This window comes from Nicotiana sylvestris, chromosome 6 (genome assembly GCF_000393655.2).
Source record: "Nicotiana sylvestris chromosome 6, ASM39365v2, whole genome shotgun sequence".
NCBI classification, from domain to species: domain Eukaryota; kingdom Viridiplantae; phylum Streptophyta; class Magnoliopsida; order Solanales; family Solanaceae; genus Nicotiana; species Nicotiana sylvestris.
In genome coordinates this window covers 212,443,928-212,516,016 of record NC_091062.1, presented here as the reverse complement: position 1 = coordinate 212,516,016, position 72,089 = coordinate 212,443,928, and the positions used below count along the sequence as shown (strand labels likewise).

General features: G+C 37.3%; 4 protein-coding genes and 1 long non-coding RNA gene across 7 annotated transcripts; 3 read left to right on the top strand and 2 right to left on the bottom strand.

Annotated features, from left to right (window-relative positions):
• The first annotated feature begins 12,016 nt into the window (after positions 1-12,016).
• LOC104238480 (uncharacterized) lies at positions 12,017-21,702 on the top strand. 2 transcript variants are annotated; one of them, XM_070147863.1, is made up of 11 exons: positions 12,017-12,314; positions 13,084-13,208; positions 14,183-14,627; positions 15,415-15,527; positions 16,850-17,564; positions 18,004-18,402; positions 18,528-18,716; positions 18,822-19,046; positions 19,624-19,948; positions 20,068-20,248; positions 21,057-21,702. In XM_070147863.1, exons 1-11 carry the CDS (start codon positions 12,120-12,122, stop codon positions 21,523-21,525), a joined length of 3,381 nt encoding a protein of 1,126 aa, XP_070003964.1. In that variant the 5' UTR covers positions 12,017-12,119; the 3' UTR covers positions 21,526-21,702. The 2 variants fall into 2 exon arrangements, with proteins under 2 accessions (XP_070003964.1, XP_009791140.1); XM_009792838.2 differs by having other exon boundaries at positions 20,065-20,248.
• A 12,874-nt stretch (positions 21,703-34,576) lies between these two features.
• On the top strand, positions 34,577-41,516 carry LOC104238481 (uncharacterized). The gene is made up of 3 exons (XR_713885.2): positions 34,577-34,727; positions 34,867-34,928; positions 41,074-41,516. It is a non-coding gene; the product is annotated as an uncharacterized lncRNA (long non-coding RNA).
• Positions 41,517-42,646: 1,130 nt separating this feature from the next.
• LOC104238482 (omega-amidase, chloroplastic-like) lies at positions 42,647-45,648 on the top strand. 2 transcript variants are annotated; one of them, XR_713886.2, is made up of 10 exons: positions 42,647-42,857; positions 43,062-43,181; positions 43,481-43,702; positions 43,862-43,961; positions 44,067-44,141; positions 44,225-44,303; positions 44,841-44,856; positions 44,938-45,018; positions 45,095-45,206; positions 45,284-45,648. XR_713886.2 is itself a non-coding variant. In XM_009792840.2 (10 exons), exons 1-10 carry the CDS (start codon positions 42,777-42,779, stop codon positions 45,348-45,350), a joined length of 924 nt encoding a protein of 307 aa, XP_009791142.1. In that variant the 5' UTR covers positions 42,651-42,776; the 3' UTR covers positions 45,351-45,648. The 2 variants fall into 2 exon arrangements, 1 of the variants encoding a protein (XP_009791142.1); XM_009792840.2 differs by having other exon boundaries at positions 42,651-42,857; positions 45,124-45,206.
• Positions 45,649-45,909: 261 nt separating this feature from the next.
• LOC104238483 (uncharacterized) lies at positions 45,910-49,873 on the bottom strand. Its single transcript, XM_009792842.2, has 5 exons — positions 49,749-49,873; positions 48,265-48,516; positions 46,963-47,094; positions 46,727-46,843; positions 45,910-46,629 (listed from the first exon to the last, which is right to left on the bottom strand). Exons 2-5 carry the CDS (start codon positions 48,514-48,516, stop codon positions 46,300-46,302), a joined length of 831 nt encoding a protein of 276 aa, XP_009791144.1. The 5' UTR covers positions 49,749-49,873; the 3' UTR covers positions 45,910-46,299.
• A 6,520-nt stretch (positions 49,874-56,393) lies between these two features.
• Positions 56,394-56,876, bottom strand: LOC138872024 (uncharacterized). Its single transcript, XM_070149969.1, has one exon. It carries the CDS (start codon positions 56,874-56,876, stop codon positions 56,394-56,396), a length of 483 nt encoding a protein of 160 aa, XP_070006070.1.
• Positions 56,877-72,089: the final 15,213 nt, after the last annotated feature.

Here is a 72,089-nt window from a genome sequence, read left to right as displayed (position 1 = left end):
CGGCATTCATCACACCATGGGGAACTTATTGCTACCGGGTAATGCCATTCGGTTTGAAGAACGCCGGAGCAACCTACATGAGAGCGATGACCACAGTGTTTCATGATATGATACACAAGGAGATTGAGGTATACGTGGACGATGTGATCATAAAATCAAAGCATCAGGCCGACCACGTTGGGGATTTGAGGAAATTCTTCTTAAGACTTCGCAGGTACAACCTCAAGCTTAACCCTGCCAAATGCGCATTTGGAGTTCCATCTGGAAAGTTGCTGGGATTCATAGTCAGTCGACGAGGCATCGAGCTAGACCCATCAAAAATCAAAGCCATCCAAGAATTGCCACCTCCAAGGAACAAAACTGAAGTAATGAGTTTGTTGGGAAGGTTAAATTACATCAGCAGATTTATTGCTCAGCTCACAACAACCTGTGAGCCAATTTTCAAATTGTTGAAAAAGGATGCTGCAGTTGAATGGACCGATGAGTGTCAAGAGGCGTTTGATAAGATAAAAGGATACCTGTCAAACCCACCCGTGTTGGTCCCGCCAGAGCTAGGAAGACCTCTGATTCTTTACTTGACGGTCTTGGAAAATTCATTTGGTTGTGTATTGGGGCAACATGACATCACCGGCAGAAAAGAACAGGCCATCTACTACCTTAGCAAGAAGTTCACAGCTTATGAGGTTAAGTATACTCATCTGGAGAAGACATGTTGCGCCCTGACTTGGGTAGCTCAAAAATTGAAACACTATTTGTCATCCTACACTACTTACCTCATTTCTCGTCTGGATCCATTGAAATATATTTTCCAAAAGCCTATGCCAACAGGGAAGACTTGCAAAGTGGCAAATTTTGCTCACAGAGTTTGACATCATCTATGTGACTCGGACTGCAATGAAAGCCCAAGCACTGGCCGATCATTTAGCCGAAAACCCGGTCGATGAGGAATACGAGCCGTTGAAAACCTATTTTCCTGATGAAGAAATAATGCATATCGACGAGGTGGAGCGAATTGAAAAACCTGGCTGGAAACTTTTTTTGATGGAGCCGCTAACATGAAAGGAGTCGGGATAGGAGCTGTAATCATCTCTGAAACAGGGCATCACTATCCTGTTACGGCTCAACTGCGATTTTATTGCACCAATAATATGGCTGAATATGAAGCTTGTATTATGGGTTTAAGGCTAGCCGCAGACATGGGTATCCAAGAAATCTTAGTCATGGGAGATTCGGATCTTCTGGTACATCAAATTCAAGGAGAATGGGAAACCCGAGACTTAAAGCTCATACCATACCGACAATGTCTACATGATCTTTGTCAGCGGTTTCAATCAGTGGAGTTCCGGCATATTCCAAGGATCCATAATGAGGTCGCCGATGCATTGGCTACCTTGGCATCAATGTTGCACCATCCAGACAAAGCTTATGTGGATCCACTACATATTCGAGTCCACGATCAGCACGCTTATTGCAATATGGTTGAAGAAGAATTTGATGGTGAACCATGGTTCCACGACATCAAGGAGTATATCAGGATGGGGATATATCCCGCACAAGCCACAGGAGATCAAAAGAGGACCATTAGGCGATTGGCAAATGGATTCTTCTTAAGCGGAGGAGTTTTGTATAAAAGAACACCAGATCTTGGATTATTAAGATGCATAGATGCCAGACAAGCTACAGCTGTCATGTCTGAAGTACATTCAGGAGTTTGCGGACCCCACATGAGTGGATATGTGTTGGCAAAGAAAATCCTCCGAGCTGGTTACTATTGGCTTACCATGGAGCGAGATTGTATCAGTTTTGTGCGCAAGTGTCATCAATGCCAGATACACGGAGATTTGATTCATTCTCCACCATCCGAGTTGCACACAATGTCGGCACCATGGCCCTTCGTTGCCTGGGGCATGGATGTGATTGGACCAATTGAGCCGGCAGCATCCAATGGGCACAGGTTCATTCTGGTAGCCATTGATTATTTTACCAAATGGGTTGAGGCCAAGACATTCAAATCGGTGACCAAGAAAGCTGTGGTCGATTTTGTCCACTCAAATATCATATGTCGATTCGGAATCCCAAAGGTGATCATCACAGATAACGGTGCTAATCTTAACAGCAACTTAATGAAGGAAGTATGTCAACAGTTTAAGATTACACATCGCAACTCTACCCCATATCGGCCCAAGGCGAATGGAGCAGTCGAGGCAGCCAACAAAAACATAAAGAAGATACTTCGGAAAATGGTAGAAGGTTCAAGACAATGGCATGAAAAATTACCATTTGCATTATTGGGATACCGCACTACTGTTCGCACTTCAGTAGGAGCAACTCCTTATTTGTTGGTATATGGCACTGAAGCAGTAATTCCTGCAGAAGTTGAGATTCCTTCCCTTCGGATCATCGTCGAAGCAAAGATTGATGATGACGAATGGGTCAAAACCCGTCTGGAATAGTTAAACTTGATTGATGAAAAACGATTGACCGCAGTATGTCATGGTCAATTATATCAAAGAAGAATAGCAAGAGCATACAACAAAAAAGTGCGTCCACGAAAGTTCGAAGTGGGTCAACATGTGCTGAAACGTATTCTTCCACATCAGGTTGAGGCAAAAGGCAAATTTGCCCCGAATTGGCAAGGACCATTCATTGTGACCCGAGTATTATCGAATGGTGCACTATGCTTAACAGACATTGAAGGCAAATGCATAGACATGGCGATCAATTCTGACGCGGTAAAGAGATATTATGCATAACTTTTTGAATGTTTGTATTTAGCATTACTTCGAAGATTGGAATGACACAAGCAATTTATTCTGCTATCCAAACACTATACCCTTTGCTTCCCCTTTGAGCCATATTTGTTTCTTTCCTACCCTCTTTTGGAATCAATGAAAATCAAATATGAAATAATAATAATAAAAAAAAGGAAAAAATCACTATTATTTGGTGAACTACGTTTGACCTGATTCATCAAAGAAGGATACGTAGGCGCCTCACGGCTCGGTCATAGGGTGCACAATATGCATAATGTGCACAAAAGAAACATCAAAAGACCCCAATCAAGAAAACTGGGGCAGGAGTTGTATTGGAAATAAGAAAAAGATTCCAAGAGTTGTAATTTTAAACCCATACCAAAACTGTTTAGTTTTTGATACCTTTCCATTTCCCACCACATACCAAAAAGACCTTTCGACCAATCTTAGAAAAATGCTGAGTCAAACAAATGAAGATGGTTCATAACACTCTGGTACAAACAAGAAAAGAAAGTAAAAATGAGAGAGTCTTATAGGTGAAAACCCACACGGGCACCATAAGGCGATGGAAGTTGAGAGAAAGTAAAATGAGAGAGTCTTATTGGTGAAAACCTTCGTAGGCACCATAAGGCGAAAAAGAAGTAAGAAATGAACAAATGAGGAAGGTTTATCGGTGAAAACTCTTTGAGATATTGCAAGTCCAACAGGTCTGTAAAATGAAAAATGAAGTTGGATTACGGAAATTTTGGGGAAAACAAAAATGAGACAATTGAAAGGAGATTGATTAAAAGACTGGGTTGATTAATCCAAATTGCATACCATGATCATTGGCGCCAGTGACTCCAATCAGATAAGTCCTTTATTCCTTCGTCAACGATCATCCAAATTTGGATTTTTCTTTTTCATTCTATAATTGTCGAAATCAGCGTGTTTCGTCACTAATAATCTTACTTTTCTAAAGCTTTGAGATAAGTTTTATTCCAAACAAATAAGAAGGAATGTCAAGGTATACTACCAAGATTCAAGGTTACATGATGCAAAATACGGCCATGAAAGGCGGGAGATAAAAATAATAAGATATGGGTGTAAGAAAAATGGAATCAAAAGCGGATCAGCAATGTCAGGAGAACATATGATTACGGTTAAAAGGGTTTGAAGGAAAACATACAGAGGGGAATCCTATAGTTAAGGATCAATTACAAGGACAAACAGTCTTTCAACCATTTCAAGGCAACAAAACAAGACAGAGAAGCCCCACCGTCGGCGAGAATGCCCAGTTAACCCTCCTGTTTTAAAACTAACAAAGTTTTCTTTGATTTTAAAACAAGGGCAAAAACAACATTTGTGTCAGGAAAAACCCTATGAGAAGAATTAAAGAAGTCAGGCGTCCACCTGGAGAATGAGGATGAGAATTAAGGAAATCAGGCGTCCACCTGGAGAATGAGGATGAGAAAAGAAGGAATCAGGCGTCCACCTAGAGAATGAGGATGAGAAAAGAAGAAGTCAGGCGTCCACCTGGAGAACGAGGATGAGGAATTAAAGTAGTCAGGCGTCCACCTGGAGAATGAGGATGAGAATTAAAGAAATCAGGCGTCCACCTGGAGAATGATGATGAATTAAAGAAGAAATCAGGCGTCCACCTGGAGAATGAGGATGAAGAAAAGAAGAAGTCAGGCGTCCACCTGGAGAATGAGGATGAGAATTAAAGAAGTCAGGCGTCCACCTGGAGAATGAGGATGAGAATTAAAGAAGTCAGGCGTCCACCTGGAGAATGAGGATAAGAATTAAAGAAGTCAGGCGTCCACCTGGAGAATGAGGATGAAGAATTAAAGAAGTCAGGCGTCCACCTGGAGAATGAGGATGAGAATTAAAGAAGTCAGGCGTCCACCTGGAGAATGAGGACAAAGAAAAGAAGAAGTCAGGCGTCCACCTGGAGAATGAGGATGAAGAATTAAAGAAGTCAGGCGTCCACCTGGAGAATGAGGATGAGAATTGAAGAAGTCAGGCGTCCACCTGGAGAATGAGGATGAGAATTAAAGAAATCAGGCGTCCACCTGGAGAATGAGGATGAGAATTAAAGAAGTCAGGCGTCCACCTGGAGAATGAGGATGAGAATTAAAGAAGTCAGGCGTCCACCTGGAGAATGAGGATGAGAATTAAAGAAGTCAGGCATCCACCTGGAGAATGAGGATGAAGAATTAAAGAAGTCAGGCGTCCACCTGGAGAATGAGGATGAGAATTAAAGAAGTCAGGCGTCCACCTGGAGAATGAGGATGAAGAATTGAAGAAGTCAGGCGTCCACCTGGAGAATGAGGATGAGAATTAAAGCAGACAGAAGTCAGGCACCCACCTGGAGAACAAGGGGATACAATTGAAGTGTTGAAATCAAAAGCCCGCTCATATGAGAAAGGAGCACATTTAGAGTCAATAAAGCAGAGGAGTCCAACAAAGTCCCCAGCAGGAAACAACAAGAACCCCAAACAGATAAAGAAAATACGGGACACAATGAAAAGGAATACGGAATAAGCCAAATGCCCAAGAGTCACCAAGATATCAAGACAACAAGAAACGCAAGGGCATGATCTAGATAAGATTTTATAATTCATGTACCATAGTCTAGTTTAGCTTTTTGTATTACCTTTGAAGTAAGGTGTAATAAGGAGGTCAGCAAGCAGTAAAAACAGCACGAAGCAGCAGTAACATCACAGTCCCACGGTAGTCCCAGCTACCCAAAACTTCCCGAACTACATTGACCTGATTCCTTTATAGCCAAGGATATGTAGGAAACCTTTGAAGCAGAGGTTCGGTCAAATCTTTCAAAAAATGCTTCCCACGGAGTATTTGAACGGGCAAAAATCGCTCGTATCCGCTCACTTTATCTTTGCACGAAAACTCTTCGAGTTTCCGCACAAAGAGGGGCAGCTGTGAGCACGTGATTTTTGCCTCACGAAAACTACTCCAAAATAAATCAAAAATAAAATTAATTTCTTTTAGTGTGCAATTTTTGAATTTGCGTGGTGTTTGTTAAATATTTGTCTTATATCCGTAAATGTTTACTTTGTCATAACAAAATGAAAATAAAAATAAAAATATATGTTGCATGCATATCTAGGATTTAATTATGCATTTAATAATTGATTCAAAAAATAAAATCACAAAAATATGTGTCTGTTCTAGTTTTAATATTTCACTGCGTGATTAATGTTTTATCTATGTGTTAAATAATTGTTATAAAGTAATTAATATTTTTGTGAGGTTAAAATTATTTTATAATTAAAATTAGGAATTTGAATTAGAAAATGGAATAAAATATATATATATATATATATATATATAAAATCGGACCTGGATTAAAATCCAGGCCCAAACCAAGTTACCCCCCCCCACAGCCCAATCCAAACAGCCCAGGTCCGGTCCAATTTACACGAGCCAAAACGACAGCGTTTGGGCACGCTTCATCAAGGACCGTTGGATTGAATCAATCCAACGGCGGAGATCTCACCCCTTACCCGTAACCCTTTACCCGACCCTTTGACCCGATCCAGCCTGACCCCGAATTTCAACCAAACGACAACGTTTGATTAAGTGGATTGATCTCAACCGTGCATCTTAATTGATCCAACGGATGAGATCAATCCACCCCACCCCTATATAAGGCCCAAACCCCTACCCCAGCCCCTAACTGAACACCCCCTCCTCTCTACTGTTCATCATCCCTTCCGAAACCAAACCCCTAACCCTAGCCGCCCTTATTCCCCACCGCCTGAAACCCGGCGGCATCAACGCCGCCGGTCACCACCTTAACACCCCAGAACCCCCTGAACACCCTCTATCCGAATATGTTATCCGCTTGGCTCAAATCTCCCTGAAGGTTCTCGAATCTTCATTTGAAGATTCGAGCCAAACTCAGATCTAAACCAAACAGCCCCTAGTTAACACCAAATCACCTCTAGGCTTCCCTCACCCTTGTGTCGTCTTTGTTTCCCTTCGAATCTACCCGGAAATGTTCGGATTTAAAATCCAAGATCTGAAACCCTAAATTTCCAATCTTGGAATCTTTTTCAATACAAATGAAGGATTGAGGTTTAATCGACCTTAGTCAAAGTATTTTCAGTTGAAAATACTTCGACTAAGGTCTATTTATTTCAAAAAAAAGTCAAGTGGAATTCTAGTCTAAATAAATTTGAAGGATTCAGAGGTATTTATCTATTTCTTTTGTGTATTCTACATGAATAATTGTTTGTTGCAATAACCTGTTAATTTTTCATATTTTTGTTTGATTAATTCTGTCATTTTGTCTCATACCCGTATGTTTGATCAAATAAATGAATTGTTTCTGTTGGTTATGTTTGTTCACAATGTGTGTAATCGACTCGATTAAATTCGTCGATTAGTTACATTATGAATTCCCGTTTGTGATAATACTGATTGAAATAATCTGTTTCTATAGACTGTTTGTTGACAATTGTTGAAGATAATCAGTTCGATTAATACTCATCAGATTAAATCATCCTCGATTATATTTCAATAAGTCTGTCAAAAGAATGCTGCGTGTATGTTGAATTTTAAACCAGTTGGTTCCAGGGCATTGTCAGTATATTGACAATGCTCCTGTATTTGTTTGCTTTTTAGTTCAGTTTTGAATTTCAGTTGAAATAATCCTGCATGTTCTGTGTAATGTTAGTGTGTTTTATTCAGGTTCAGTATTCAATTGAGAATCCTCTGTTTAAATTCAATTCTTGTGAATAAATGTGATATACTGTCTCAAATCATAGGATTGGTTATAGCTGTGAGAACAGATTGTAGAATCTGTTCTGATTTTTTCGTATAAAGACAGTAAAAAACAGTAGGTCAGGGGCATTTCTGGGAATGAAACAGTAAAAACAGTGTGTTAGTGCTAGTGTATTATAATGAAATGTTAGTGGCTATAGTTTAAGATAATAATGGGGAACAAGGGATAACGGGGCTGCTTAAAATCAGGATAAGATCATTAAAGTATTCAAAAGCAGTTTTTAATGGAACTTTCTGATTTTAAAAGAAGAAGGGGGTCCAAGAAGCACTAAAAGGAAATAAGACAGACCTGTATAAGTACAGGGACTGGAAATTTGAAAAGGGATCAGATTTTAAGAGGGAATTTGGAGAGAGAAATCAGTTTTCAGACAGAGATTTTAGAGATCAGTTTTCAGAGAGATTTAAGGAGATTTAGATCAGATTTTAAGAGGGAATTTGGAGAGAGAATTCAGTTTTCAGACAGAGATTTTAGAGATAAGTTTTCAGAGAGATTTAAGGAGATTTAGATCAGATTTTGAGAGAGATTTTAAGAAAAAATACACCTAGAGTGAGATAAAAAGAAAGAGAATCAAGCAGAAAATCAGAAATGAAAATCTGAAGAGGAAGAAGAAACAGAAAAGAAACCAAAAGAGAACATTCACACACACACACACACAATCTAACACAGATACAACAGTAGAAACAGAAAAAATCAGAAATAGGAATTTGAAACAGAAAAGAAACTGAAATCTGAAATATTGTTCTTTCGTTGAATCTGTTCGGATTTATTTGATTCCATTGTTCAGTTAAAATCTGAAGTTTCTTTAAAAATACTGTTACTGTGCATCTGGGTTCCTCGGGTCTTATTATTGCTCAAATCTGTGGAAGTACTGATATTCTGCCAGTATTTTGTTACTGCTGCAACTGCTGAAATTTACTTCTTCTACCTTCATTTCCAGGTACTTATCTTTTAAATTCTATGTTGGAAAGAGATTCAGCATGACAAATCAATGAAGCTTGAATTGCAATTCTATTTTTCCATTTATCTAAGTTTGTTATTATAAATTTCAGTTTTGTTTCATGTTGTTTAATATAGTAGTATGTTTGACATGTTAATTATCAGCTGATCATTCTCTTTTGAAATTCATATAAGTGTTGTAATAATATTATCTATTCCAGAATTTCATTAAAGTATAGTTATGATTGAATTGTCAAGATAGGGAATATGACATGAAGTTGGCTATTAATTAAGTTTTACGACATTGTTAGGAGGTATAAAGTATTCTGGGAATATCAAGAAAATGCGTGGTTAGTGTATTTCGATTATTTGGTTGTAGATTAAGGCTAGATGATGATTGGTTGCATTTTATCCATATATGGCGTAATAGTGATTATGGTTAACATCAATAGTAGAAAGTGACATTAGTATATTCCGCTATGTTTGCAAACGTCAAAATATGACGAATAATGTTGTATGCAATATCATCTTATTAAGTCAATTATGTAGATTTGTTCTCTCTCTTAATAACAAATGGCCTGGGAATTTTACAATGCGAATGTTAGTGTTTAGCAATGATTCACATAAATTGAGAATCAAATCGGTTAGATTATATATATACCTTACGTTCAACCATAAGCAGAATTAACAAAATAATTAGGCCTATTAGATTAAAAGCAAGTATATGAGAATAAGATGAGATGTACAAGCACAAATTGCAACACTTTATATCAATGGTAATTAGAAATAGAATTTGCACTAAATAAATAATGAAAAATTGTTCAAAAATACTTCTTCCCTTCATAAATCATTTTTGTTAGTTTCATATACAATTCATTCTTTGGCATATATATATGTTGTATTTGCTAAAAATCATATTTTTATTCTTTTCTTTGAATTTGAATAGTTGGGATGAATATAATTTATACTCGGAAATTATAATCGACGGGCAACATTTAATAAATTGTGAATTCTTTTAAAAGAATTTAAAGGCATCCCTTAAATGTGAATTTCTCAGGAATTTCATATAAAATATGTAGATATAATAAACAATTCGTGGAAAACCCATAATACCATTAAGAATATTTGGCGTAATTAGGGATACGTTCGCGTAACCTGATTATATTGATAAAAGCAATTCGAATTATGCGTACGCGCAATTTCGAGCGAATATTTAATAAAAGGGATTTCTTCGAGGATGTAAAAAATAATTTCATATAACCCGGGATGTGCAGTTCACTGTTTAAATATAAGGGTGGTGACGTTCTTAATTCTATTTTAAATCACGAACATATGAATTTGTAATAAAGGATATAATATGATCAATTATATTGTGTACACGTATGCGTGACATGATCCCCGTAATTATGAAAGGTATATAATACGAATATACGTACGCGTAATTCGTTTATATAATTGTAAACAATAAGTAAAAGCGGTAGTAAAATCATGCAATAAAAACGTATTTAGTAAAAATCAAGATAATTAAGCCAATAATAAAAATAGTTGAGCGACCGTGCTAGAACCACGGAATTCGGAAATGCCTAACACCTTCTTCCGGATTAACAGAATTCCTTACTCAGGATTTCTGGTTCGCAGAATAATAAACAGAGTCATATTCTCCTCGATTCAGGGATTAAAACCGGTGACTTGGGACGCCTTAAAATTCCCAGTGGCGACTCTGAAATAATTAAATAAATTCCGTTTCGACTGTCCTTCAATTGGAGAAAACTCCCCACGCGCCCCGTGGGCGCGGTAAAAAGGAGGTGCGACATGGCGTACTTACATCCTCTTACCTTCCCTTCCTTATCACGAAATGATGTTCATTATAATAGTTCACTAATATAAATAATTATTTAATATTTATTATCGTAATTGAACTTTGACACTTTCAAATATAAAAAACTATAATGTAAACTTTCCTGCTTTTGTTCCGTTTAAATGTTATTCCTAACTAATATATAAACAATTGTAATAATAATATTTATGTGTGATTGAATTTACAAAATATTAGGCTTTACTTAGGAGGAAAATAAAACTAAAAATAACAAAAAAGATGCATATGTTTTCTAGTCTAAATATGCGCTACGTAATCTCTTCAAACACCAAAATTATATAATATAGATAAAAATTAGTCAGTGTATATAGAGATTATTGGGATTTCATGAGGAGAAAAAACAACTAAAAAGCTTTTCTAATATTATTATAAATATTTTATTGGGGAAGGGAAGGAAAAAGAGAGAAAAAAGTGAAAAAGCCACTAAGAAAGTATTCAAATAAATAAAATCAAACTTATCTATGCCATTCACAGTTAGATCGTAATCAGATTCTCGTTCTCATTGTCATTAAATTAAATAACGTATCCAAACAAACTATTTTGCAGCAAATTAATTAGGAACCCCGTTAATAGTTTTTGAAGAAAACCTAGCTAACAGGGATATTTCAATCGTGACTTATTGGCAAATGAGTAGTGAAATTGCTTATTCGAAGTTTTACCTACTGACCAAGTACTATGGTTTTGCGCAAATGGCCATCCTAGCAGAGGATCCTACTAAATATCAGTTTTTTGCAGTTATTTTCTTTGTATTTCATTGTCGTAGATTTAGTAATGGCCGGTGATACTTGTGCGTGATGGTCGGCCCTAGGACATCAATATATCTTGGGCAAAGACATCTATTGTGCAAAAACGTAAGAATATACATTTTCTTGAAACTTTTTTTTTTTTTAACAAATCAAACCGCAAATTGATTTTACCTCTAGAAAATCTAATACCACTTGCAGAAGTTCATTTTGGGCTGCTTGACTTACTTGATTATCAACACAAAACTTTAGCATCACCGCTTACACCTGCACCAAAAAACACAACTTCAACAAAAGGTATGGTTGAAGATATTAATATTTTAGATGAATACAAATAAATAATAACAAATACCGAATATAAAAAACACATACATAGAGAATGGATGGAGATAAACATTGAGAAAGGAGGGTATATAACGTAGGAAAATGAATATTGTGCACTACTTTGGCAAGGAAAAAGGACGTTACAAATCGGTCTATTAAGAAGGTGACATTTGGACTTTTATCATAACACATAAATATGAGTATTTCTATAATTTGTGTGGTTTAAGAGCATAATAAAGTAGGTAATGTAAAAAGTTAAATGCATTATTGAGCTAATTTACTTAGGAAAAACAAACTTAAAAGGCAAAAAATTAAGAAAAAAAGATAAATAAGAATCCTATATTATATATATATAGGATAAATATGAGTATTTCTATAATTAGTGTGGTTTAAGAGCATAATAAAGTAGGTAACGTAAAAAGTTAAATGCATTATTGAGCTAATTTACTTAGGAAAAAACAAACTTAAAAAGGCAAAAAATTAAGAAAAAAGATAAATAAGATATCCTATATATATATATATATATATATATATATATATATATATATATATATATATATATATATATATATATATATATATATATTTGTAGAAACAATTGAATCAATCGCAGCGCGGGCCAATTCCATTCTCATCTCCTCAACGTGGACTTCGCCGGTTGATTTCATCGATCGTCGTTCAATCATCGCCTGCACATGGAGATGAGAATAGAACCAGCGACTCCAGATTCCGATCGTGTCGCCGGAATGGCGTTGAACGTTCCGGTGAATAATGCGACGTCGTTCCTCCCTAAACGCCTTCGCCGACGATTTCTGGTAACCAAAAGCCCTTCCATTATTACCGCCCAAGATATCGAAGCTAAGCTTAAGGACGCCGAATTACGTCGTCAGGTAATTAATTATACTCTATTTTCCTGTACGTTTACACAATTATTGCAAATATGTGATCCTGTTTGCTAGGATAGGAAATTTAGATGGTAACATTTTCTATTTATATTAGTGGCAGCAGAAAGAAAATTGTTATAGAAATTGTTTAAAAATTGAATTTGCATTCTTGACTATATTATTAATGGATTGATATCAAAATTTGGAATGTTCCAAAAACGGAAGGATTGTTACAAGTTTTGTAGTGGAAAGTGAAAATTTAATAAGTTTATGATTTGGCAGCATTCTATTAGGGAAGAATAGTGCCAGTTCATCCGTATGAATAAACGGAACTTTAGAAAGTTGCTAACTTGCCTAGTTCTTGAACAATACAAGATATAGAATGATACTGCAACAAAAAACTTGAGCCTTAAAGGTCTAGTCTGATGTGATATTTGAAATAGTGTGCTTTTCACTTACTTGATTCAGCTAAGTACTCGCTTTAACTTGGTGAGCAATCAAGTTTAGTCAAAACTCGTTGTTGAGTTTTATGCTAAGACAATTTTTTAACTTGAAATGAGTTAACTCAGCCCAGCCAAGTCAAGCTGCTTTGATGGTATAGAGTATAAATGAATGCTAAACTAGGCTAAGTTGACGGATCCTCCAAAACTGCTATCGTGCGTGTGTCAGATCCTTCAAAAGCAACGCATTCTTGGAGGTCTAACATGAGTGCAGCGGCATTTTTGGAGGACCAAATTTATATTGAGTCGTTGACCAAATTTTTAATAAAATGCAGCAATTTTATGAGTTATTGGCGAGCAAGGCACGGCCAAAATTGAGGTCATCGACATGCTCAATTTCGCAGGATGGAGAGCTCAGAAAGCAACTAGAAGCGAAGCTTCTTGCTGCTGAAAAGAAGAGGTAAACGGTTTGGGCTCTTTATGTCAATTTTCTTTATCTCGTATTCTCCTTTTTGATTGATAAACGAGTTTTTTACTTTTGTCATGTTGTTAAGAGTTGAGCTATGATGATCAGAGAAATTAAGCCTTTAATGTTGCACATATGGCCTGTGGCTCTTTTTGATTTTTCAATTGGGAAGGGGTGTAGTGAGTTTATCTCATTTCTAATCCTTATAACTTCATGATTCTTGAACTTTGGACTTTAGACATCTTTTCATTTTTGGGAAGAGAATTGTGCTTTTTCCTGTTTTACGTTCTTAGTTTTCCATTTTTCCGTTGATTAAAAAACATAATGCAAAAAGTTCTTATGGATTCAACTTGTAATTTCAAAACTGAAATATATGGAAATTGATTGACATTTGAAAATAAATAAATAAACAAAATACATTGAAACTGAATTAAAAGGGGAAAATAGAAAGCAGAGCGAAAGGAAATATGTTTTTCCCTTTTCTACCAGCTAGATACTTATGATCAAAGCTTCTCAAGCACTCAAGATTATGCCATTCATCCGAGTTGAACTGCACAGTTCTCTACACTTCTCTTATGTGGTGTTTGATGTTTGAGTTTGGTCATTGCATACTTCAATGTTTAGGGGTTTCCATCCTTTTGATGCTTGTTCCAAAAAATATTTTACTTTGAGAATAAAATGAATATTTCGTGTGCTAGTTTTAGGGATATAGTCATGATACAAGTCTGAGGTTGGGGTATATCGAGAAGAGGTCCAAGGAGGGTAAAAGAAAGAATGTGAGGACTATAATAAGTGTAATTAACCTTTGGGTAAGGGGTGGGCTTCCATGATGACAAGTTGAAGCCCAACCTATTGTTTTACTGGTTGCCGCAATTTAATAATTGTACATGCAACTTTCTACACCTGTCAAATATTGAGAAACTTATGGATGTTAATGGCTTTGTACTTGTTAATTGTTATTCAAGCAGGTTAAGCATCCTTGCAAAAGTTCAGAAGCGCCTGGCAAGACTAGACGAGCTTAGACAAGCGGCTAAAAATGCTGTGGAAATGCATTTTGAGAAAGAACGCGATGAGCTGGGAAATAAGGTCGAGTCACGAGTTCAGCGGGCAGAATTGAATCGGAGTCTTCTTCTTAAAGCTTGTTGGCAACGGAAGGCTGCAAAAAAGGAAAGGATTTCACAGTTGTTAATGAGGAGGGTAATGCAAGAGAGCAAATACAGGGAGTGTGTCCGGGCTGCTATTCATCAGAAGCGAGCTGCTGCTGAAAAGAAGCGGTTAGGATTGCTGGAAGCAGAGAGATCAAAGGCACGTGCAAGAGTATTACAAGTTAAGCAGATAGCAAACTCTGTATTTAGTCAACGGGAGATTGAGAGGATAAGACTAAAGGATCAGCTGGAGGACCGTCTCGAAAAGGTATGTAAATCTAAAGGATTGTGCAAGATTACTACGTGTTCTGTCACATTAATTAGGTAGTAGGCTCTGTAGCACATACAAACTACAAAGACATGGATTCAGGAGTGAAAGTTTGAAGATATAAGGGATCCGACATGAATAGAAGGCCAAATAAAGGGGAAAAAACTTACAGAGGGAATTTTCATAAGATATACAAAAACTCAGAGAAGCATTCCTGCTTTTGCATTTGTTCTAACCTCACAAGTAATAGAGCTCAAGTCGTTGAACATTGTTTTGGGCATAAGGGTTGTTTTGAAATCAGATTAAAAATTAAAAAGAGCATTGATGAGTTTGACATGCTAAACGAGAGCATTTAATTCTACACCAATTGTCTAAATCTATTCATGTACCTATCTTCTCCGAAGCTAAGGCTTGGTCTGATAATGGTAATCATAGAGTCTGTTTTTCATTAGTTCTTTACTACTAAACCAATTTTTACCCTTTCATAAAGTTCCTTCTATATACATAAATCTATTCATCACATAAACATCATACATGAAAGTAATGTCCTCTTGGGGTCTAGTAGAGTAATGTGTCCACGTTCAATTAATGCATTAAAAAGGTAAGACAACACCGGGTTAGCATGAGACATGTGCCTTGAGTTTTGTTTGACTGGTGTTACCGACAAACATGTTCACAACCCAATAGATTTGGCGTCCGTTCTTATTGGATTTTAAATTTTTTCTCACATGAAGAAAGTGCAAGCTATCATTGCTTTACCAATGTCTAATATTGTTGTAATCGCTAGGCTAAGAGGCTTAGAGCAGAATATTTAAAGCAGAGGAGAAGTCTACTAAGTTCACGTCGCACCTGTTCAGACATAATTGCGTGGGGGGAGTTTTTGTCTATTAAGCTAGCAAGGTAAATTTGGAGCTCTGAGCTACTTTCTTTATGTTTGCATGTATTGTTCTTTATGTTTCTTCTTGTAGATCACCAATGTTGATATCAATTGTAAACTAAAAGTAGGCATTTGTCATTTGCCCTTAATTAATCAAGGAAGAAATCAGTGAACTGAATGGAAAGTCGAGTTCCAGACTATTCCATCCCTTCCTTCAGCAAATATGTTTAGAAGTAGGTTGGAAGGGGCATTTCAAGAACTTTTATTGCTGCAACATGCTAGGTTCAATTGGGCAATAGCAATGGTATCTAAGTTTATTAGGCTTCCATAATGTGAAATGGGAGTGTATGTTGTACTAAACTTCGATATCTTTTCAAATAAGCTCTTGAGAAAGTTCATAATTCGTGCACACGAGTGTGTGATCTAGCAGCCAATGAAGTGGGTGAAAACCATGGGTGACCAGGGTTTAAATCTCAACATAGACAAAAAACTCTAGGTGATATTTTCCCATATGTCTAAGTTTTGATGGGCAGATTTACTTTGTATACGTGCTGGTGGGAGATAGCAGGGATCCAATGGAATAATTAATAGTCGAGGTGCGGGAAAGCTGGCCCAGATACTACCGTGTAAAAAAGAAGGGATAGTCATAATTCTTGCATGGCATATATTGTCATATTACACTACGTCTATTCTTTTATTAGCACTCTATCTCTCTCTCTTGTGGTTCTGAGGAGTTAGGCTGTGGCTTTGAGGTCAGTTTGCATCTTAAAGATATCTTACAGTTTACTCAAATATGTAGTTGGTTCTACAAATTATGGGAGGGATGGCGTAATCAACCTGTTCCTGTACTGAATTCTGTACCATGCATTAACGATAAAGCAAATGACAAGAACAGCTTGCCCTTAATTACATCCTCTTCCAAGAAACAGTAAACTCCGAAGCATATCCTAGGAGTTGAGAATATTGCTTGATGGTTAAAATACAAAGCAATGATTTCTGCTCTTTTTCTTTGAGAAATACATATTCTTTTTATTTTTAAGAAAAGAAATATACGTCACAATCTTAATTTAAAAAAGAAAAGACAAAAGGAATACATTGCAATCTTTGTGTTTGTTCCCTCTGTTCTGATGTGCTAACTACCGCTGTGAGGTGGTGTCTTTTCCGATTTTCATACTTGGACGTTCTTGTATGTAAAGAGGAACTCAATAGTCTATCTTATAATGTACATATATAACTTGTTATTTATTGGCTTCCTCAATAGCATGGGTCATGCATTGTGGTTGTCCTCTTGCATTCCTCATTGTAGCCTTATATGCAGTACCTCAATAATTATTATGATTTCCAGGTGCTGGAGGCGGTTCATCCAACTAAGACGAACAACTTTTTCATTGGCTAATGCATATATGACCCTAAAAGTTAACAGAAAATCTGTTGAAGGAATGCCTTTTGAGCAACTTGCAGTGAAAATGGGGTCAAATGCGACCATCCAAAAGGCAAAAGGGTTGCTCGATCGACTGGAGTGCCGCATTAGTATCAAACATGAGCTTCTCGGTTCCAGAGATGTACTTTGTTTTGAAAATATTGATCATCTTCTTAAGCGTGTCGCTTCTTCAGGCCCATCTAAAGGGAGAGTGGCTGCTCCAGTCAAGTTATCAAGGTACCCAGCCAGAGTAGTTCTCTGTGCATATATGATTCTGGGACATCCAGATTTAGTTTTCACTGAAAAGGGGCAGTCCGAAGTTGCTCTTGCTGAATCTGCTGGAACCTTTGTTAAAGAGTTTGAATTGCTGCTTAAAATTATTATAGGAGGTCCCATTGAATCTACAGGAGAAGAAAGTGCAGCTAGGCTGGCTTTTACTTCTCAGCTAAAAGCTTTTGATAAAGCATGGTGCTCTTATCTGTTTCACTTTGTGATGTGGAAAGTTAAGGATGTCAAGTTGTTAGAGGAGGATTTGATAAAAACTGCTTGTCAACTGGAGCTCTCCTTGATGCAGACTTGCAAGCAGGTTATGGGAGATTACAATGATCTCACAGTTGAATTCAGTTCTTTCCAGAGGCAGGTGAGCGTTGCAGACATGATTTGTTGTGGAAATTCAACTTTGATGACTCTCATTCCCTTGTTCCGATACTGAATGTCCATCTTTTCATTTTTGTCGTCCCAATAATGTCCACTTTCCTAAAAGTTGAGATTTCTACTTCGTATTGGCAGTTTGTGACATTCTGTTTGTTATATAACGCAAACAGTCTTGTTTCAAGTTACTTCACAGCTGCCTTTCAGGTTTTCAGTCTCAGGAAAAATTAATTTCAAGTTTTGGCCTCTCATTCTTCCCACTTGTCTATATTAAATTATTATCTTTATTATAAGTATTCTATATAACAAATTGTTTATATTTTCAAAATTTCGTTTTATTGATTTTCTGGTGAAAATGGAACACTGAATTGGGGATGGATACTACATGTCGATTGGCTCAATCCTATGAAGCTAACTTACTGTTACAGGTGATTGAGAATCAGAAACTTATTTGGGCAAAGGTTCAGCTGCTGGGTGGTAATGCTGGGCTTGAACGTCTGGAACATGCTCTTTCTGAGCTGCGGTCTAGGTTTATTGACTCCATGGAGACTGCTTCTCCTAGTTTAGCTGGTTCATTCGACAACTCTGATATCAAGAATTCAGGGGAGTTCGATGTAAATGAAAGGTTTAATGGTACACAGGGCATTTCTTGCCCCGTGTCTGTGGAAGATGATTCATATTTGTGCGACAAAGGTGGTTCTGGAACCCTTCATAAAAGCATATCTACTGGTTCATTACTTGCGACAGAGAATGAAGTGCTTGTGAATAAAATTGTCCACAAGGGTTGTGGCTTGGAGATCATTAGTGAAGACCAAGAGAGTGTTAAGGTAAATAACCTGCCTTTAGTTAATGGATAGTTGTTTCATCTCTATTATGTAGTTACCTAATCTTGTTAAGCTTTTTGATATAAACTGAGAATAATTAGCTACATTATCTTGCTCTGTGTTTATAGGCTAGAGTGAAAGAGACAATGGAAAAGGCTTTCTGGGATGGTGTTATGCAATCCTTGAATCAGGATAACCCTGATTACAGTTGGGTTCTCAAGCTTATTAAGGAAATACAAGATGAACTATGTGAGATGTCTCCTCCGAGTTGGAGACAGGAAATAGTCGAAACCATTGATATTGCTATCCTATCACAGGTACTAAATTTGCTGGTACAATTAGATAGCTGCCCACGATAGCGGTTTGTTAATGTTGCTTACTGTCTGACTTGCTTTTGTTTCTTATTTTTCTCATATTATCAGGTTCTAAACTCAGGCACATTGGACATGGATTATTTTGGAAGGATCTTGGAATTTGCATTGGTTACTTTGCGGAAACTCTCAGCACCATCATATGAAGATGAATTGAAGAGTAATCACCAGAAATTCCTTAAAGAGCTAGGTGACAGTAATCAGGGTGGAGAAAACACTTCTTTGTTTGCTGCTTTGGTTATCAAGGGTTTGCAATTTGTTCTAAGGCAGATTAAGGTGAGTATTAAATAATTACTATTTACTCTGGTCTGAATTCTTTTTGGATGGAAAAGAAAAAGTAAAGGAAGAGACTGTAAGATGTAGTTTAGAGAGAGAAACTTTCTGAGTATAGAGAAAGAGAAGGAACAAAAGAATGTAAACATCTTTCGATTCTTAAGCCCTTCACATTTCATTACTTGTTGAAAGGTTTGAATTTCAATGCTAAACCAAATAGGTCAGATGGCAAACTATTTAATTCCTATCTATTGCTTAACACCAATTTTTTGCCAGCTCTCGACACATTTTGCCTCTTGTAACACATTATTAAGTGCTCTTAATGTGGCCCAGTCAAGACGAGTTATGCCACATTCTTTTTTTCCTTCTCAAAAAAAAATGTGGCATAACTTGTTTTGACTGAGCCTCCTTGAATAAATGCAAGTCGAAAATTGAGCTTAATTGTCTTAAATGAATCCTGATTTTTGACTTTCAACCAGGAAATAAGAAGAAAGAGAAATCATTATATTGGCCTTCTCTGTGCTGTAACTTGTCCTTATGTGAGTATTTTGATTTGATGATTCCTAACATATTCCTTCAGAAACTCAAAGGTGAAATAAGCAAAGCACACATCAAAATGTTAGAACCTTTCATCAAGGGACCCACTGGTGTTGAATATCTTAGAAGTGCTTTCTCCAATCGTTATGGTCCTCCTGTTGAGGCTCCTATCTCTCTACCATTGGTGAAGCAATGGCTCTCTGCTGTCATGTTAGTGGCTGAGCAAGAGTGGGATGACCACCTGAATTCATTGTCAGCTCTGAGGTTGAGCAGCGGGGCACATTCTTTGGAGAAAGCTCCAATCACACTTCGAGCTGGAGGTAGCTCTCTAAGGATATCAGAAGATCCTCCAAACCTGAAGACCAATGGTTAGTAACTTTGATACTTTCATTTTCTCGATCTCTATCTGTGTTTATGTGAAAGTACCTAAACACAACATAAGCATTACTCATTTTTTTTTTTTATCACAAACCTTGTGTTTCAGCAGTCGAACAACCAGAATGCAAGGGAGAGAAGGTTGATCTGTTCTTAAGGCTCGGTTTGTTGCAACTTGTCTGTGAGATTGAGGGATTGACTGTGGAAACACTACCAGAGACTTTGAAATTGAACTTCTCCAGATTGAGAGCTGTCCAAGCTTTCCTCCAGAAAATCATTGTAATCTGTACTAGGTGCTCTTATTTTTCTTTCCTTTCTTCTAGCTCCTTTCTCCTGCATATTTCGATTATGTACAATACACATTTTAATATTTATGATGCTCCTCTTTTCTGATCAGAAGTTTAATTTCTTCATTCTCCTCATTGTGGGGTTGTGTTAATGTCTCGTAAGTTGCATTTCAGAAGGGCTGTTGCCTGTTGGTCTCATCCTAAAGCAAAAATGCTCTCTTCAATATTTTGTTGGTTTAGATCCTATTTTTGGTCAAAGGAAACTGTCTTTGGTAATTCACAAGGGTTTCCTATTAGCTATAAATGTAAAATTTAATTCTAATTTTGGACATTTTAGGGAAAATGATGGATTTCGCCTATAGGTAGCTACATATTAAAGCAGTATGCATTATTCTTATATCTGTTGCAGCTGTGAGTTAGGCTAGTATATATATGGTCACGAAGTTGTGGATACTTTCAACTGGGTGAGATGTAGACTTTAACATATGATGAGGGAAGTCTTAATAGAATATGCTGGTCAATCTTCAATTCCTCAAGAGGTCCATTGTGAGTAGTACATCTGCTTTAGAGTTAGAAAATGGTGAATTGCAACTTTCCATCGTTAAACTTGTTACTAGTGTCAATTCACTTGCTATCCATGACTCTTTGCTTTCAACTGGAAGGTTTGGTTTGTTGAAACCCTTTGAGGTTTTGCCTTGTGATGTTGCCCTTTGGGTAGCTCGCTCCCAACATAGGAAAAAGGACAGGGGATATGGTGGAGGAGGACCTCTTTGCTTATTATATCCTCTGCTGATTGGTTTTTTCGTTTTTGCAGCATATTGGTTTTGCGGCAGACTCTTCTTGCTGAATCTCTGGTTACCAGCCCCTCAGACATGGAAGATATAGTAGCTAAATCTGTTAAAAGGTTGTTTGAACTTCTCGATAATGTGGAGGATGCTGGTATAACTGAAGTTGTGGAGACAATGGACCTTTGCCTAGAAGGCGATGAGCCAGAGAAGCGCCAAGCAAGGAAGGAGATCATGGTGAACGTGTTGGCGAAGAGCTTGCGTGCAGGGGATGCCATTTTCACTCGAGTTTCCCGCACTGTTTTCTTGGCAGCTAGGGCAATTATACTTGGAGGAAGTGGAGCTGAGGGTAGGCGATTGGCGGAGAACACCCTGAAACGTGTCAGTGCCACTATACTCACAGGAAAGCTGGTTGATGCCATGGAAAATCTGTTGGTTGTGGCTACTGTATCAGCCAGCATTCATGGTTCATGGTATCAAGAGTTGATAAAAATATGAGAGATTTGTAGCTTATTAGCACACGCTTCTTCAAAAAACTGTCAGTGCATTTATACATGTATAGGACTGGAAGGTTGATTTTCCTAAATGCCATATAATGTATTATGAAAGATTTCAACTTCTTGGATTGAGAAGTGTTTGATGGGCGAAAGTAAATAGAAATGGAGCTATTTATAATTGGTGTTTCCAGATATGGCATTTGTGATAATTTTCTCTCCAACCTCGTCCATGCCTCTGTTAGTGAATGTGCTTGTTTTAAGTGACTTTTACACCAAAAGCCATAAGTTAGGAATTTTAGTTTTTGGCTTTTGGCTTGATTTTGTCATTTTAGTTTAAAAACAAGTGGTTAAAAACACTTTTTTACTTTATCCAAACACTACAAAATGTCTTAAAAGCTATTTTAGCTTAAAAACACTTATAATAAGCCAATCCAAACGGGCTGTTAGCTAAAAGGAAAAGAAGCAATGAATTTTATAAGATTGTCCAATCTTCTTGTTTTTATTGATAGAGAAGTTTCAATAATTAAAAAGTGAAAGTATATTCAGAATTATATATGTATTTAATACGGAAAAGGGTCAAAAATACCCCTATCGTATGGTAAATGGTTTATAAAAGCCCCCGTCCATCTATCCGTCTGAAAATATATAGGACGTTATTTCTAAGTTCAAATTTACCCCCGCGACTAACGGAATTCCATATGTGCATCTCATTAACTGATGTGGCCTTATTTCATTGGTCCACATGGATCAGTGGGGCTAACATTATCTTTGGGTATTTTACCCATTAAACCGATCCGACCCATTTTCATTACATATGGGTCAGTCTTTTAACCGAATTCGGTTATACCTTTGATGGATCAAGAATATAATGAGGTGATCACTCCTATCTATTATGTTGAAGAACCAACAGAGGAATCTGAGGTGCAAACTCAAGAGGCTGTTGGTGCAGAGAATGGTTCGTCGTTGTTGGGGCTAACTACTTTTTCTCAAATTCAAGAAGCGATAATCGCTGACTTTCAGAACGCAATGCAAGAAATTAATATTCCTAAAATAATGGATAGATTGGATGAAACTATGGGTAGTGACACACTATTGGAGAAAAACCAGACACGAGATCAAGAAAAGGTTGTTCTTTTGCTCTTAATGAGGAGCATAATATTGCATTTATGGAATCTGAAGCCAAGACTACAAGTTTCCTTGAATTACTAACTGGTTGAAGGGGTTATGCTATGGGAAACAATCAGGTGCAACTGGCACCTGATCAATCAACTACAATAACAAAAACTATGCCTCAATTCCTAGCTGGAAGTTGGGATCAACTGTATGAATCTTCACTGTCCATGTCGTTGGTACCTGAATCGACTATTATGGTAAATTCTAATGAAATTACAACAGGTGAATGTGACACAACACCCTGTCCTATTCAACCAACAACTGATATTGCCCTGGATTTTGAGGGACCAACAACCACTAGTGAATTTAGAAAGAAGAGTAGAATTTTTAAACCAGAAAATCAAGAAAATGGTGAAGAAATAGGGCTTGATTTAAGAAACAAAGTAAAAGGGGACGGGGGTTTATATAATAGGGAAGGGGTAGGGGTGTTCAAAACCGAACCGAAATCGAAAACCAAACTGAAACCGAAGCTTAATGGCTTATTGGTATCGGGTTAACGGTTTAACGGACAGGGAACAGATTGAGATTTTTTTATTAACGGCTTATCGGTTTGGGGGCGGATTATTCAATTTTCTTAACGGATAGTCCGTTAACCCGTTAAGAATATATATATAAAACCCTTCCACTTCCAGTACTCTATCTCTAACCCTAGTCTAGGGACTGTAACAACAGATGCTCATGCGAGCTAGTTATCAATGATAGAGTTCCCCACTTGGATTAAAGCCAAAAAGACATAGTCTTAGAGCTTTACGGTAATTTATTCTCACTCGGTCATCCTGTCATATCTTTGACACTGAGCTCATCTTCTCATAAGCTCATGTGATACTAAGCTTAGCGCCTCTCATGACAGTTGACAGATGTACACTTTAACCTTAGAACAGTCGTGTCAACTTGCTTGAGCTATTCAAACATTCTCTGTAACACACCTATTCCACTAAATAGAAGGAAACTTTTAGTAATTAGTACTTCATAAGAAGTCATACACCATCAGACCTCCTTAAAGGATATATATAAGTGTACATATCTTTGTCCTTGTCCAACGTCTTACATTAACCTTATCATGGTTGCCACTCTCTATGCAATGTGTTTTAATTTTTTTAACTCTAAAACACATGACATACTACATCATTCTTATGTAGGCCGATAAACCGTCCGATAAGAGCTAAACCGATACCAATCCGCCCGATATCTTATTGGGTGGCTAGCGGATTAATACATTTAAAAGCTGATAACCGATAAGTCAAACCGTTAAGAGTAAATAACCGTCCAATCCGCCCGATAAGCAGTCCTAGGAAGGGGTATACTTTTACCGTTTGTATTTTACCGTTGAAATAGTTTTTGGTCAGTATATTTTTAATGTTCACACGCTCAACAGCAGTGATGCTCACTTTATTTGCCATGTCAGTCGGACGTGTTAAAATGGTACAGTAAAAATAGAGTTAAAGTGTTCCGATGGTAAATGACTTAGTTGAGGTGTTCAAGTGGAATTTTTGGGATAGTTAAAGTGTCTATCTATGTATTCCGCAAATGTTATTTTAGTATATGCCTTTTAAAATAAATAAAAACATCAAATTCTACTCTCTTTTTTTAAAAGCCAAAGATAATGTCATACGTAAAAATAACATATTTTTGGAAGCTTTAACATTGGTTTTTTTTTGAAAGAAAAAAGATTACTCATGATAAATGAATAAATAGAGTACATCGTTTCTATTATTTAATTCCTAAGTTTCCACATTCAAGACAAATTATTGGGGATTGTTTGTGTTTGAAGAATTAATTCAATGATTTGTCCTTCCAGGGACTAGGCGGAACGCTAATAAAGTGGCTCTCTTTCTTGCTCGTCAGGGGCGGATTTACATGGTGGCAAGCGTGTCACAGGACACCGCTTTGTTGAATTTTTTTACTATTTATATATATATAAAAATAATAAATAAAACAGAAATACAAGATAAATTATTAAAAGTGACACCACTTGCAACAAAACATCTCAGTAGTCTAGTGGTTGTTTGCTTCAAGTATTATGTGAGAGGTCTTGAGTTTGAACTTTCTTGGCTCCACAAAATATTTTTTGACTGTTACGGCCCTTTTACTAAAAATAGTGACACCACTTAAAATCCTGCTTTAAGAAAAAATCTGCTAAGTTCCCACATATTAACACTTTTTTTATTTACTACGAATAATTTCTACATATTAACAATTTCTGTTGCCTTTTAAAATGCAATATAAACATTAAATTCTATAAAATAAAATAAAAACTCAAGAATACACAAAAATAACATATATTTCACGGTAAGATTGACAAAATATATTAATTTGGAAATTCTTTTAACTCTCTTGTTTGTTTAGATTACTACAAGATAAATGAGTACATAGAGTACAATGTTTTATTATTTAACTTGTATGTTTCCATATATTTACAGTTCCTTTTGTATTGGGAAAAAACTGAATTTACATTGAAGGTGACGTAGCATGACATGAGGAATGATCAAAACATGATGATCAGTTAAGAGGCACGAGTGACAACAGATACGGGGAAAGAAAAGCTAAATAGGCACGAGAGACAATTCGAATAATACAAGCTTCGTACCTATTTAGGTCATTTAAAGCCAAGAGATCAGAAGGCATTGAAGACATGGATATGATGACGAAAAGGAGTCCAAATTCAATATTAAAAACCCAATACGTTAGAGAATTGGTATTAAATAGGAATGATTGTGTAACGTCTTATTTAATGTCATTTATTGCTCATAATTGTCTCATTAAGACTAAGGTATTACTCCTTTACTTAGAATCGACTATAAAAAGAGGAGGACTCGTCATTTGTAAGGACAGAGAATATCATAAACATTACATTGGAGTACAAACCTATTTACTGCTTATGTGTCATTCTCAAAAAGTCTATTATTTCTTTTTCGTCTCCTGATTATCAGTAGCCCGAATTTCTATTTGTCTTTAGCTTTGACCAAAGAATCACATTTTTGGTTAAACAACTTTATTTCACAACGAACAATTTCGACCGTTAGAAGAAAGTTTCCTAAATTGTTACAAGTTTGGATTCCTACAAAGGCAAGGATTTCAGTAAAAATTTGTTGAATACACTTGGGCTTCACGTACTTCCCTAAAATCGAACTCATTGCCGTTGATCATAATCAACTTTTTCTTCTATAAATTCAAAGCATATATACGCATAAGTCATGTAGCCCTATTTTATCACTCAAAATTAAACTCTCTAGTCTTGGCCGCTGGGATTATACACTTCTTTTTTATTCGTCTTCATATTCAAGAAACAATGAATATGATGGTGTTAGATGATGTTGGAGAAGGATATCGATTTCGTCCGACGGATTCAGAGTTAGTGAAATTTCTTTTGAGGTTTGTTGCTAAGCAAGAATTGCATGACAATGGTTTTATAGCCATGTACGATGTTTACAAACAAGAACCTTGGGTAACTTACAGTCATGGCCATTCTACTGGAGGAGTAGAAGATAATTGGGACACAAGTATTTACCGTTATTTTATTACACCAAGGAAGAAGAACAAAGGAAGGTTTCGTAGGACTGTTGGAAAAAGAGGTGGGACGTGGAAACAACAAGATAAGGGAAAAGCTGTTACTATAAAGAGTTGTGATCAGAGGAAAAGAGATTTGATTATTGGACGAATGAAGAGTATGTGTTATACTGAGAAGAATAATACTAAGTGTATTAATTCTGATGATTATAATGATGGTAAGTGGCTAATGAAGGAATATGTGTTGTCTGATCCTATTCTTAATAAGTTCAGTAATTCGGAGCGTAAAGATTATGTTATTTGTGCCATAAAAAAGTTGCCTAAAAGAAGTACTACTTGTAATTTTAGTCAGACTAGTAATGTTACGACTACTATGGAGTCATGTTCTGAACAAGAGAAGGTGGATACTGAGGTCACTTCTGATATGAATAATTATGTTGATCAGCCATTGATGGATCAGGATTATTTTGTTGAGAAAGCAATAGTAGAATCTGTTGAACCATTAATGGTGGAAACTGTTGGGATAAATTCGGTTATGCCTTTGATGGATCAGGAATATAATGGGGTGATCACTCCTATCTATTATGTTGAAGAACCAACAGAGGAATCTGAGGTGCAAACTCAAGAGGCTGTTGGTGCAGAGAATGGTTCGTTGTTGTTGGGGCTAACTACTTTTTCTCAAATTCAAGACGCGATGATCGCTAACTTTGAGAACGCGATGCAAGAAATTAATATTCCTAAAATAATGGATAGATTGGATGAAACTATGGGTAGTGACACACTATTGGAGAAAAACCAGACACAAGATCAAGAAGAAGATTGTTTTTTTGCTCTTAATGAGGAGCATAATATTGCATTTATGGAATCTGAAGCCAAGGCTACAAGCTTTCTTGAATTACTAACTGGTTGCAGGGGTTATGCTACGGGAAACAATCAGGTGCAACTGGCACCTGATCAATCGACTACAATAATAAAAACTATGCCTCAATTCCTAGATGGAAATTGGGATCAGCTGTATGAATCTTCACTGTCCATGTCGTTGGTATCTGAATCGACTATTATGGTAAATTCTAATGAAATTGCAACAGGTGAATGTGACACAACACCTTGTCCTATTCAACCAGCAACTGATATTGCCCTGGATTTTGAGGGACCAACAACCACTAGTGAAGTGCACACGCAAGAGGGGGGTGAGTTAGTACAACTCGACGAGGGTACGTGTAACGAGGAGGATGTTTTGACGGGGGAAACAATGACTGAAACGGAATCCAGCTTTTTTTCTGATCTAATGGACGCCATGTTAGATAATGCGCCTATGACGGAAAGATTGGCTGCAATGAGGATGAATCAGACAGTAATGTTGGAGCAACAATCTTGGGAGTCTAAGATGCATTTACAAGAGATGCTGCTATAAGTTTAAGCTAACTTAGTAGACAGTATTAGCTAGGTTCAATTCTTGACTTTGAAAGTGTATCTAATGTTTCTCATGGATATGTCTCTAACAAATTGTAATAATTTTTCCAGCAATTCATTTGAGATTTGAACAATAATTGTTGTAGATACTGCACTTTTGAAGTAATAGCAGTAGTTTCAAGTTGTTTTCTAATTAGTCATTTGGTTTGCTACTTCTGAGATGCTATGTAATGCTATTAGTAAGAATTTAGTGTTCAATTTTTTATTTAGACAAAGATTCTTTTGCTGATACTGTTAAACTAATAAGCTTGATCATGTGTTACAAACTGTCTAAACTAATTCTAGTACTGAAAGAGAAGAGAAGGTGCTTAGCTCTACCATGTTTTAGATCTTTTCTCCTTTCTTTCTTTTTCACATTTCATCATATGAGAATTTGGCTCCTTTTGCCACTTACACATCTAAATTACATGGCCGGAGCTAGTGTACATGTTACAAAAATACTGTACTTGTGTTAGAAATTTATTAAATACACTAATTATTAATATCTAGAAACTAATATCTTAAAATCTAATATTTGACTAAACTTACTAATATTATCCTTGTACTTCACTTTTCCACTAAAACCTTAGTGGGAAGTGATAATAACGCCAAACATTAAGTGGGTAATTTTGATACTCAAGTCATGGGGAACATCAAAACTGATGCATGTTTGAGCCATTTGAAATTCACTTAGGTCTAGAAGAAATCACATGAAACTGATAATGAAAAACAAGATCATGTTCGGTTCCTTTTAATTCGTTGCGCGCACGCACACAAATGAAATCGTATAAAGACAATGCGTATTTTGATTTATTTAACTATCGTGCAAATATTTTACCATTAAGATTCAAACAGTCTCTTGTTACAGATTGTATATTAATCTATTATTATTATAGGATATCCCCTTTCGCGAATGACTATTTATCCGAGTGATTTCTCATTTGCGAAGGCAAACTTGATCTTTAAAGAAATACTGATCTATTGCGACAACTAGAGATCCTTTATCTACAACAACAACAACAACAACAACCCAGTATAATCCCACTTAGTGGGGTCTGGGGAGGGTAGTGTGTACGCAGACCTTACCCCTACCCTGGGGTAGAGAGGCTGTTTCCAAATAGACCCTCGGCATCCTTCCCTCCAAGAACTTCCCATCTTGCTCTTGGGGAGACTCGAACTCACAACCTCTCGGTTGGAAGTGGAGGTTGCTTACCATCAGAGCAACCCCTCTTGTCTAAATATCCAAGAGATCCTTTATCTAGTTTCTTAATATCCAATTGCATGGGCTGTGATAGACAATGAGTCAAAAACATCTTGGAGTTGGTTTATAAACAACTTAATATCTGATTTGGAGTTAGGAGATGAAGCTGGATTAACAGTTATGTCTGATACGCAAAAGGTATTTTACCAAAACTTTTTGGTTTAAATTTCTACTTCATGTGTTATTATTTTGTTTTATTCATCTCTATTTTGTAGGATTCTGTTTGATTCATTCACATTCATGAATTACTACCAAGTTTCGAGCATTGAATGTGTGCTAGGCGCATATGGTCTAACTGATCAAAAATTTGGAGAGGTGAGCAGATGAGAAAGAAATATTGGAGGTATTCTAAGGCTAGTTTTGAGGTGAAGTTGAAAGAAGAACTTATGCTTTGGGAAAACTTGGAAAAAATATATGTGAAAGCCTATTGAAGTATAACAAAGAGTATTGGTGTAGAGTTGTTTTTTTCTTGAATACTTCAAATGTGATATTGTAGAAAATAATATGTGTGAGACCTTTAATTTTTGGATATTGGCACCTAGGCACCAGTCTATTATTAGCATGTTAGAGGACATTAAATATAAAGTAGTTAGGAGACATGTTGATATACAAAAGTTTGCAGAGACTTGGATTACATACATTTCTCCTATGGCAAGAGTGATTCTAGAAGAAAATAAGGAGTTTTCTAGGAAATGCAAAGTTTTTGTGGTTTGGTAGTGATGGGTTTGAGGTTGATGAGTATGAATACATATATAGAGTGAACTTGAGGAGAAGAACATACACTTGTAGATCCTAGCAATTAATATGGATCCCTTATGCACATGCAATATGTGCAATCTATCACCAAGAAGAAGAACCATATAATTATGTGGATAACTAGCATAGAAATGAGACATTTCTCAAGGCATATCAATACTTCCTTGAATCAATCCCTAACATGAAGATGTAGCCTGACATTAATAACATGGTAATTGAGCCTCCAACACCAAAGCCAATGCCAGACAGGCCCCAAAAAAAGAAGAAAGACCAAGAATGAACCTTAAAAAAAGAAGTATGGCAAGTGTCACGACCCGGTTTGCCCTCCGTGAACCATCGTGATGGCACCTAGTCTCTACGACTAGGTAAGCCTAATTTGCGTAAGAAAAACCAAAATTTACGGAAGTAAATAATTTAAGACAGAAATAAAGTAGTAACAGTGTTTAAATGTGCCGCTTGGCTTACACCATGTTTCACCCTTAATACTAATATATAAATCTAAGACCCGGAAACCCACGAATCACAAGATAAGATCAATACTACATAGCTCTAACTCCGGAATGTCCAATAAGAACAGGAAAGTACAGAAGGGCTAAATACTAAAAGCAGGAATAGAAAGGGACTTCTCGGTTTGCGGAATTGACAGTTGTACCTCGAAGTCTCTAGAGCAGTTGCCTCCCTCAAGGATGGTAGGCCTGAGTAGAAGTACCTGGATCTGTACATGAAACATATGCGTAGAAGGGGGATGAGTACACCACAACGATACTCAGTAAGTGCCAAGCCTAACCTCGGTCGGGTAGTGACGAGGAACGTTAAGGCCCTACTGAGGTTAAATATTATATAAGGGTTAACAGTGTGGAATAAAACAGTATAAATAAGTGCAATAGTAAGAAATAATATAGAATTGATAGAACAACAACAACTAGAACAGAGACAAAACAAGCCATGGAAAAATATACAGCTCAACACAGAGATAACAACTGGGGCACCTTCTAGGATATCGTCATGTAGTCCCAATTACAACTGTCCAGTGGATCTCCTGGGATATCGTCTCGTAGTCCATCATATATATGTCCGAAGGATCTCTCGGGATCCCGTCCCGTAGTCCAACTATCAACGTGCGGGGATCTACCGGAATCCCGATCCGTAGTCCCAAATATAAATACTCAGTACTAGGGGAATCTACAGAGTGCATTCCCGTAGTTCCATTTAACTGTGCAGGGGGATCTATCGGGAATCTAACCCGCATTCCCAAAGTAAATGTGCAGGGGTATCTATCGAGAATCTAACCCGCGGTCCCAAAGTAAACAGACAAGGGAAGCTACCGGAATCCCACATCCGTAGTCCCAATATAAATACACAGCCGCAACAAGAAAATATTCAGAGAAGGGAAATTTCATATTAAGGCAACAAATAATTCTAGCCTAGCATGCTGCACAGAGTTCAGGTAAACAGATTGAACAATTAAAGCAATTAAATCACTTAGACATGCTTTCCTAAGCTAATAACGAGCTTAATAGTCCAAATAATAAAAGCAGGAGAAGGAACATACTGATAATCACTTAAAGAAAACCGGATTTCCAACAATTTGTACAAGTACGCACTCGCCACCTCACGTACAAGGCATTTCAATTACCAAATATATCAATCCTAAGGGGAAGATCCCCCACACAAGGTTAGACAAGCCACTTACCTCGAACCGGATCAAAATCAACCTGACACCACATCTTTGCCACGAGTACTCGACTCCAAATGGCCCAAATCTATTCAATTCATTTGCATAATGTAAATAACACTTCAAGTAACTGATTCTACAATTAAATTCTAAGCTAATACGCGAAATTGTGTAAAATGACCAAAACGCCCATCGGGTCCACGTCTCGGAATCAGGGTAAAATTTATATTTTCAAAAACCTCGTACTCTCACGAGTCTATACATAACAAGAACACTGAAATCGAAGTCCAAATGATCCCTCATATCCTCATTTAAAGGCCTCTTAAACTCAAGCCCTAATTACCATTTTTTCCCCAAATTTCACACCACTAATTAGGTCTTTAATCACATAAAAATGAGTTATGAAGTCAAAAATATTACCTCTAAGTGATTTCCCCTGAATCCCTCTTCAATCCTCTTCAAATATTTTTCAAAATCGCCTAACAATGGAGGAACCTAGGCTAAAATTCGCGAAATAAACCTTTTAAAATATTCGGCCCAGGCATTTAATTGCTTCTTCGCGAACGCGGTCAAAGCCTCGCGTTCGCGAAACACAAAAATGACGTTGACAAAAAGTTCTCTTACGCGAACGTGACAAGGCCCTCGCGAATGCAATGCTTTACCCGTCTAACTTTCGCGAACGCGATGAGTAAATTCTACTGGGCCAAATTTCCTCCTTAGCGAACGCGAAGCCCAGTCGCGAACGCGATTCACAAGTATCCAGCCCTTTGCGAACGCGAAGGCTTAATATTTTCTTCCTCAAATGACTCTTCACGAACGCGAGGTTCCACTCCCGAATGCGATGGGTAAAATTCCTCTGCAATAGCTGAATAAAATCTGCAACTTTTTAACAACTTAAAATGATCCGTTGAGCATGCGAAACACACCCGAGGCTCCCGTCACCTCAACCAAAGGCACCAACATATCATAAAACCTTATTCAAACTTGTACGGATCTTCAAAACACCTCAAACAATATCAACTCAACCAAAACACATCGAATTCAAGCCTAAGTCTTCCAAAATCTTCCAAATCACGCTTTTGATAAAAAACCCAACCAAACCACCTCCGAATGACCTGAAATTTTGCATACACATCCCAAATGACATAACAAAGCTACTGCAACTCTCGGAATTCTATTCCGACCCTCAGATCAAAATCTCATTATCGAACCGGAAACTTCAAAAATTCAACTTTCGGCATTTCAAGCCTAAATTAGCTACGGACCTCCAAAATACAATCTGAAAATGCCCCTTAGCCCGAAATCACCTAACAGAGCTAACGGAACCATCAGCTTTCCATTTCAAGGCTGTCTTCACACTGTTCTGACTACGGTCAACTTTCCAATACTTAAGCTCTCATTTAAGGACTAAGTGTCCCAAAACTCTCCGAATCTTAAAACCGAACATCCCGACAAATCAAAATAGCAGAAATAAACTTGGGAAAAGCAGTTAATAGGGGATCGAGGTGTTAATTCTTAATATGACCGGTCGGGTCGTCATAGCAAGCTGCTCAAGCAATGAGTGAAGATGACATGTTCAAAATGTCATCAAGCAGGCCATAACAAGTCTTCCTTCCAATCAAGGGTAAGTTGTAATATTTTTGACCTTTTTATTCACTTCAAACGCTAACTTAAATAAGTGTTATAATTGAATATTTTTTTAGGGTGAAATTGGAGAGTCTACAAGTAGACAGTCAACTCAAGAAAACTAAGGAAGTCAAGCAACTCAAGAATCTGGTGCAACTAATACAAGCAGTGGGCAATTGGCCATTTTCCTACAGTTGACCGATTGATCCATAAGAGCTGTAAGAGGATGATATTTACAAGGACGGAAAGCAGTATCGAACAAGAGAGCTGGAAGCGAAGCACCCTTTGAAAAAGCTTCTATCTGACAGGAGGAAGTACTCGACTAGTGAATGAAAGGAAAGATGATGCCCAAGCGAAGTCAACTTATTCAAGAATCTTCTTTAATTCAGGTAACTAATTAAGCACATCTATCTACCAGCAAAGACAAGTTAAAATGGTAATCTATGCTAGGAGTGCCCCTTACCTTAAACCTTAAGTAGCTCACTGAAGGAAGTGTGAAAGTAAGCAAGCAAAGTCTCAACCCGAAATCAATAGCCCGCAAGAAATAGAAAGGAGAAAGCCCATCTCTTTCCAGTAGTATGTAGCTTTACTTCCTTGAACTTCTATGGAGGGCTTAGTTTGCGCAGTTGAGTGGCGCTTGTTGAATACCTCTCGTAGGCCTGTTCCAGGGAATGCTCTTGTCTATTTCTAACTAGTGGTGGAAAGAGAATGAGAAAGAGAGTCATGAAAGAGAATCGATTTCAAGTAGCAGTAGAAGTAGATTACGTAGTAGTGGTAGCTTGTGACCTCTCCTCTGAACCCTATTCTTTTCCACTAACATCTCGCCCGGTAGTAGTAGCTTCCTCCTCTCGCCGTCCCGCCCTTATAACAACTCTGGAACCCAAATCAGTCTTGCAGGAGTGGTAACCCCTGTAGTAAGACTCTTCGGCCTCGTAGTCAATCTACTGATGAGCCTTATCGCCAAAGAAGGGGGAGCCTACTGAAGTTTCAAAAAAAGGAATTGAGAATCATCATAGGCTGTGTTTTAAGTGAAGGAGAGAGACAGGACTTGCTAGGAATTGAATCAATAGGCTCAGGGGCATGCCCCGTATCCGCTGCAAGAGAATCCGCTCTTTGACACATATATTAGACCGTGCCTAGAGTGTAAATATATATATATATATATATATTATAATTACATAATTGGATATACAATTAGGAAAATATTAATAATTTTAATATTATTAATTATTAAAAGTGAGTATCATTAATTATTACTCCCTCCATTTCAATTTATGTGAACCTGTTTGACTGGACACGGAGTTTAAGAAAAAATGAAGACTTTTTGAATATGTGGTCCTAAACAAGTCAAAAAGGGATTTAGAGTGTTTGTGTGGTTATAAAAGCTTCTCATTAAGGATAGAATTAGAAGTTTAAGCTAAATTCTTTCCAAATTTAAAAAGGGATCATTCTTTTTGGAATAGACCAAAAAACAAATACGTTCACATAAACTGGAACGGAGGGAATAGTTAAGTGAAAACAAAAAAAATAAGAAAAGCAATAAAACAAAAAAAAATGGGACAAACCTAAAAGCCCATAAAGGGCTGTTGTGACCTAAAAGAGTTGAAAATCCTTTATACTAAAACATAAAAGTCTTCTATTCATTTTCACGAACAGCAAATAACGAAATAGAGGTAGCAAACCCAGGAAATATTTCATGCAGACAACACGAAAATTCTAGGCTTCTTTACAAATAACTAGTTCTTGAACACAGGTATGTAGAATTTTCTATTCTCAACTATCCTATAGTATACGAATCGGATATTTAATTCCCTTCTTTGTCTGTATCAACAATAAATTTCATGTTGAGGTGTGAAACTTTAAAATTAATTCAAATGCACTGGTTATTGTAGAATCAATTGTTGACGGGTATAAATTGGACTGGGGCCTACGTATTGGCTCAAGGAGTTTTGAGGTGAGCTGATTTAACCCTTTACTAAAGTGGTTTAACTCACAAAAGCACGCATACAAGGTGTTTGATGAATTACTTAAAATAGTTTATATTTACTTAATTGGAGCGAGTGAGTACCTATTAACTTAGAATTGTTCTAGCAAAAGTTTAGATGAATAGTTATGATATATGTGCATAAAATTTCAGATTTTTGTGTTATTCTTATATGCCATTTTTATGTTGAAAATTCATGAAGGAGCAAGAATCTTTAGATATACTTTTGAATATTTATTTCATTCTTATGCCATGCTTTAACTTAAAGGATACCAATATGAGTATCTATAGGATGTTTTAGAAAAGATTTAGACTTGAAAAGTCACAAGAAGAAGTTTTAGAAAGAAAAGATTTTTGGGAGTATCCTTTATTCTGAGAAGGGGTCATCGTCCAGGCCGAGGGTTCTGACCAAGGCGTTGACTTCCTGAAACTACTTGTGCCAAAGTAGGGAGCAGGCGAGTCGAGAGTCTCGTTGCTAAGAATTTGCCTAGCCAAGATAAGGTATGGTACATGAGTGCTGAGAACCATGAAGCGAGTGACACCTCGTGGATTGGGTCTATTCAATCAGGCTAGGATCGAACCTATGCTGATCATACGGTGACTAAGACAGAAATAAGTCAGGATAGTTGGAACTCCCAAAGTATAAAGTGAAGTATTTTTTTATAAGAAAGAAAAAGAAAATAATTTCTTTAAGAATATTCGTAAACTGCTATTATGCAATTATTTTAGAATTGTTCTTATAAGATTTATGTTTTACATGCATTTAGAATCTTTGCTCGTAATGTATATGTTATTAAAGTTCTGTTCCCTGTCATTGAGACTCTCTGAGTATAATGGATGATACTACGTTCTCTTTTGGGAACCTACGTTGGTCTGCGGTACAACGTAAGAACCGGTTTTGCCGGCGCAGGCTACCAGTTAGGACTTCCCTCACTTCAAGTACTATTGGTGAGCTCCACTTTTGTTCGTGGAGTATTCCTTAGAGTCATCTTTATTTAGCTATTTCTTTGTTTACTTAGAGAACTGACCAGGAAATCTCATATCTTGAGTAGTGCATCAGTTTATAAGTAGAGGCTTCACAGACATAGTCGGTGGATTAAGATTCAGATGTTTTTGATAATAACATAGCAGTATTTCAGTAGTTCCTACGAATAAAGTTTTGGAGTTGATTTATTTTAAATATTTAAATTAGTCACAAATAATTGGTTAAGTTATTTTGTGGTTAAATTTGACACAATAGAGGATAGAGATGTTGTGCTCTATTTAGGGCCATACATGATGAATATCAAGCCTGTGGTTGTTAAAGTGTGGAGTGCGACTTTTGATTTTGCAAATGAGGTATTGAAAACCATACCATTATGGATTCAATTGCCTAAGCTACCACTTAATTGCTGGGAGGATGATTCATTGAGTAGAATTGGGAGTACTCTAGGAATACCTATATATGCAGATGCCTGTACTACTAGAGTTGAACGTATTTCATATGCTCGAATTCTAGTGGAAATGGATGTGACTAAGCCACTTCCAAAACAGATTATGGTAGAAGATCCCAATGGCAGGGAGTTTGAGCATAATGTTTGGTATGATTGGATGCCCCACTATTGCATTAAATGTCTTCAATTGGGACATGTTTGCCAAGAACCACAGAAGGAAGAAACAAATCAAAGAGGAAGAGATCAAAAGCCACAACAGTTTTGGAGGAGGAAAGGGCAAGTGGAAGAGAAGCAGGACAAAGAAGCTGCTCCACAAGTCCTAAAGCAGGATGACAAACAAAAAGGAATAGAGCAGACACAGAAAGAATTTTCACCACAAAGGCAGGAGGATGATGAAGGGTGACAGACAGTGAAGAGTAAATCTATAGCAAAGAACTCAAAATATGGGGGGATAAGTATGGGGATAAGTATAGCAAATGGAAGTAGTACACCAGATCCTTCAAACTCAATGCTAATAAGTTTGGGGTCTAGTAGCAAGAACAGATGGGATGTGATGCAGGAGACTGATGATCCATTCATACCTAGATGAAGATAGTAGCATGGAATGTTAGAGGATTGAATAAAGTATATAAGCAAAAAGAAATAAAGAAATATATTAGAGACAATAAGGTAGGCTTAATAGCTATTATTGAGCACAAGGTGAAGCAACATATGGTAGGGAAAATCATATAAAAAATTGCAAAGAACTGGAAATGGAATGACAACTATGTAGCTAGTACTAAAGGAAGAATCTGGGTAGTATGGGATTCAGGAGTAGTGGAGTTTATACAACATAGTTACTCTGAGCAGATGATCACAGGGAAGATTATATTAATAGAGAGCAAGGAAGAATTTTGGCTCTCAGCAATATATGGACTGCATACTATTAAACAAAGGAAGAACATGTGGGAGGAGTTAACACAGTTGCATAGGGAGCTAAAGGGCCTTGGATTGCAATGGGAGATTATAATGCAATACAAAGTTAGGAAGATAGGTACAATGAGAATCCTGTTATGGAAGCAGAGATAAAGGATTTCAATGATTTCTTAGACGACACAGGAATGACAGAACTCAGATATGTTGGGAGGGAATTTACATGGACAAATAGTCATGTCCATAGCAAAATAGACATAGCACTAGTAAATGATGGATGGATGATGAGTATGAGGCAATTGGAGGTGGTGGTGCATGACCCTTTATTTTCTGACCATACACCTTTGTGTCTTTGTTTTGAGCAGGAACAACAAAACAATCCAAAGCCTTTCAAAAAATTTCAACAACCTAGCTGAGCACAAGGAGTTTGAAGGCATAGTCAAAACAACATGGGAGATGAACATGCAAGGATCAACAATAAAAAGAGTCTAGTTGAAGCTTAAAAGACTGAAGATGGACTGAAGCAACTGCATAAAGAGGAGTATATCACAATTCATGAGAAGATTACACTCATAAAGGGGGAGCTACAAAGAATTCAGGTGCAAATAAGAGATCCAAACCATTCAGAGGCTTTGAAGAATGCTGAAAAGGATCTAAAAGAGAAGTTAGAAAAATGGAGTACAATTGAGGATAGTATACTGAAACAGAAGTCCAGGATCCACTGGCTGAGGCTAGGGGTTCAAATTCAACTTTCTTTCATGCTAGTATAAAGAATGGGAATTCTCAAAAGAAAATTACAAAGCTAGTCACCCAAGCAGGTTTGCATACACAAAATCAGGAAGTACAACAGGAAATCATTCAGTTCTATCAGAAACTCTTAGGAACAGCTATAGAGGAGATTCCAGCTATTGAACCAGATGTGATGAAGAAAGGAAGCATACTGACAAGTGCACAACAAGCAAAACTGATAGAACCTGTGACAAGGGAGCAGATTGTCCAAGCACTACAAAGCATAGATGATTCCAAAGCCCCAAGGTGTGATGGGTATAATTCACTATTCTTTAAAAAGACATGGGCAATTATAGGGAATGAAGTAGTGGAGGTAGTTTAGGATTTTTTTAGAACATCAGAAATGTACAAGCCAATCAATTGCACTATAGTGACCTTAGTTCCTAAAGTACATAATCCATCAAGAATTTCTGAGTTTAGACCAATATCATGTTGTATTGCCATTTATAAAATCATCTTCAAAATCATAACTAGCAAGCTTCAAAAGGTTATGGACTACTTGGTTGATGATAACCAATCAGCTTTTGTTCCAGGGAGGATAATTTCAGATAACATCATTCTAAGCCATGATATAGTAAAAGGTTACAACAGGAAGAATATTACTCCAAGATGTTGTTTGAAGATTGATATGAAGAAGGCATATGACTCTGTTGAGTGGTGTTTCTTAGAGCAGATTCTGGATCAATTATGTTTCCCAGAGGTGTTCATTACATGGATCATGAAATTTGTAACTACGGTTTCCTACTCTATACTTATAAATGGTAATCCTATGAAGCCTTTTCTAGCAAAGAAGGGACTGAGACAGGGTGATCCTATGTCCTCTTTTCTGTTTGTTCTAGTAATGGAATACTTCACAAGAGTGTTAAAGGGACTAAAGGAGAACAAGTTTTTCAAATTTCATCCAAAGTGTGCTAAGTTAAACGTAGTACAACTCAACTTTGCAGATGATTTGCTATTATTTTGCAAAGATATGGAGTTTGTGAAAGCACTTTATGCTTGTTTTCAAATGTTTTCTAAGAGTTTCTAGGCTGGAAGCAAATATGGAGAAAGGTAGTGTATATTTTGGAGGAGTGAATCAGAAATTGCAGCTTGATATATTGGATCATCTAGGTTTCTTAAAGGGTGAGCTTCCTATAAGATACCTAGGGGTCCCTCTCAGTACAAAAAGGTTATCACTTACTCAGTGTAAGCCACTAATTGATAAGATCATTGGCAGGATTACTAGCTGGATATCAAAGTTCTTGTCTTATGCAGGGAGATTGCAACTCATTAAAAGTGTTCTCTTCTCAATACAAACTTTCTGGTCTCAAAGTTTTACTTTACCAAGGAAGTTGATACAAATGATTGAGAGTGTATGTAAAAGGTTTCTCTGGACAGGAGGTGTTGATGTATCACATAAGGCACTTATTGCTTGGGATAGAATATGTATGCCTAAAGTAGCAGGGGGGGTGAACATTATGGACATCCAACTGTGGAACAAGGCAGCTGTGTAAAAATTGTTGTGGAATATATGCAACAAGAAGGACAAACTATGGGTAAAGTGGATACATTGTTACTATGGGAGGAGAGCTAGTCTGTAGAAGAGCAAACCAATTCAGGCATCGTGGATTATACAGAAGATACTTAAGGCTGCTGAATATCTGGAAGAAGTGGGGATGCAAGAAGAGGAGCTTAATCAGATGTAGAGCTTCACCATATAGAAGATGTATAAGAAGTTTCAGGGTGAGTACCCAAAATGCTCATGGAGAAGATTAATCTGTAACAACTATGGAGCTCCTAGATGGTTGTTCATACTATACTTAAACCTACATGAAAGGCTGTTAACAAGAGATAGAGTGGCAAAGTGGAGTCTAGTTGATGATCTATCATGTCCATTGTGTACAAGAGAACCAGAAAATGCAGAACATTTATTTTTTAAATGTGGAGTGGCATCGAAAATCTGGGATAGCTTATTGAAATGGCAAGGAATCCAAAGGAAAGCAAAAAGGTGGTATGAAGAAGTTCAATAGGTAGAGGTGCATGCAAAGGGAAAATCTGCAAATTCATGCATATATAGAATCTGTTTGGCAGCACGTGTCTATTACATATGGCATGAAAGGAACTTGAGGATCTTTCAAGGGAAAGCTAGGTAGAAGGAGGCCATTATACGGGTAATAGCACAGGAAATTCATAGTCGTGGAAGTAAATACAAGAAGTTAGATAGGAAGTTACAAGAGATGAAGGAGTATCCTAGACTATGAGTTAGTAGTAGACTATTTGCTATTTTTTTTTGTACTTAGGAGAAACAGAAGAGTATAGGACTTGGGGCATGATGTCCAAGATCCTAATGAACGAGAATTGTAAAGATTATACTTGGTTTGTGAAATAAAATTTTTTACTTACCAAAAAAAAATTGGTTAAATTATTGCCTTGTTGCATATAAAGTTTGAAGTTATAATAGATTTGATAAGAACAGATGATTCGCTCGGTCATGTTTAGTGATTGGGTGCCGGTCACGGCTAGTTCAGAAAATAGGTCATGACAAACTTGGTATCAGAGCCACTCTTGTGTCAGCCTTGCCGATTGTGGGTCAGAGTTCAACTGAGTTTAGGCAAATCTCGGTTAGGCGGGGCAAACCTCAAATCCCATGCGGTGGGGCAAACCTCAGCGAGGATGCTGAGTCCACACCCCAGATTTTAGACAGAAATCCACATCAGCAAAACACAAGAGGAATGCTGGGTATATAAGTTAACAAGCCTTACACCCCTAGTGACACGTTTTAAACCCGTGAGGGCCTAAGCCCAGAGCAGATAATATCACTAGCGGGCTGGATTGTTACAATCTGATGGACAGAAAAGGTCAAGAAATATTGGTTTTGGATGTTACACCAACTCTACAACTGGAATGACTGTCATTAATATAAGAACTGCCTATTTATAACTTCAATATGTTATTACTATCATTTTTGATGACTAATCTATATGCTTTTATGTCAATTTCAGCCTGATACTTCAGGTGAGAGAGTTGTGTCAAATGGAACTAAGGTTATGAAGGATACTAGTGCAGTCAATATTGATCTTGGTTTTAAACTTCTTGGGCTAAAGTTAAAGGCAGAAATACTATTACTACTTCCCAGCTGCAACAACTAAGTGCAAACAGGAGAAATCAAAGTGGATCTTCATCAACTATCTCTTTAGTTGCCATAATGCAAAAGAGCATCCTCAAGAATGTAGTTGTATTAGGATTATGCTATTTTGAGTTCATGTATTTTGCTAAGTATCCATACTTGGATTGATTATTGTGTCTTTTTTGGGTCACTAGTTGATACTATCTTAAGAACTTATATTCAAGCTTTGTTGCATTTCTGTTCAGCTTTTGGAAATATGACTTGTGTTGTATAACACTTTAGTTGTGAATGCAATTTAAATGTTATTGGTAGCCTCAACATTCGTGCTATTTGTTGCTTTTATAACATCAGTTGGTAGCCTCAGCAACCTTTGCATCAGTTGTGAATGCAATTACAATGCTGGACTGTATAAGTTGGACTATATGTGCTTGGTGAATCTGGAGGATGGTAGGCTGCGATGGATGTTTGTTAAGTACTTATCAGTTGAGTTCAATTACAACTTCAACATGTTAGCACTTTGAATTCCATATTTGAACCAGTACATAAAAAAATGACAAAAAATCTCTTCAATTCATTGAAATAAGGCCACATGCCACAATTACATTCACACAAATCACAATAGCAACTAAATCTCAACGAATTCAGATGTCTAGTTTATAACTAGTGCTTAAATACTAGTTTAGCCTCAATTAGGATCAATCAAACCCAATAAAATCCTACAAGTAGGGTCTGAGGAGGGTACTGTGTATGCACATTTTATTCCTACCTTGAAAAGGTAGAGATGCAATTTTCGAAAGTCCCTCGGATTCAGAGGAAGAATAGAATCAACGAAGATTCTTTGTTAAAAGATTTTCCTCGTTATTATCTCCACAACAACTAAGCTTCTTGTTTCGTCATTATTATTGATTATTGCTCCATTATTATGAGAGTTACTCTCATTCCCAAGATTTGGAAACAAGTAGTAGCATAATTTGTTGCGTTTTTATTAAGGGGGTGTAAATGGGAAATGGAAGAGACACCTCTTGGATTGCACCTCTTCATCTCACCCTTTCATTGTCCATAAATTTAGAGGTTTGGTCTCATTTTTCATATATGAAAAAATCTAAAAATTTCTCCCCTCTTTTCTATATTGTTGCATTATTTGAAAATTAAATAAGTGTCGAGTGTGATTTGCTCCGTTTGTTGAGTTCGCTGAAGTTCTATGATTTGAAGTGCCGCTATTACAGAATAGTTATTCCGTTCTATCCCGGTAGGAATTAGTCTGTATACCTTGAGCAACGGTGAATAGATTAAATTCCTTAAGGACACACTTTGAATTCAGTGGACTCAAAATTATTTTACGCTTTGTTTTGTTGAACTAACATTTGTTTGCTTGTATGATTTTTTTATTTTGAACACGGTAATACCAACATAATTAAGTAAGAGAATTATCCCACTTAATTAGTGCGAGACAAATACAGTGCCTTTACACTGATAGCAGGACTACCTTCTAATATTCTTCACTCTCATCATTTTCCACGCACCAACAAAAGGTCAAACCAAAAATCAGTTGAAGTTGAACACCAAATCTGCAGTGCCATGGCTTCTATTTCTAAAAGGACAGCAAGTGCTCAGTCCTTTGTCTCTGATCCACTACTTCAAATGCCCAAAATAACACAGGTCTGTCTTTTTTTGTTGTTTCCTTACACCCTTTTTGTCTCCTTTTGTTTCTTCCAACAAACCCAAAAACATGTCATTTTCTTGATACTTAGGTTAGCTAGCTTGTTTGAAAAATCAAATCACTAACAAAAGTCCTCAGTGTGGTAATTGTTGATTCCTTTCTTTTTTATCTTCAATTTTTTTGTGGGGTTTCGAAAAAAAAAGAAGTTCAAGATTGGAATTTGTCAGCTGAAAGTTACAACAGAGAAGAATGTTAACATTCTAAATGCTCATAATCTAATTCAAGTTGCTGCAGAACAAGGTGCAAGTCTTATACTTTTGCCTGTGAGTAGCCTTCCCTTCAGTACATCCTTTTAATTTTTAGCTTTAAATATCAATGCTTATTATTGCTATGCTGAGCCTTACCTTAATTTATTACTCCTTCCGTTCAGTTTTATAAAACACTCTTTTTTTTAATCTGTTTACAAAGATTGAGACATTTCTATATTCGGAAAACTCTTAATTGACATATGCTTATGACATGTTTGAGACGACAAGATCAAAGGGTACTTATAAGCTATGCACATAGCTTAATAACAATGTTGGATGTGATGATTTAATGTTCTTTCAACCATTTATTGTAGGAAATGTGGAATTGCCCGTATTCAACTGACATGTTCCCAAAGTTTGCTGAGGACTTCAATGATATAGACAGCGCCCCGTCATTTCTTATGTTATCTGAAGTGGCTTCTTCTTTAGGAGTCACAATTATCGGGGGATCAATTCCGGAAAAGGATGCTGGTCAGCTGTACAATACTTGCACTGTGTTTGGACCTAAGGGCGAGTTAAAAGCTAAGCACAGGAAAGTAAGCTTCTTTTGATAGTTCTCCAAAAGGTCTTGCGATAGTCAAAGAATGTATATAATGATAAATTTTGGTTTCAGTAAGTAGAAGTTAAAAGAGGTTATTTGAAGAAGAGAGTGGCAAGACGAACTAGAAATGTAATTATGCAATGCCTTTCTGTAGATACATTTGTTTGACATGGGTAAGCCACTTCCAGGAGAAGTTCAATTTAAGGAATCAGACAGCATTTCAGCAGGAGATAAGCCTACAGTTGTTGACACAGGTAGGCAACTGTTTCAAAATATTAGCAGAAAATGTGCAAATGGCTTCCTATTTGAAACTGTACTTTTACAGGTCTTATAACTGAAAATTTTCAGAATTTATGCAGATTTTGGTTGCATTGGAATAGGAATTTGTCATGATATTCGATTTCCTGAACTGGCAATGTCGTATAGTGCCAGAGGTATGGTGGTTTACATGTTTTATTGTTCTCCTTAATTGCACCATGATGTCTATAAATATCGAGCTTCTTCATATGAGAACCAGGTGCTCATCTAATATGTTACCCTGGAGCATTCAACATGAGTACTGGGGCGGCCCTGTGGGAGCTGGAGCAAAGAACAAGGCAAGTTGATTCTGTCTCGTCTAGTCGTGAATAGATTTTATCAATGAAGGTTTTATGAAGTTTTTTTAGAATATTTTATTAGAGAGCGACCACTGCAGTTGCGACACACTTGTAGAAAGTATACAGAAACTCTGAGAAAAGGCCCTCTCTCTGCCTCCAATTAACCAGAACTTAACACCTCTAGAAAATATTTCCCATGTGTGGATTTCTACTGATTCTTTATCCTCTTCGACAAATGTGGACACCTTAACGCCGTAGATCTTGTATCCTATATTCCTTTTCTAAGTTTATTAAAATGTAATCAATTATGAAAGGGTTGTATAATCTCTATTCCTGGAAATAGGACCTTTTTTAGTAGTATTCCTTAAGTGTGTTACTCTATACGGAGAATTTTCTTCTAGCAGAAACAATGTGGTTCACTTTGGATATTTCCCTCTGATTCTCTCTTCTTGTCCGCGGTGTAACAAAATTTTCTGTTGTATTCTGATAAGTGATAGCTGCTGCTTCCTTACTGCTAATTCAACTTTGATTTTGCAGGGCAGTAGATAACCAGGTAATACCATGTTGCTTTATAATGATAAACCTCTTTGTCTTGTAATCAAACTGAAAAGACATGTAACTGCATTTGTCGTAGCTTTATGTGGCATCTTGCTCCCCATCTCGAGATTCAGCCAGTAGCTACATAATATGGGGTCACTCTACTTTGGTTGGACCGGTATGTTCAGAAACTGTAATGTAAATCTGCATATAGCTACTTTGGATTACAAAGTTTCTGTATAATGCAATCAAAGAGATCTATCTTTGTTTTTCTGGTGAGCAGATGGGTGAGATAATTGCAACCACAGGGCATGAGGAAGCAGTTCTAATTGCTGATATTGATTATGCTGCAATTCAACTGGCAAGGTGATGCATCATTTGTTGTAAAAAATGGCTTATTAAAAGATTTTTACCTTTTTTCACTTTGTTTAAAGCGCGTGCAGGGAAAGCTTCCCTTTAAAGAGCCAGAGGCGCGACGACATCTATCAATTTGTAGACTTGCTTGGATAGAAGTGCTAAGAGGCTTTAAGAGTAGGGCATTTTGATCAGATTGCATATCATGGCCAAATGAAGTTCTGAAATGAGATTCTGCAGGAGTTCTTCATCACCAAGAAAATGCTTTGCTAGTTTTGTTGGCAACCAGTGCTTGTATCTTTTTTTATGCTTATTCCAAGAGGCATTTGTTAACAAGTTTGATAATATTTGGCATTTCATCAAAGATTATTTTGACAAGATTACCAGGGTTTCAATATCTCAATAAAATAGTGGCTTGTCATATTGATGGAATACAACATTGCTCTTACAAATTTGAGTCATTGCATGAAGAGAAAATTCCTGGTGATACAAAGACACAGCTAACCTAATCTAATTTCGGATGGTAAAATTGCTCCAAATCGAATAGTAGAGTAAAACTGCTCCAAATCAAATAGTAGAGGGGTAAATTTGACCCAAATTAGTGAAGAAAATTGATAAAGGAGGATAATTGGAATAATAGCGAGCAAATTTGACCCTTTTCCCTTATCTAAAGTTTGCTAGAACGAAAATTTTAAACCTAGAATTCCATGCCTCATCAAGTTAATTTATTGTAATATTGATATCAGACAGTATGATACAAAATGGAGTAGTTGATCTTCATGAAATTGGTGATACATTATAATTTGATGGTTCAAAAACCCCAAGTCAGTAATACACACAAATAACAGCAATCATTCCTACCCCCGGTTAAACGGATAAATAAAAATAAAACTACCACCTTGTAATATAGAAACCAAAAACCAAGACTAGCCACTTATAAGAGCTTCTCATGCTAGACGCATGTCAAGCATTTGACATTAACCCTCTCTGGAGGCTCAGTCACTAGACATCATAATCTGGCAAGGGGCAGCATACCCTGTGCCAAATGAGGACTATCGCCTTTATGAGATAGAAACCACCTGGTGCTTCTTTCCTTGATGGAAATCTAAAGTTTGAAGAGTTCTGGAAGATGAGCATTTGTAAGCTTAGTTCTTTTGCTGATCTCGTGCTTCTTCTTCTTGGTTTTGGGCTTCTGGACAATCCCGTGAACTTGGGCCATTGCCCTTCTCTTTGCAGTGTTTGTAGCTGGCTTCATCCCGTTCTTCTGGAGATCCTTTTCAATATCAAGCATGTCACGTGGTAATTCAATACCTCTGAATAGCTGCTTCAAATCATCATCGACCTTAATAGGTACTCGTGGATCATTTGGGAAGGCAATGTCTTCCTGGGAGTCAAAATTTGACAGAAGCCAAATTTGACCAGCACCTTTGAGAGCCTGCAGAAAAAATTCCAATATCAGTACATTGAAAGCAAATACTCAAAAGTAGTTTTTTTTTTAAATACTCAAAAGTAGGTTGGTATGACAAATGTACCTGAAGGTCCTCCATGACAGTTGGGTATGCATCCTTGAGGTCGATGACAGCAATACCCTCAGGGAATTTTCGTATCAAGATAAGTAGTTGGTCTTTATTCTTCAAGGCATGTTTCGACTGTTGACAAATTATAAGTGAGTTAATGTTATTCAAAAAGAACAAGAGATTCAGAGTTGGTTGCAAATCACTTAAAGACGAGTAACCTTAAAAGAGTCTCCTAGAAGACCTTGCTTTACCTTATAAGAGAACCGATTGCCATCATAATATACTTTGAGATTGTTCCTCAAACTGTCAAACACAGCTTTATTGCCATTTATATCAACATGACATGCTTCATTAATCTGTTCTGGTGTGAAAGCTTGCCTTGTCTGCACGTATGAAAATTAATCAATTATCAAAGTCTAACTATTACTACTAAACAGAACAAGACACAGATTTCCCAATAAGATAAGATAAGGCAAGCCACTATACTACTCAGGGCAGAGAATCCAGCAAAAGTGGAGAATTAAGCAACATTCTTGGGGCATCACCTTCTCAAATTTGAGAGTTTTAAGTAACACAGAAGAACTCATACCCTAGAATGGACCAAAGAGAAGTTTATTTTCGTTTTATATCTTTTTTCCACGGATGTTAGGTCTGTGTTATTTTGACAGTAATTCTAGGTAGTTACTTCCAGTGGCATCAGGCAAGGAAAAACGAAACAATAGTGTGTAAATTTAATCTCTTGAAGCTATAAGAAGAAACACTGCAGGATATGACGTGTTATGCGGTTGTGCAGTAATACCTGCTAGGAAATACGTCATCCTAAAATCGGTTCACATGATATTTTGTTAATTACTTAGTCCTGCTAAAAGAAAAACGTCATCACCAAATAAATGTAGTTGAAAGGTATTTCAGAAACTCATTTGAGGCATGTATGTTTATGGTTATTCAGCAAATGCAAAAGTTTTTACTTGAAGAAGGGAACATATATTTCAACTAACAATGCGACCATCCACATGTAGCTTAAGTAGGTCTTGCAACCAGCACTCAATGGTTGACACTCTAGAAACACTCTAGACATCCCACAATAATAATTCCTCAAAAAGAAAAGTCCTCCACTGAAATTGCACTGTTTTTTTCTTTTTTCCTTTTTAGACTTTCTGTTCATTTTCTCCTTTGAATGCCCCAATAAAAGCACATTGGGCTAAATAAGTTGCACCATCCAACATTGCATGAATCCTCAGTGGTAGACCTAGTCATAAATCTAAAGACACTAGCCCCAAGGCTAACAGTTCTACATCTCAACCACTAAATTGACTATCAGCTAGTAATATCAGTTATGTTGCTCCTTACTTTTAAATCTGTAGGGCACTTAATCCTAAGCTATTTCTCTGTGGGAACGAATTTAGAGGTTCAGCAGTTCTTATGCTTCTTCTTGGTGCTAAATATTAAGTTAAATCAAGTCCATCATAACTCTCAATTTAGAAGTTAAAAAATAGCTGGACGGGGTTAAGGAAGAATTGAAAAACAATGAGAAGCAAGTGGAGGAAATATACCTCGAGTAGCAAGTCTATGACACGTTTTATCTGAGCCCCCACAGGAGCTTTCCTTATACTATTTATATGCTGAAGCCTTTCCGTGTCATTTGAAAATTTGACTGCAGGTGCAGGAGATTTTGCATTTGCTACCATTGGTCTTGGAGGAGCTGCCTTAGAAGGTCCTGCTCTGGAAGCTATACTACTAAGGGTAGATTGACACTTCTCTTGTTGCTTCTTGAACCTTTGCAAACTTTCTTGAAGTGAAGCCATCTGGTAAACAATAGAACCCAACAACTATTAGAAATTTCTTGCGAGGCAAACACATCGAGAAACCACTGCATAACTGAATGAATGGAAGCATTCTAATAAATACAAATGTTTCTAGAAGTAAAAATTAAGCTCTCCCTCACAACTTGAGGTGTTTTCCGCAACTCGACACAGCTTTATGGAAGTGAATTTCTTAGTCAGAAAGTGGTCAGCTTCTAAAATTCCTCTTCCAAGGACCTTCCCTACTTCTCTGTTTGGGTCATCCAATGATGCATCAACTTATAATTAAGGAACAAATAATCTAATCACTCTTTGCCTTCTCAACATCAAATTAGGAAAATGATAACTTAAGACCCAAAATACAGTGCAACAGAGAAGTAACTTTATCTGCCCCCCGGGCTTAGTTCAAGTGGCAAAGGTTGTGGGACTTGTGACTTAGGGTCACAGGTTCGAGCCCTGCGACATCAAAACTAAGTCTGGTATTTAAGTGGAGACGAGTAGAGGGATGGACCCTTCATCCTAGAGTTTCAAAGGTTGCGGTTGGTCCTAAAGGTTGGCCAGATGAATTTCTTGGTCATAAAAAAAAAATTTTAAAAAAACTTTATCACTATTTTGCACTCGGGTCTGTCAAAAACACAATGAGAATTCAGTTCATCAACATAATGAGCAGGCACCTTAATTAGAGACGGAGGGATTTCTAAGTTCTCGCAAGATAATTTTTTTTTTCAAAACCATGTCTGACAGATAATCATTATCTATCACTATTTCTCACAGAAAACTTTTAACCCCTGTTAGCTAATGGAAATTCCATTATTCGTATTTGCACTATAAGCCTTACAAGTTAGTATAGCAGCAGGACCATGTATTATTCCTCTTTAGGGCTCCTTCAAATTCAACTCGAAAAGACATGAATAAGCAAGAATACTATATGGGTCTTGGAATTAACTGTAAATTATCACCCTTTAAATCATATCTACTATTTTGTTTCCATAAAACCCAGAATTTTGAATCAGTACGGTCCTCGACTTATATTCTTTTTTATTTTTAGGCCCAAACACAATAATGAATTGATCGATCGATCAATCAACTACATCTCAATCTCAAACTAGTTGGGGTCGCTTATATGAATCCTCTGCAGCCGTTACGCTCTATATTAAGGCCCAATCACAATAACAAGCACAAAAATTAAGCTTCCAAAAAAAGATAATAAGCACAAAAAGAATTTCGGGCTTAACCTTGGACACGATAAAGAGGAGGAATTCGCCGGAGAAAACGTATGGGAACGCCGGCGGGAATCGACTACGGCGGCAATTAAGAGAGAGCAAGGATTTGGTGATGGGGCTTTGAACAGAAAATCTATTAAATGGGAATTGGGTTAGCTTCGGAGATGATTTATGGAGTAGTTGACGCGAAAGAATAGAGAATATCAGTTTGATCCCTTAAAATTGAAAATTGATACCTAAACCCCTTATGTTTAGGATAGAGGTGATACCGAAACCCATTATGTTTAGGAAAGAGGTATTCCCACGTAGGGCTGTTCATTCGTATCGGATATCCAAAATTCGAACCGATCTATTTAATTTTGGATTTTGGATTTAGGATTTCGGATTGGATCGGATTTTGAATTGTATTTATTAAAATTTCGAATTGGTATATTTTAATCCAGTCTGATCCGAAATTATTAGGGCATGTACAAATACTACACTTTAATTTCGGATAATCAGTACTTCCTTTACATCTTCCTCCAAGTTATTACCTTTACAATTGCTAAGATTTACCTATATTGGCACCATAGTACTCTCATAATTGCATAAACATGAATTTTTCTTAATGTATTGCCTCTTTTACAAAGAAAATATACATATTAGTTTGCAACTTTGAGGCATAATAATACAATCCGAAATCCGATCCGATTCAAACTTTAAAATCCGATCCGATTCAATATAATTCGGATCGGATTCGGAATGCAATTTCTAGAATCCGAAATATGCTAAATCCGATCTGATCCGTACACAACCCTAATTCCCACCGTCTCGAAAAGGGTGAGTAAATTTGGACATACATTCATTAATATTTGTTGGAAAATAAAATCTATTTATGTAAAGAGAACTACCTAAATGGTACTTTGAAGTTTGAATCATAAGTATTATTTGTACTCAAATATTTAGAATATGTTAGAACTTTAGAACACAGACAAATTGGACAAACGAAATAGCCTCTTCATTTTGGTCAAAGAATATTCGACATACATATTCCCAGGAATAACTCGTTGGCCAATAGAAGATTGAGTCAAGGAAAAAATATATATTTATACTTCGCCATTCGCAGATCAATAAATATAAGACGTACGTTTTGTATATAATTTTTTATCACTTAATTATAGTTAAGTAACAAATACTTTTACTTTACTTTGTAATATTTGATAAAATTAAATTATTTTATTTGATGTAAACGTGATTTAACCGCGGAGATAGTTCGATGGAAAAGAAATAAATTCGATGGCAATATCATATATTCAAATTATAATGTGTACATTTGTCGCGACCCAAACCAATGGGCCACGACGGGCACCTGGTGCCTTACTCAACCGAGTACCAACGTAACGTATCTTTCGTATCATTCTATCATAGGTAAATGAATCAGAAAGGTTGTCATGAGATAACTAGAATGAAGCATGAGGAAATTCTCGACATAGGATGAGCCAACATGATATACCGACTTATACATATGAAGTACGTGCCTATAAGGCCGGCATGATCCTTTATATACTCAAGGCCATACAAGTGTCTGTATACATGTCATCTATGTACAAGCCTCTAAGAGTAGATAAATATCATAAAGGTCGGGACAGGGCACCACCATACCAATTAATACATGTCCAAATCATACTGACCAAATAGGCAACTCTGGAGCAAATGGAGTGCACCAACACCTTCCGTTGAGTTGATAACTTATTTGGAGGACTCTCAACCTATCTATCGGGACCTGTGGGCATGAAACGCAGCGTCCCCAAGCAAAAGGGACATCAGTACAAATATAGTACCGAGTATGTAAGGAATAAACATCAGTGAATAAAAGTCATGAGAGAAACATGGAGTAAAAGACTCAACATGTAAGTCTGAATAGCTTTGTGAATCATTTAATATTTATAATGTCATGCATATGCGTATAAATGTCATACCATGCATAGGTATATACGTACATAACATCATCAAGCCTCTGAGGGCATCCCATCATATCATCTCGGCCACTGTGGGCAAAATTATCAGCGTATACCAGCTGATCAGGTGGTGGTGCTTATATAACGCTGTAATCTTTTCCCATATCCCATATACATATAATATATGCGTATATAACGACATCCGGTCATGTGTCAATGTACATGTATACATGAATGAAATGCATAAGAAGTACGTTAATAAGATTTCTTCGAATGTCATAAGATCAATATGCCTTTGATTAATATCATGAATAAATTTTATCAACTTACGTATTTTCTGAGACCCATGAACAGATGATAGAATAATAGGACACACGGGGAATCAAAAACATAGACACTTCTAGTACTTCTATGAATAGAGTCATTTATGAAAGTTGTGCATTTGCTCGTTTCGTTTGTATCGCATGAATCATGCCAAAAGGAAAGAAGGGATAGCCTTAACATACCTAAGCCGATTCTCTTGAAAATCCCTCTAACACATGTCAATCGCGATAAAACACGTAACATCGAGCTCGAAATAAGAAAAAATCTATATGATATTCTTGAGACAGATTGTAGGGGACTCCCTTAAAATTTGCAAATCACGCTGCTATAGCATTGTAAAGGTTCATACCAATTCCTTTTGACAATTCCATCTGTTACTTTGTAGTCACAAGCATCTCAGTTTTTTATTTAGAGAGGCCTTTTATATTAATGGGTATGGCCCCACTTATGTGGCTTAGTTGGCCAAAGAATTTCCTAATTAGGCCACCTATCTCATGAACCAAAGTGTCACCGCTTTAAGGTTCGTCAAACTTTATCCAAAGATTTGAATTAATTATTTAATGTTGGGAAAAAATAATAATCCCGCCCAGGAATAATATCCACAGCAAATAATAATAACATAAGAGAGTAATAATGACACCAAATATTCTAGTGGGGTAAAATACAATATTCGAGCGAAGCAATATTACCACTATAATATTACAACTCAGTAGTGCTAAGAAACTACTACATCTTTGAAACTAATAACACTCTTTATTTAAAATACATTACTACAATATTACTACCACCCACTAGTTATCTCACAGACAACAATCTATGGATTACTCTCACTGCATTCTGCTTCTCTCGTTATTTGGGTATGTATCAAAGGAGAAATGAAACCTGCTATTTATAGAAAATTATATTGCCATTGGTCAAAACATATTTTGTGACTTGTTGCAATTTGGCAACTTTTTCCATCCGCCCAAATTGAAAATTTTGTTCAGCCACCCAATTTGACATTTTTCATTTTTTTCTTTGTTTCCTTTTTTATGGATCCTACAAATCTTTCCCTTAATTTTGATTTTTCTTCTTCATTCCAAGTCTTGATCTCAATCTTTGAAAATCTTCAAACTTGAGAGCCTTTGTGAAGATATCTGCAACTTGATCATGAGACTTCACATATTTGAGCTCGACTTTCTTCTTGGCAATGCATTCTCTGATGAAGTGATACCTTGTATCTATATGCTTGCTTCGATCATGATACACTGGATTCTTCGTGAGTACCTGTGCTGATTTGTTATCAATACAAATCTATGTAGCTTCCATTTGTGGCAAATTGAGCTCCTTTAATAATCTCCTTAGCCAAATAGCATGACAGGTACATGATGTTGCTGCTATATAGTCGGCTTCACAAGTCGAGAGAGTAACAATAGACTGTTTCTTTAAACTCTAAGAAATAACAGAATCATCTAAGAAAATACAAAACTAGTTGTACTTTTTCTATCATCAATATCTCCCGCATAATCACTATCACAAAATCCCACAAGGTTGAAATTATTAGAAGAAGAATAAAATAATCCAAAATCGATCGTACCTTTTAGGTAACGAAGAATTCTTCTAGTAACCTTCAAGTGAGTAGAGGTAGGAGCCTTCATGAAGCGACTTACTACTTCAACTGCAAAAAGTATATCTGGCCTGGTACAAATCAATTACCTCAAACTTCCCACAAGACTTTTGAAGAATGTAGGATCCACTTTTTCTCCTTCATCAAACTTGGACAATTGTGTCCCACTTTTCATCGGTGTGTTCACGGGGTTGCAATCGAGCCTATTGAACTTATTCAATATCTCTTTTGTATAGCTTTCTTGAGAGCTAAAAATTCCATCCTCTATCTGCTTCACTTCTAGGCCCAAGTAATATGACATGGGCCCTACGTTTGTCATCTCAAATTCACAGGACATATCTTTCTTGAAAGCTTCAAACAAACTTGGGTTATTACCCGTAAAAATAAGATCATCAACATAAAGACAAACAAGTAAGATAACTCCATTAGTATGAACTTTAAGGTAAATAGCATATTCATGGAGACAACGAGTAAACCCATTGTCTTGAAAATACTTGTCGATGCAACTATTCCATGCTCGTGGGGCTTGCTTTAATCCATATAAAGCTTTCTTCAACCGCAACACTTTATCTTCATGATTTTTGACCACGAAGCCCAATGACTGTTCAACATAGATTTCTTCTTCAAGATAGCCATTCAAGAAGGCTGACTTGACATCTAGTTGATGAATCTTCCACTTCATTTGTGCCGCCAAAGAGATCAATAACGAATCGTCTCCATACGGGCAATATAGACTTCTTCATAGTCGATGTCTTGCCTTTGCTTGTAGCCTTTAGCCACAAGTCGTGTCTTATATCTCTCCACATCTCCATTAGCATTCTTCTTTGTCTTGTATACCCATTTCACTCTAATTGCTCGATGACCCTTGGGAAGAGTTATTAACTCCCAAGTGTTGTTCTTCTCTATTGACTCGATCTCCTCCTTCATGGCTTGTCTCCACCTGTTATCTACAACAGCTTCATCAAAGTTCATTGGTTCACTGTCATCAAAGAGACAATATAAAGAATCAAAATTAGTCACTTCTTCTGTGTCCTCATAGAGCTCTTGAACACTCCTTGTCCTTTGCGGCTGGCTGTTCATTTGAACTTTCTTGAGAAGAGGGAGATGCAACATTGGTTGGAGAAGGAGGTGGAGTTGTATCTTGCACAGGTTCCACGATTTCTGGTTCTTCTTCATCACCAAAGTATGGAAGAAAATCATATGAACTTTCTTCCTGAGCTTCCCAGTTCCATGCCAATTCTTCATCAAATTCAACATCGCGACTTACCACCACCTTGTCGCTGCTTGGGTTGTATAGCTTGTAGCCTTTTGAACTTGTATCATAGCCAATAAATACATGCTTGACACTTCGGTCGTCAAACTTCGCTCTCCCTTGATGTGGCACATGAGCATAGGCTATGCTTCCAAAGAATCTCAAGTGCTTGACACTTGGCTTTCTTCCACTCCATGCTTCTTGAGAGGTTTGATCTCTAACATTTCTTGTTGGAGACCTGTTATTCAAATAAACTGCACAAGAAACAGCTTCGGCCCAAAATTCCTTGGGCATACTTTTAGCTTTCAACATACATCTAGCCATATTAAGAATCGTTCGATTCTTTCTCTCTGCAACACCATTTTGTTGAGGTGAATAAGGTACCGTTAGAGGGCGACGAATTCCATAAAGTTGACAGAAGTAATTAAATTTGTTTGAAGTGAATTCGCCCCCTCTATCGGACCTTAGAGCTTCAATTTCATAGCCACTTTCTTTTTCCACAAGTACTTTGAAATTTTTAAAAGCAGCAAAAGCTTCAGATTTTTGGTTCAAGAAATAAACCCAAGTTTTTCTACTAAAGTCATCAATGAAAAGCAGAAAATATTTTCTTTTACCAAAAGAAGGTGGATTGATTGGTCCACACACATCAGTGTGGACAAGCTGGAGCAGCTTGGTTGATCTTGACATGACATCCTTTGGAAAACTCCTCCTTGCATGTTTCCCAAGAAGACAAGCTTCACACAATTGATTTGGATGGTTGATTGATGGTATCCCATGTATCATGTTCTTTTCTCCCATTGATTTGAGAGCTTCAAACTTTAAGTGCCCAAATCGCATGTGCCAACACCATGATTCATCTTGCACATTAGCCTTCAAACACTTTGCATCAATTGTTTTAACATTCAGAGAAAACAATCTATTCTTTGCCATATGCACTTTAGCAATTAGAATTCCACTTGAATCTCTAAGCCAAAGATGCATATTTTTCATGTGGTGTCATATTCCTTTTCAAGAAGTTGGCCCAAACTGAAAATATTACTTTTTAATTTTGGCACATAATAAACATCTTGAATTAACTTGTGACTACCATCTTTACAGGAGATCATAATCGTACATATCCCTTCGTTTTGAACCTTTGAGGTATCTCCAAAGGACACATTACCTCTCACCATTTTATTGATCTCCACAAACTTCTCTTTGCATCCACACATATGATTGCTTGCTCCATTTTCCAAATACTACGAGCTGCAATCATCTCTGTCTTCTTCCTTGAGTGCCATCAACAACGGTGACTCATTTTCTTCTTTCTTGTCGTTAACAAGGTTAGCTTTTTCTTCAACATTGCTACGATATTACCAAGAGTAATGGCCAAATTTATGACAATTATAACACTCAATTTTTGATTTGTCATACCTTTGTCCATTATTTTCTTGGTAGTAGCCACGTCCTCTTCCTCCTCTATGTCCATGACCACGACCTCTAAATGTTTGGTGGATTTTAACTTCATTGTTGAAGTTGTTATCGTTACTTCTTCCTCTTCAATGACCACCACGGCCTCGTCCTTGTCCGTTTCCTCGATAGCTTGTTTTACCTCCATAATCCTTGAAGGATGCCTGAGTTTTAAGAAGTTGCTCCAATGACACTTCTTTTCTCCTTTTGATCTTTTCTTCGTGGGCTTGTAAAGAACCTTCCAATTGCTCCACCATCATAGAGTCTAAATCTTTAGACTCCTCAATAGCACACACCACAAAATCAAATTTAGGTGTTAAAGTACGAATGATCTTTTCTACCACACGGACATCTTCTATGTCCTCCCCGTATCTTCTTAGTTGATTTACAACAACCTTCACTTTTGAAACATAATCCGAGATGCATTCGGATTCTTTCATTTTTAAAGCTTCAAAATCAGCCCTTAGAGTTTGAAGTTTTACCTTCTTCACCTTGTCAACTCCTTGAAGAGAATTTTGTAAAATTCCCCAAGCTTCTTTTGAGGTGGTAGCATCTGCCACCTTCTCAAACATGACATCATCCAAACATTGGTGGATGAGCGTGAGGGCTTGTTAATCTTTCTTCCTTGTCTTTGCCAAGACTTCCTTTTCAGTTTGAGGCAGAGCTTCCTCATTATCTGGTTTTGCATACCCTCTATCTACGATTTCCCACACATCCTGAGAGTCAAGAATGACTTTCATACGTAGACACCATTTTTCATAATTATCTTTTGTCAGACGGGGTACTGAAAAGATAGCGAACCATTATTTGCCATGGCTTTGATACCACGTTGTTGGGAAAAAATAATAATCCCGCCCAGGAATAATATCCACAACAAATAATAATAACACAAGAGAGTAATAATGACACCAAATATTTTAGCGGGGTAAAATACAATATCCGAGCGGAGCAATATTACTACTATAATATTACAACTCAGTAGTGTCAAGAGACTACTACAACTTTGAAAGAAATAACACTCTTTATTTAAAACACCTCACTACAATATTACTACCACTCACTAGTTATCTCACAAGCAACAATCTGTGGATTACTTTCACTGCTTTCTGCTTCTCTCATTATTTGGGTGTGTATCAAAGGAGAAATGAAATCTGCTATTTATAGAAAATCAGATTGCCATTGGTCAAAACACATTTTGTGACTTGTTGCAATTTGACAACTTTTTCCATCCGCTCAAATTGAAAAATTTGTTCAAAACACCCAATTTGACCTTTTTCCATCTTTTTCTTTGTTTCCTTTTTTATGGGTCCTACAGTTAATCCCCTATTAAAAATTATTAATTACCCAATTATCCACATAAATAAAAATTATCTCAAATTACTTAAAATACTACTCGCTTTTAACCTACTTTATATACCTTACTATTATGGTCATGTGGTACCTTGTATGACACTGGTCCATAAATACCAGTATTATAGCTTGGACCGTATTTTATCCCAAATTGACAAACTTCAATGAAACTCATTTCTTTCGATTTGTTTACCCTCTAACCTTGACGACACTTACGTAACGCCTATAATAACATAAATACTTATATACCCAAAAATAATCTCATTTCCGTGCTTACGTCGATTAACTTACGATGAAACTTTAACGTACATAAATGCGGGATGTAACATTTCATTTCCGGGCTTTCATCAATTTACTTATGGCGTACTTTCGCGAACGAAAATATAGGGTGTAACAACACTATTTAATTAAGTACTCTTGATCTTTACTCGTATGTTAATCATGTGAAATGAAGGTATATACATAGTACAGAAACTTGACAAAGGGTCTCTATTTGTCGTATTCCTCAAGTATTTTCTTCCATGAGTCCAAATCTGCATTTGCAAATGAGAAATCACTCGAGTAAATAGATATTCGCGAAAGAGGAGTATCCTATAATTATAGTAAATCAATACACTATATGTACAAGAAACAATTGATTTTTACTTGTAAAATACTTACACGATAGTCATATCAAACAAGAATTGTCTTTATACAATTTCCTTTGTGTGCTTGCGGTCAATAAAGTTAAAGGAACCGAACATGATCTTGTTTTTCATTATTAGTTTCATGTGATTTTTTCTAGACCAAGTGAATTTCAAATGTGCATTTATAATATTGACGTTCACCCTGACATGAATATCAAAATTGCGAGCTTAAGTGTTTGAATGTTAATTGATCTTTTGGATTAAACCGATGGAATCAGATTGAATTGTGTCGATTATTAGGTTTCTTTAATAGAATTGTAGATATTTTATAATTCTATAACGTACGATAATTAAAGTAGGTTTTTACATTTATAAAAATAAATCGAAAAAATATCGAACCATATCGAATATATATATATATATATATATATATATATATATATATATATATATATATATATATATAATTATATTAAGTTTAGAAAAATAAAGCACTAAATTTTTTTCTTAGGCTTTGGGATTATGAAAATGGTTACAAGCCAACAAGTAATCAAAATTCAAAGTCCTAGCTCTGAAATATATTCTCCTACTCCTATTGAAATTACATTTAGTTCCACCATCTCTAGTAGTAAGCCACAAAGCATTCTAATGATCTTGATTCTTGAATAGCAAGTCACAATGTATTGAATATCTTTCCTCTCGTATGATTTAGATTATTCTTTTCGGATATTTAATCTTTTAGTAGAATCTATTTTTAAGTTCCAACTTGACTAATATCTTCTCCCTCGTGTGATTTATATTTTAGCCATCTTTCATATTCCGTTGATTTATCACATTTTAAACAATAAAAATGTCTATAGAGTTTTGCCAGAGTCCTATGTAAGCAAATGTTATCGCGTTTTAACTTCGACCTTTTAAAATAAATAGTAAATGAACTTCGACCTTTGTGGGTTTGGTGTTTTTTTTTTCCGCCCTTCTCCTAACGTAAGAAAGTGATACAAAGGGCTAAGAGCTTCCTTCTTTCTTCCCTTTTTCTCGGTTACTCTTTCACAGTTCCTAGCACTAAGACTAGTAGAAGAAGGGGCAAGAGTGGCTTCGCTCCTACACCCTCCTACACGAAGGATTGTAATACTAGGAAAGCGAAGCTATAACCTCGCAAAACTTACCAATGAATTTTGGATACATAAATATCTAGCTCGGCTCAAACCCGAAAAAATAATACTTCTATATCATGAACCAAATAATAAAAAATGGGATTTCCACGATCCAATCCAATGCTCAATTGGGAGTGGCTAATGTGAGCCAGTCCGTCTTGACCCCTCTCCGTTCCGCAGAGAGTGCGGCTAAGCACTTCTTCACCTTTCGGCCTTCAAAGGAATGGGCTGAACACCGTGATTGATGAGTGGGTAGGTGGGTTAGGTGCACCTCTCGCCCAGTGAGAAGTAATGAGATTCCCGAAGAGACTGAAGATCATATTCTTGTATCCTATTTTATATAGAAAGCATCAGATCTCTTTGTTTGCTGGCCAGTTCTTAAGCATTCTCTGAGTATTTAGCTATTTATCCTTAGAGAAAAGGTGACTTCCCATAACGACCGAACGAAACCATTGACATCCCTGCTTTAGTGCTTGGCGTGTTTGTCAGTTCCCACTAAGATTTTAGTTTAGGATGGTAATACATATGGAAAAAGGAAGTTAACGGATAAATACAAAGATCCTAATATAATTTAGCAGAGGCGGTGTTAGGATCTGAAAATTATGAGTTTGAGATTTTAGTTCTTTTAAGTTATTTGGTTCTAGATTAATAATTTGAACATATTCAATAAATTTCTTAAAACAAATAACTTATACTGAATTTCATCGAACCCGTAACTTGTACACTAGCTCTGCCCCTGTAATTTAGATGTGTAAGTGGCAAAAATAGCCAAATTTTCATGTGATGAAATGTGCAGAAGAAGAAGGGCAAGAGACCTAGATCATGGTCTGATGGTAGAGCTAAGCACCAGCTCATCTCATTATAGTAGTAGAATTAGTTTAGACTATTTGTAAGATATGATCAAGCTTATTAGTTTAACAGCTTCAACAGAAGATTCTTTGTCTAAATAAAAAGTTGAACACTAAATTCGGACTAATAGCATTACATAGCATCTCAAAAGCAGCAAACCAAAGAACTAATTAGAAAACAACTTGAAACTACCGATATTACTTCAAAAGTACAGTTATTGTTCAAATCTCAAATGAATGGCGGGAAAGATTATTACAATTTGTTAGAGACATATTCATGAGAAACATTAAATACACTTTCAAAGTCAAGAATTGAACCTAGCTAATACTGTCTACTAAGTTAGCTGAAACTTATAGCAGCATCTCTTGTAAATGCATCTTAGACTCCCAAGATTGTTGCTCCAACATTACTGTCTGATCCATCCTCATTGCAGCCAATCTTTCCGTCATAGGCGCATTATCTAACATGGCGTCCATTAGATCAGAAAAAAAACTGGATTCCGTTTCAGCCATTGTTTCCCCCGTCAAAACATCCTCCTCGTTACACGTACCCTCATCGAGTTGTACTAACTCACCCCCCTCTTGCGTGTGCACTTCACTAGTGGTTGTTGGTCCCTCAAAATTCAGGGCAATATCAGTTGCTGGTTGAATAGGACAAGGTGTTGTGTCACATTCACCTGTTGCAATTTCATTAGAATTTACCATAATAGTCGATTCAGGTACCAACGACATGGACAGTGAAGATTCATACAGCTGATCCCAATTTCCATCTAGGAATTGAGGCATAGTTTTTATTATTGTAGTCGATTGATCAGGTGCCAGTTGCACCTGATTGTTTCCCGTAGCATAACCCCTGCAACCAGTTAGTAATTCAAGAAAGCTTGTAGCCTTGGCTTCAGATTCCATAAATGCAATATTATGCTCCTCATTAAGAGCAAAAGAACAATCTTCTTCTTGATCTTGTGTCTGGTTTTTCTCCAATAGTGTGTCACTACCCATAGTTTCATCCAATCTATCCATTATTTTAGGAATATTAATTTCTTGCATCGCGTTCTCAAAGTTAGCGATCATCGTGTCTTGAATTTGAGAAAAAGTAGTTAGCCCCAACAACAACGAACCATTCTCTGCACCAACAGCCTCTTGAGTTTGCACCTCAGATTCCTCTGTTGGTTCTTCAACATAATATATAGGAGTGATCACCTCATTATATTCTTGATCCATCAAAGGCATAACCGAATTTATCCCAACAGTTTCCACCATTAATGGTTCAACAGATTCTACTATTGCTTTCTCAACAAAATAATCCTGATCCATCAATGGCTGATCAACATAATTATTCATATCAGAAGTAACCTCAGTATCCACCTTCTCTTGTTCAGAACATGACTCCATAGTAGTCGTAACATTACTAGTCTGACTAAATTTACAAGTAGTACTTCTTTTAGGCAACTTTTTTATGGCACAAATAACATAATCTTTACGCTCCGAATTACTGAACTTATTAAGAATAGGATCAGACAACACATATTCCTTCATTAGCCACTTGCCATCATTATAATCATCAGAATTAATACACTTAGTATTATTCTTCTCAGTATAACACATACTCTTCATTCGTCCAATAATCAAATCTCTTTTCCTCTGATCACAACTCTTTATAGTAACAGCTTTTCCCTTATCTTGTTGTTTCCACGTCCCACCTCTTTTTCCAATAGTCCTACGAAACCTTCCTTTGTTCTTCTTCCTTGGTGTAATAAAATAACGGTAAATACTTGTGTCCCAATTATCTTCTACTCCTCCAGTAGAATGGCCATGACTGTAAGTTACCCAAGGTTCTTGTTTGTAAACATCGTACATGGCTATAAAACCATTGTCATGCAATTCTTGCTTAGCAACAAACCTTAAAAGAAATTTCACTAACTCTGAATCCGTCGGACGAAATCGATACCCTTCTCCAACATCATCTAACACCATCATATTCATTGTTTCTTGAATATGAAGATGAAAAGGGAAGTGTATAATCCCAGCGGCCAAGACTAGAGAGTTTAATTTTGAGTGATAAAATAGGGCTATATGACTTATGCGTATATATGCTTTGAATTTATAGAAGAAAATGTTGATTATGATCAACGGCAATGAGTTCGATTTTAGGGAAGAACGTGAAGCCCAAGTATATTCAACAAATTTTTACTGAAATCCTTGCCTTTGTAGGAATCCAAACTTGTAACAATTTAGGAAACTTTCTTCTAACGGTCGAAATTGTTCGTTGTGAAATAAAAGAACTGTTAATATATGGAAACATACAAGTTAAATAATAAAACATTGTACTCATTTATCTTGTAGTAATCTTTAAACAAACAGGAGAGTTAAAAGAATTTCCAAATTAATATATTTTGTCAAACTTACCGTGAAATATATGTTATTTTTGTGTATTCTTGAGTTTTTATTTTATTTTATAGAATTTAATGTTTATATTGCATTTTAAAAGGCAACAGAAATTGTTAATATGTAGAAATTGTTCGTAGTAAATAAAAAAAAAAGTGTTAATATGTGGGAACTTAGCAGATTTTTTCTTAAAGCAGGATTTTTCATAAGTGGTGTCACACCTCCTTTTTCCGCACCCGCGAGGGTGTAAGAGAGTTTTTTCAATTAAAGGACAATCGAAACGGGATTGATTTATTTATTTCAGAGTCGCCACTTGGGAGATTTAGGGTGTCCCAAGTCACCAATTTTAATCCCGAATCGAGGAAAAGAATGACTCCATATTACAGTCTGCGTACCAGAAATCCGGATAAGGAATTCTGTTAACCCGGGAGAAGGTGTTAGGCATTCCCGAGTTCCGTGGTTCTAGCACGGTCGCTCAACTGTCATATTCGGCTTATTTATCTGATTTTAAATACAATTATGAACCAATGTGCCAATTTTAACTTTTTACCGCTTTATTATTATTATTTCAAAAGAATGTGAACATCGCTTAAAACATGTCTTTGGACTGCGTCACATGAAATGCACCCACAATCCGGAACATATTTTATTTGATGTTTTGGGATTTGGATCTGGGTCGCATGAAATGCACACCCAAGTTTTAAGAAAGTAGATTATTAAACACGCGCCTAAAGAGACTATCGTGTTATTATTTTGGGAAGGCCACGAAATTCGCTAAGCGGCCCTCCTGAATTCTAAGTAAATTTAAAACAAGTATTTACTGAGGGCCCCGCAATTTGCATTTTTTGTTTGTCGAGGCTCGTCCCATTTATTATTTTAAAAATGAATTTGCAACGTCATGGAAATGCATCTCAGACCACGTCACAGTCAATGTACCCGTGATTAGAGACACATTTCGATTTCGTTGAGATTTGGATTTGGGTCACATAAATGTGTACCCGAGTTTAGGGAGATAACATTATTAAAGGCGCGCCTAAAGCAATTAGCGCATTATTATATTGGGTAGGGCCGTGAAATTTGCTAAACGGCCCGTCCCGGAATCTAAGTATTTAATGCATATATTTTGTGAGGGCTCCGCAATCTGTACATTTTTTATGTGGCGAAGCTCGTCTCGTTTTTATTATTTGAGGGCAAACTTAAGACAACTACGATTTTCTACCAATGACAAAAAAACAACGATTCTAACAGGTAATAATATCCATGGTAAAAAATGAAAAAAGCAAAGCAATTTAACAAAGACGAACACAAACCGTTCATATGCTCACATTTACTTTAAGCATGTAGTAACTACATAGAATAAACATTTTTAACCCACCAACAAAAATTGCATTGTTGACATTCATCAATATCGAATATTCTCATTTGCCTTGAACCATAATATGCAAAACGAATGAAATGAAACAAAGGATGAAGAACTATAACCTGTGAACCTCGACAACCTCAGAACGACAAACACGACCCCGACGGGACTCAAGCCGGACCTCACTGAACGAGGAACAAAGACGAAACCTCGGAACAAACTCGACGTACCGGACCCCGACGAACCAAAGACGACCTCGATGAAATAGAAAGCTCGGACCAAAGTCGACCTCGACGGAAAAACAGAAGGTTCGGTAAGGCAGAATCGCAGCCACCAACAGCTGCTCGCGAAAAGATGAACAATGTCGACAGTAGTAAGGTCGACGCAAGGAGGCTGCTGACGGGCTTGTTTTGGCAGTGGTCGAGGGCTGTTTGTTGGTGGTTTCACGATGGGAGGGTGATGATGGAGGTGGTGTTTGGGTGGTTTGCTGGTAGCGGGTAGTGTCGACGCAGCAGGTAGCGATGCGGACTGCTGTTTTTTCCGGTGATTGACGGGGACAGTGACGACGATGGAGTTGGGTCAGCTGGGGCGTTGTTGGATGGGTAACAATGGTGGTTTGTTGACGGTGGTGATGGATGAGGCATAAGGGGTGGTTGTTTGGGGTGGTTTTGGCGGTGGAGGGGTCTGTTTGGGTGTAGGGTTTGGTTGCGACAGTAGGGGTGCCGGGGAAGGTGACGAAGTGGTCGTTTGGTGGTGTTGTTTATGGAGGTGGTGTTTGGGCGTGACAACGAGGGGTGGGGAAGCCTTTGGTCATGGTCTTTTTTCTGTAGGGTTCTTCGTTCCTTTCTTGAGGAAGAAGACGCATGAATAGTGCCCCCTTTTCTCAAAAAATTTTAAAGTCCCCCCCTTTTCCAAAATCCTTGTCCGTGTATTAATGCCCATTTGTCCAGAAAAATGAGCCCCACGCGTGGTGGGGTTCGAGGCTTGTGTTCCCCACGCGTGGTGGGGTTCCCCGTGTATGGGATTCCGTTTATTATGGGCTAGGTCCGAAAATTAGGCCTAAAACCGGGTAGTTTGAACCCGAATATTATTCTTTTGCCCGGATCCGAGAATAAGAAAACGTTGCTTAACTAGTCCTATGTAAGCAAAATAACTACCAAAAATAAGACTAATATTTAAACAAAACTATATCTTTTTTAAATATTTTTCAAGATTTAAAATAGCTACAAAATATTAATAAAACTATTTTTTGTAATTTTCGTTTTTTTATATAAAGATAAAATATAAAGTAATATTTTTTTATTTTTTCAACAATTAAAATGACTACAAAACATTAATAGCGCTATATTTTTGGTTAATTTCGAAATTATATAAAGTACAAAAATAAAGTGCGATTTTTGTATTTTTTTCAAGTTTATGAGAAATACGTAAACTAAAATTTATATATGTTTTTTTGTAATTTTTATTTTTGAAACGAAATAAAGTAAAAATAGTTAAAATGGCTATATTAGACCCAATTTCACATATTCACGCTAAAAATGTGAAAATTCTCGGGGAGGGTCAAAAATCACGTGCTTACAGCTGCCCCTCTTTGACTGGAAACACGAAGAGTTTTCCGACAAAGAACGACTAGACGTGTTTTTGACCCGACCATTACTTGGACGGACTACACTTAAGGAAAGGGAGGGAATGTGACCGAGCCCTGGTATCTGAGCTGCCTACATATCCTTGGTTATACAGGAATCAGGCCACGTGTAGTTCGGAAATGAGAGAGATAGTGAAGTGTACCGAGGTGAAGAGCCGATCGAGGTGCCGTTCCGTTGAGGTTCCGGTCCGCGGTCCTGTCATTACAACAAAAATGAAAACTGAAAAAGACTAACTAAGCCTATCAGCTACTAGTTACAAGGATTCCTATCTTTAAGTCTTCTGAAACTTGGTCTTGAGTCTTGAATGGTGCTTCATACAGACTTTGGATTTGAACCTTGATACTTGCTAGTTGTAGGTGCTAGTTCTTGAGCAGACCACATTTGTTCTCCACTTCCGTAATTTGGGTTCTTTTTTTTTCTTCTTGTTTTTGTTTTTGTGACCAGCTTCTGTTGATCATCCCAGACTATTGATTCGCATTCTTGAGGCGAGCTTCTAACTTGGATTGAATGCTGGGGATTTCTGTTGTAACCTTCTGCTTTCCAGTGGGTCACTGCTTGATCTTGAAAAATGTTCCTCCGTTCTACAGGCGGACTCCTGACTTCTTCGATCTTTGACATACCACAAACTTCGTTCTACAGGCGGGTCCTTGACAACCAAAACAAACAAACAAACAAAATTTCCTAACCCAGTTTGTACTGGGAAGATTTGTGAGTCGTTAGCAAAATTGTAAACCACTTACCCTACTGATGCAATGATGAGAGTAAACTAAAGACTAGGCTAGGATGTGCATCTCCTATGAGTAAAACCAAAACTCTTGCTAGCAAATGTGTCTGCTAAAATAAAAACCTCAATGACTCAAACTAGAAAGTGCGTCTTCTATGGTTGAATCAGAATGAGTTAAACTAGGAAGTGCGTCTCCTAAGGGTGAAAACTTCAGTGACTAGAACTAGGAAGTACATCTCCTATGAATAAAATCTCGATTTAGGAAGTGCGTCTCCTAAAAATCTTGAAAGACCTCGATTAGGAAGTGCGTCTCCTACGGGTAGACTTCCAAAAAAAAACTAGACTAGGAAGTGCGTCTCCTATGGTCGAACTTAAAATGAATCAAACTAGGAAGTGCATCTCCTAAGGGTGAAATATCAATTCCGGAAGTGCGTCTCCTAAAATAAAATATAATCTAAAAAGCCAAACTAGGAAGTGCGTCTCCTAAAGCAAAAGTATAACCTGAGCGAACCAGACTAGGAAATGTGTCTCCTAATAATGAAAACTTAATTCAGGAAGTGCGTTTCCTGTGCACGAAATTAAACTTAGGAAGTGCGTCTCCTAGGGGTAAAATAGTCTTAGGAAGTGCGTCTCCTAGGGGTGAAACCTTAATGAATTTGAACTAGGAAGTGCGTCTCCTATGAATGAAAATAATTTAGGAAGTGCGTCTCCTATGCGTGAAATCTTAATTTAGGAAGTGCGTCTCCTATGCGTGAAATCTTAATTTAGGAAGTGCGTCTCCTATGGGTGAAACCTTAATGATTTTAAACTAGGAAGTGCGTCTTCTATGAATGAAAGTATTTTAGGAAGTGCGTCTCCTATGGGGTAAAAGTAAACTTAGGAAGTGCGTCTCCTATGGGCAAAACTAAACTTTAAGGAAGTACGTCTCCTATTGGGTACAATAAACTTAGGAAGTGCGTCTCCAATGGGTACAATAAACTTAGGAAGTGCGTCTCCTATTGGGAAAAACTGTTCTTAGGAAGTGCGTCTCCTCTTGGTGAATCTTATCTTAGGATGTGCGTCTCCTTAGGAAGTGCGTCTCCTATTGGTGAAATTATTCTTAGGAAGTGCGTCTCCTACTGGTGAAACTATTCTTAGGAAGTGCGTCTCCTATTGGTGAAACTACTTAGGATGTGCGTCTCCTTAGGAAGTGCGTCTCCTATTGGTGAAACTAAACTTAAGAAGTGCGTCTCCTATTGGTGAAACTTACTTAGGATATGCGTCTCCTTAGGAAGTGCGTCTCCTATTGACTTAGGATGTGCGTCTCCTCTTGGTGAAACTACTCTTAGGAAGTGCGTCTCCTATTGGTGAAACTTGCTTAGGATGTGCGTCTCCTCTTGGTAAAACTTATCTTAGGAAGTGCGTCTCCTATTGGTGAAACTGATCTTAGGATGTGCGTCTCCTGTTGGTACAACTGAACTTAGGAAGTGCGTCTCCTATTGGGTGAAATAAGCTTAGGAAGTGCGTCTTCTATTGGGTAAAATGAACTTAGGAAGTGCGTCTCCTATGGTAAAACTGAACTTAGGAAGTGCGTCTCCTATTGGTACAACTATTCTTAGGAAGTGCGTCTCCTATTGGTACAATGGATCTAGGAAGTGCGTCTCCTATTGGTAAAACTTAACTTAGGAAGTGCGTCTCCTATCGGTGAAACTTAACTTAGGAAGTGCGTCTCCTATTGGTAAAACTGAACTTAGGAAGTGCGTCTCCTATTGGTACAACTATTCTTAGGAAGTGCGTCTCCTATTGGTGAAACTTCTTAGGAAGTGCGTCTCCTATTGGTACAATGGATCTAGGAAGTGCGTCTCCTATTGGTAAAACTTAACTTAGGAAGTGCGTCTCCTATCGGTGAAACTTAACTTAGGAAGTGCGTCTCCTATTGGTGAAACTTCTTAGGAAGTGCGTCTCCTATTGGTACAACTGAACTTAGGAAGTGCGTCTCCTATTGGGTGAAATAAGCTTAGGAAGTGCGTCTCCTATTGGGTAAAATGAACTTAGGAAGTGCGTCTCCTATGGTAAAATTGAACTTAGGAAGTGCGTCTCCTATTGGTACAACTATTCTTAGGAAGTGCGTCTCCTATTGGTGAAACTTCTTAGGAAGTGCGTCTCCTATTGGGTGAAATAAGCTTAGGAAGTGCGTCTCCTATTGGTGAAACTTCTTAGGAAGTGCGTCTCCTATTGGGTGAAATAAGCTTAGGAAGTGCGTCTCCTATTGGGTAAAATGAACTTAGGAGGAAATGCCTCTCCTATGAGTGCAACTAAAACAAACTTAGGAGGAAATGCATCTCCTATAGATGAAACTAAAACAAACTTAGGAGGAAATGCATCTTCTATGAGTGCAACTAAAACAAACTTAGGAGGAAATGCATCTCCTATGGATGAAACTAAAACAAACTTAGGAGGAAATGCATCTCCTATGAGTACAACTAAAACAAACTTAGGAGGAAATGCATCTCCTATGGATGAAACTAAAACAAACTTAGGAGGAAATGCATCTCCTATGGGTAAAGACGTGGAATGTATTCCCTTGTTATACAGGTGGGCGCCTAAAATATGAAATGCACAGACAAAAGTATTCCTCTCGTTATTCAGGTGGGCACCTGTCTAAACTAAGACATAAAAGTATTCCTCTCGTTATTCAGGTGGGCGCCTGGTATGAAATTTAAAGACTGAAATGTATTCCTCTCGTTATACAGGCGGGCGCCTGGTACAGAAATAAAAAGACAGAAATGTATTCCCGCATTATACTGGTGGGTGACCTAGAACAGAAATGAAAAGACCGAAATGTATTCCTCTCGTTATTCAGGTGGGCGCCTGTCTTCATCAATAATTTTGAAAATAACATCCTATTTGAGGGCGGATGAACCCGACATATCCTATTTGAGGGCGGATGAACTCAACATATCCTGTTTTGAGGGCTGATGAACCCAACATATCCTATTTGAGGGTGGATGAACCCAACATATCCTATTTGAGGGCTGATGAACCCGACATATCCTATTTTGAGGGCGGATGAACCCAACATATCCTGTTTTGAGGGCGGATGAACCCAAAATATCCTATTCGAGGGCGGATGAACCCAACATATCCTGTTTGAGGGCGGATGAACCCAACATATCCTATTTGAGGGCGGATGAACCCGACATATCCTATTTGAGGGCGGATGAACCCAACATATCCTGTTTGAGGGCGGATGAACCCGACATATCCTATTTGAGGGCGGATGAACCCGACATATCCTGTTTTGAGGGCGGATGAACCCAACATATCCTGTTTTGAGGGCGGATGAACCCAAACTATCCTATTCGAGGGCAGATGACACAAAATATCCTATTCGAGGGCGGATGAACCCAAAATATCCTGTTTGAGGGCGGATGAACCCGACATATCCTATTTGAGGGCGGATGAACCCGACATATCCTGTTTGAGGGCAGATGAACCCGACATATCCTATTGAGGGCGGATGAACCCACCATATCCTATTCGAGGGCGGATGAACCCAACATATCCTATTTTGAGGGCGGATGAACCCAACATATCCTGTTTTGAGGGCGGATGAACCCAAAATATCTATTCGAGGGCGGATGAACCCAACATATCCTGTTTTGAGGGCGGATGAACCCGACATATCCTATTTGAGGGCGGATGAACCCAACATATCCTGTTTGAGGGTGGATGAACCCGACATATCCTATTTGAGGGCGGATGAACCCGACATATCCTGTTTTGAGGGCGGATGAACCCGACATATCCTTTTTTGAGGGCGGATGAACCCAAACTATCCTATTCGAGGGCGGATGACCCAAAATATCCTATTCGAGGGCGGATGAACCCAAAATATCCTGTTTGAGGGCGGATGAACCCGACATATCCTATTTGAGGGCGGATGAACCCGACATATCCTGTTTGAGGGCGGATGAACCCGACATATCCTATTTGAGGGCGGATGAACCCAACATATCCTATTCGAGGGCGGATGAACCCAAAATATCTTTTTAAAACTTGAAAATGTCTTACCTCAAAACTAGCTGGGGATTATTACTTACCTGCTGGGGAATAAAATGTTATCAGCCGGGGATAACGCTGTCGTGGATAACAGTGCTGGGGCATTTTCATTCCTTCAAAATTGGTGGGAGCAATACTGGCCCTTTGCCTTTCCAAACGCAAGTTTCAATCTTTTTGTTTGGTCCGCTGAGGATTCAGCTTCCTTTATTAAAACTTGGGGATAACACTGGTTCAAAGATCAGCTCCCTTGAGACTGGTGTTATCTTTCTTTTTCCCCAAATGGGTGCCTGCCTTCAAGAAAATTTTCACAATGAGAAAATTTTCTGCCCCGGTTTGATGATTTTCTTTATGGCCTGTGTTTCCGCCATCAATAACGTTCATTTTCCCTGTTTCTAAATCAAAAAAAATTTTGTTAGTTTAAAAACATGGTAAGCGGTCATGCCACTCTTGTTGGGGATGGTTTCCTCTTTCTTCTTTCCCAGCTTTGTGTTCCATTATGCTATCGAAACTTGTTGGGGATGATATTAATTGCTGACACTGGCCCATCCCTTTTATCAATGTCATATTGATGGGGATACCCTTCTTGACACAGGTTTTGCGCCTGCTCCTTCCTGACTTATACCACTTGGGTGTACTAGTCAGATCCCGTCTTGCATAATTGGAAAGCTGATGGCCTATTTTGAAGTCATTTCCCACTGGTTCTGACCAAACAGACTCTACTGGGGAATGTTTCTATGAAAGGAGAAAGATAAACAAAAGGGGAACCGAATAAAAGACAAAGGAAAAAGATGACTCTTTAACAAAAGAAACTATAAATAAAAGCCTATCAAACGCCGATACCGACTCTAATGGTCATGACATGCACATGTGGCCTATGCTCTGCCGTCAACCGTCTCTCAAGACCCTCCCGTGACGATTCCCCATCTGATTCCCAATCTTATTCGACTTGTAGTGCCCGAAGGGTTTTCACTATCAAGCCTCTCTCATTTGGGTTTTTCTCTCAGCTTTCATCGCCTTATGGTGCCTGTAAAGGTTTTCACCGATAAGACTCTCTCATTTGTATCACTTTCCAGCTGGGGATTTGGAGTGTCGCCAGTATGACTCTTTCTGCTGGAGATTAGAGTCCTTTCTGCTGTGGAACAGAATGTTATGTTCGCGGTAAGACTCTTGTTTGTCTGACTTGGCATCTTTTGAAGACTGGTCAGAAGGTCTTTCTTTGGACCGTAATGTGGGTTTTGGACAGGGCTAGAAAGAAAGGGTATTAAAGGCTAAAAAATGAATGGATTTTGGGTTACTAATTACAACCTTCGGAACTAGATTTATTTACAACAAACGCAACCTTTGCCCCAGTTTCTTGCTTGAGGATTATTTTAATTGATTTTTTTTCATTTTTTCAAAACTATGACCGAATCGTGAAGCGCCTACGTATCCTCTTTGAGGAATCAGGTCAAACGTAGTTCCCATTCCTCTTTTCATTTGACTTTCTTTTTTTCTTTTTTTTCTCTTTTTTTAATCATTTTTCTCTTCTTTTCTCTTTTTCTCTTTTTTTTTGATTTTGTTGTTTTCTTTTCTTTCTTCTCTTTTTTTCTTTTGTTTACCTGCCACGCTTGTGTTTTCTAGTCGTTGCCACTGATTCCGAACGAGGGGTATG

Coding starts and splice junctions, on each gene's coding strand:
- LOC104238480 (XM_009792838.2), top strand. CDS start 12,120: ATGGAGATGAGAATAGAACCAGCGACTCCAGATTCCGATCGTGTCGCC. Junction 14,628..15,414: donor TGGAGGACCGTCTCGAAAAG/GTATGTAAATCT, acceptor TGTAATCGCTAG/GCTAAGAGGCTTAGAGCAGA. Junction 15,528..16,849: donor TTGTCTATTAAGCTAGCAAG/GTAAATTTGGAG, acceptor TATGATTTCCAG/GTGCTGGAGGCGGTTCATCC.
- LOC104238483 (XM_009792842.2), bottom strand. CDS start 48,516: ATGGCTTCACTTCAAGAAAGTTTGCAAAGGTTCAAGAAGCAACAAGAG. Junction 47,095..48,264: donor TCATAGACTTGCTACTCGAG/GTATATTTCCTC, acceptor TCATACGTGCAG/ACAAGGCAAGCTTTCACACC. Junction 46,630..46,726: donor CTGTCATGGAGGACCTTCAG/GTACATTTGTCA, acceptor TTTTTTCTGCAG/GCTCTCAAAGGTGCTGGTCA.
- LOC138872024 (XM_070149969.1), bottom strand. CDS start 56,876: ATGTTTGAGAAGGTGGCAGATGCTACCACCTCAAAAGAAGCTTGGGGA.
- LOC104238482 (XM_009792840.2), top strand. CDS start 42,777: ATGGCTTCTATTTCTAAAAGGACAGCAAGTGCTCAGTCCTTTGTCTCT. Junction 42,858..43,061: donor AAATGCCCAAAATAACACAG/GTCTGTCTTTTT, acceptor CGAAAAAAAAAG/AAGTTCAAGATTGGAATTTG. Junction 43,182..43,480: donor CAAGTCTTATACTTTTGCCT/GTGAGTAGCCTT, acceptor CATTTATTGTAG/GAAATGTGGAATTGCCCGTA.